The sequence below is a fragment of the Balaenoptera ricei genome, chromosome 7, assembly GCF_028023285.1.
Source record: "Balaenoptera ricei isolate mBalRic1 chromosome 7, mBalRic1.hap2, whole genome shotgun sequence".
In the NCBI taxonomy this organism is placed as follows: Eukaryota; Metazoa; Chordata; class Mammalia; order Artiodactyla; family Balaenopteridae; genus Balaenoptera; species Balaenoptera ricei.
Genome location: NC_082645.1, coordinates 30,586,821 through 30,658,909, shown reverse-complemented (window position 1 = coordinate 30,658,909; position 72,089 = coordinate 30,586,821).

Sequence of the window (72,089 nt, the reverse complement as noted above, 5' to 3'; positions counted from 1 at the left end):
TTCAATCAATTCCTGTTCAATTTCCCACCTTGAGCCTTTGTTCAGAATGCCCTTGTACAGTAGATAAGAATATCATCTTGCTCTATTTTTTCCTTCTCATAAAAATTATAGCTGAAAGAAATTCGACAACTTAGAACAGATGATATAGAAAGAGAGCTTTCAATGAGTGGTAGGGGGATAAATTTCGTGTTGGTGCCTCTCATACACATGTGGGACACTGAGTTAATCGATGGTAACCTAATGTTATTTGTGATACTGCATAAATGTATTTAAATGTGTGTGTGTGGGGGGGTGTGTGTGGGTGTATTCAGGATACATCCACTTACAATTTTTGGTGGCAATAGAAATGTTACAGTAGAATTTAAATGAATATATTCTAAGTGTCAATTTGTAAGTTCCCTCTCTCGTGTTCACTCCTTAATACATTTGAGGTATTTTTAGATCTCCAATGGCACTTTTCAGCCAGTAACTCTAAGGATGATGAGCTCATGCTTCTCCAGAGAGTAGATAAACTTTTAAAAAAAAACAAATCCATTGGATACATATGAAAACTATGTCATCCTGGTAAATTCTGTAAGTTTAATTTCATTATCTTGATTTCATTCATCCTTTCAACATCCTCATGACAACGCAACAATATTCTCAGCTTCCAGTATATTCATGATGCTACAAAATTCGCCAGCACTTGCTTTAAAAGTCTACCAGGTAACAGCCCCTCGAGGCCCCGTATTACAGACTTGAGGAATCATGTAATTTCCTTCAGTCAAAACTAGACCTTCCCACGTCTTCTTGGCTCAAAACTCCTCTCTCTCTTTTCACAATGCATGACAATTAGAAAAAGAGAAAATCTCAAGATTAGATAAAAAATTCTTAATGCAATTTAAAACTGCGCTACTAGTGATTCTCTTATGGGTGTATCTACTGCTAAAAATTGAAAATACGAGAGCAGGGAGATAGTAAAGATATTGTGGAAAGGATTTGGGGGGAGGTTTAAGTTTAAAATAGACAATTGAGATACATTGCTTGTGTGTGTGTATGTGTTGTTGTGTTTTGTTTTTGTTTTATGGATGTTATGGGAATTGGCACGGTTAAGTTATTGCAAAACTATTAAGAATTTAAAGAATCAAGTCACACCCTTGATAGAAAAAATGAGTGGAATGAGTGTCTCTAAGGTTCATTAATAAAGTCCTACTGATCATTTGGGAAATAGGTGTATCCCTGGAACAGAAATCACCCTCATTCTTGATCAAGAAATGAAATCTTATCCAGTGGATGTGTGTTTACAGCACAGATATTAAACAGAAAGAAATTCCTGTGAGCTGCCTGTAAAATATGAGTAGCCCTTTGCAGCATCTCCCTTTCCTGAAAATCAGAAAGTAGAATATTAAGAGGCTTGGAACACCTAGTAATGACCCATCTGTGTTGCCTTATCAGCTGGGTAGGAAAACTTCTCAAATTCACTTTACTTCCTTCTTAATATTTGGCAAAGTGCTTATATTTTATGTCCACCCTCTCTCAGATGTGCCAAACTAAAAAGAATTTTGTCCATTAGTGGAGAATGTCCTAGGCATGATGGTAGCCTTAAGAGGTAGGTATAAGTGTGAAGGCAATGTTTCAACTAAGAAAACCCTCAGGTAAAGGTAAAATGTAGGCATTCAGACATAAATGCTGTTGATGTACCTCCCCTGCTTATGAGCATATTCTGTTCCCAGAGCAAAGATTGGAATTTCTGAGGCTTGTATAATAAGAGTAAGTTACAGGAGATTTTGTGTTCCACCTGGGTTTGGTGCCTGACCTAAGCATCCGTGCAGCTTTCTTCCTGGACTGGCTGAGAAGGGCCCTTTGCTGAGCTGTAGTTATTACCCTGTTAATTATTTTCTGGGAGTTGTAATCTAGGGACTCAGTTGGGCTTGCTTTCAATTTGCTCAATTTCAGAGAAACCATAATACCTACTGATTTCACTGTCACCTCCTACAATGTTCTTTTCTGAAAGAGCTGGAGACTGAGTTCGAAGACAATCAAAAAACAGTGAAATTTTAGACTTCTGGTTCATGTGGGAAACTGCCTGTGATTGCTTCTGTTGTAGAGTTTGTTGATACTGTTTATGTGGTAAAGAATCAAGTATAACTTCTGGAACGCTGGTCAGGAAATAAAAAAACAAACTCGTTAACAAACTGTCAGTACCCACTCTATTGAACTCTCACTACCTCTAAATGCCATTATCACTTTTCACTTCCAGGGCCTGGCAAATCCTTTTCTCTGTACTCCCTGCCCACCCTGCTCTCCTAGATACCTTCAGCTCATCCTTCAAGTTCAGCTAATAGTACAATTAGCCTGAAAATTACACGTATCATCATAGAATGTTCAAAGCACCTCTTTTTTTCCCCCAGCTGATTGAATGGGAGTTTTAGTCTTTTTGTTTGTTTGTTTAATTTTTATTGGAGTCTAGTTGATTTACAATGTTGTGTTAGTTTCAGGTGTACAGCAAAGTGAATCAGTTATACGTATACATATATCTTCTCTTTTTTTTAGATTCTTTTCCCATATAGGCCATTACAGAGTATTGAGTAGAGTTCCTGTCAAAACACCTCTTCTAATCTTCAAAAGTAGATGCTATTTGAATTCGTTTCCTGGGGCTGCCGTAACAAATTACACACATTTGGTGGCTTAAAAGAACAGGAATTTGTTCTCTTACACTTCTGGATGTCAGAAGTCCCAAATCAAGGTCTCTTCAGGGCCAAACTCTCGGCAGAAGCTCTGGGGGAGAATCTGTTCTTTGCCTCTTCCAGCTCCTGGTGGCTGTTGGCTTTTCCTAGCTTGTGCCGCCTCCCTCTGGTTTGTCTTCACATTACCTCTCTCTGTGTGTCTCTGTGCCGTCTGCTTCTCACCGTGACTGTAAGTAGGATTCATGTGGATAATTCAGGATATGCTTCTCCTCTCAAGATCTTTCATTTAATCACATTTTTGACCATATAAGATGATACTCTCTTGCCATGCAAGGTGATATTCACAGGTGTTGGAGATTAGCACACAAACATATATTTTGGGGGTCACCAATAAGCTCACTACACTATTAATATCTCAGTTTTATAGATAAAGGAACTAAGTGTTAGAAAGCTGCGTTAACACGCCCAAGACCACACAACTAGTAAGATGGTGAACCCAGAATTTGAACCAACATCTGTTTAACCCCAAGTCCTTAACTACTAGATGTAATTTCCCTTCACCTCAAGGCTGGTATAGTATAGACACCTTTCTTAGCGCTCCCTGTGCATCCCTATCCTGATTCTGACACTGAAGTGTGTGTACCTGGTTACTTGGATGTCTTCTCTACTGTGCTGTCAACTCATGGACCATGTCTGTCCCGGTCTCCAGTGGCTCCCTGTGCCTAGCACAACGCCTGACATATAGCAGATGCTCAACAAGCATTAGATACACCTCTGCGTTGTGACCAAGGAACCCTGAAAGAAAGAGCTGTTTTAAAAATCACAACTTAGTTTTTTTAAGTCACCTCTTTTCTGCTACTGAATTGCATTTCACTTCACTAGCTTGTCCCTAAATAGGTTTTTTTAGCTACTTGTATTGTGGCACTGATCTGAATATAATATATTACAAATAAGCTGATCTGTAGACAATAATCTCTGTGATCCTCTGATGTTATTTTCTGACACGGTATAGATGACTGAGTATGTAACCCCCTCTCAGTCTTATGATAAATACTTGATATTCTTTTAAATTCAATTTCTATTGACTGTACAGTTGTCAGACTAATAGCTTCACTCTACAGAGTGAGCTCGGTGCTTTCCAATAGAGAAGAAACACATATTGAACATGATAGAGTTTTTAAAAGCCTTTAATTATTTCAGTGTCATCCAAAGCCTGTTTGTTAACCAGATTTTATTATTATTTACATTCAAATTTAATTTTCAGGATGAAGAAGGGAAAAAAACAGTATTTTAAATAGGAAAAAGTACAGATGATCAGCCCTGACATCTGTTGAAAAGATTGGCCATTTAACTTGTCATTTTAATCCATAATCTGAAAATGGCATTCATATTTCCTACACACACCAAAATACAAGATGAACGAAAGGATTAGAGGGTGGGCAATCTTGGAACATATTCACACTCCATGCTCAACTTTCCTAATGAAGACAGTAACTATTTAAGGGAAAGGGCAGTAATAGCATTCATGTATATAATGATTTACAACAAAAAGTGTTAAGTCTCAAACTACAGAGAAAATAAGCTTTAAGAAAAAGTTCAGATGACAATGCAAGAACATGCTACTAGATGGGATTTACATCAAGAAAGCACATTTTGTTTAAAATTTTTCAACTATTAAGAGACTTTCCACGGTATGACTATCTCAAACCCTCATGGATAATATGCATTTTTTTTAATAGTCCTGCCTAGATGCCAACACATTCACAAAGTAAAAATATTAGTTCTCTATCAAGATGTTTCATCTACATGATGCAAAATAAGCAAATTAAAAAAAATACTTCTAATATTTTCAAGAATCAAATGAAAGATGCCCAGTTTTCATATGTTGTTTACAATTTTACAATCTCTATAAGTGAAGGAACATGTGAGTGAAAGGTCAGATACTGCAAAAAACACTTTACCTAGAACCAAAGACCCTAAGTTCCCATCTTTGAATCAAGCCAGTTATGTGAATTTCAGCAAGTTCCTTAATCACTTTGTGCCTCACTGTGCTAGAATCATAAAGTTGAAGAAGGACTCCAAGCTTATCTCGTCAACTACCACACTCATGTCTGGCCAGCAACAGGAGTCCAAAGCTCAATGATCAAGAAAGTGACATAATAAATAAAAGTGTATGGTGGCTGTGTATAATAAAATAACAAGTGATGGGAACATCGGCTAATTCAAATTTGAATTTGAAATTTACCTAATGGTCATTCAATACGAAATTTCAAACATTGTTGGCCAAATACTTGCCCTGCTCTATAGCATTTTGATTTGTGGTTTTCCAGCTTCTGTGCTATGTTCAAAGGCACCAAATACTCAAATCCTGTTTGCCTTTCAGTACTTAAAAAGACATTTTTTTTATGAATACATGAAACAAAGAAAGAGAATTATCTACCATCCAAAGTGGCTGAAATCATTTAATACAACAAAAGTGTCAGACAAAGCGGACTCTAAGGGTACTTCTAGATCTAAATTTCTATATTTTCTAGATCATTGTTATTCCAAGTGTGGTCGCTAGACCAGCAGCAGCATCGCTGGGAACTTGTTGTAAATGGATAACCTGAGGCTCCACCACAGGCCACCTGAGTCAGAAACTGCATTTTTAATGAGATCCCCAGATGATTTGCCTGCGCTTTAAAATTTAAGGAGTCTTGCATTAGAGGTTGTAATACAAAAAATTAGACTTAACCTTCTGAGAGATAAGTCATCAGTTAGTTTTTGCATAAAGAATTGAGAAATGAGACTCCTGGAGAATTTATGCACTCTTCGTTACTTTGAGATTTTGAAATTACTTCCTGGAGTCTTACTTCTCTGATGTGGATGAAGCACATTCTTTCCAAATATAAGGGGAATGGACTACCTGACCTCTTGTTCTGGTCTGGCCCTGCCATTCTTAGGATCACCTGTGTCAGCTTGAAATTCAGTGTTGATTTAAATGGCTCCATTCACAGAATGGGTTTCGATTTCTTTCTTTCCTTGAGGGAGAAGGAAAAGGTTGAAAGTTCAGCTTTCATTTACACATACAATTTAAGCTTCACACTCCACAGGACTGACTAGTGGTTTTTAAGGAGAAATATTTCTCAAGCAATGTAGATAAAATTGAATATTCTTGGTAAATACGAACTCAGGCCATTGATGAAATGAGTGCTTTTTTACCCGTTAGTCAGTTATAAGCCTAGAACAGTTGTGTCAGCATACTTTCTCAACTCTAAATTTTTTAGGGTAATTTTGTGCATATAATTTTCAGATCCTCTACAGAGAAATCTTTTCAGGCAGTTCTAAAACATATTCTTTTAATATTAAATACAAGATAAGCTTTGAGTGTTCCCTTTAAAAATTGAGCACATTGTCTAATTTTAAGCATTCGCTGAGGAAGTACTCAATTCTAGGTAAATAGTCATATCCTTAGTTGTTTAGCATTGAATTTCAAATGTATTATTATATGTCAATAAACATGTTAAGCATGTCCTTCTCATCCACGAACCCCCATTTCCAGCTTAGTGCTTGAGGTTACATGCATAAGAAGTGTTTTAAAGAAACTGATTCACAGACAGACAGAACAGACTTGCAGTTGCCAAGGAGCCGGGAGGGAGAGGGATGGACTGGGAATTTGGGGTTGGTAGATGCAAACTATTACATTTCGAATGGATACACAACAAGGTCCTACTGTACAGCACAGGGAACTATATCCAATCTCCTGGGATAAACCATCATGGAAAAGAATAGAAAAAAGAATGTATATATGTATATAACTAAGTCACTTTGCTGTACAGCAGAAATTAGCACAACATGATAAATCAACTATACTTCAATAAAAAAATAAAGTGTTTTAAGTCAATAAAGATGGCCCACGAACCCACCTCTTCTCTCCTGTCTAGGAATACATCTGATGGGTGGGGGGTAGGGGAAATGGGTGAAGGTGGTCAAAAGTACAAACTTCCAGTTCCAAGATAAATAAGTTCTGGGGGTGTAAAGACGGTGTGGTTACTGTTAGTTAACAGTACTGTATTGTATATTTGAAAGTGTCTAAGAGAGTAGCTCTTAAAAGTTCTTATCATGAGAAAAAAGATTTTTTTGTGAGATGATGAATGGGTTAACTAAACTCATTGTGGTAATCATTTCACAATATGTACATATATCAAATCATTATGTCGAATAACTTAACCTTACACAACGTTATATGCCAATTATATCTCAATAAAGGTGGGAGAAAAAAAGAATACCTCTTATGGTTGGCATGTTGAGTATATTGGAAAGTGAGCCTCACCCTTTTAGTCAAACTGAGTGATAACTTTACCAAATAAAAAGTAAATTCAGTTAAGATGTTCAATCATTATTTATGTAATTGTAACTTTAAGAAAACTCCTCTAAGTAGTCAAACAGGATATTTGCATATGGATGACATCCTCCTTAGGAATTGTCTAGTTGCCAACTGGAAAAATGGCATTCTGACCTTGCAGACACAATTAACCTCCATTAGCATCTGTTTCTACCAGCAGAAAAATGCTACTTATCACTTCCCTATTTTCTCTACTTTAGATTTTCTTAATCAACAGTTTATTGGGCATTGAGGATGAGATACAAAGAAAACTATTTCTTTTGAAAATGATAATGAAATTGTAGGCCAACATTATCTTTTATGGAAAGATTGCTATTCCTCAGAAAACTAATTTTGGAAAGAGACTTTAACTTTGGTCATTCTGAAGAGCAAACAGTTTTTGTTAAGCAAAAGTCAGACAGTTTAACCTTACAAGTCTCTCAAAGAAGGCATGTATTTATTGATTCATTCTTATTCAAATACAAAGATAAAACAGGTAAAGTGAAATAGTCTCTTGCCTCTACCTAAACATAAGGTGGCCAGGAATTGCAATCTGCACACACACACACACATACACAGAAAATAAACACACGAACACTTTATATTGAGAATTGTGAGAATCCTGGTCATCCACTTAATTTTCTCTATGTTTGTATCTGTCAGGTGATTCAGTCAAGTGAAGAAGAAAAAGAGAGTTTGTGCCATGGGTGACAATTCACACAAGGTCCATAGTCTAGAGTTAGTTATAATAATAATTTGTTTTAAAAAAATTCATGTGCCCACTGTGTGTTAGCATGCACGTAATGAGATATTCGGTTACTTCTACTAGAAATGCTAATTAGTTTGAATTAATGACAGTGTTATAGGTTGAATTGTGTCCCCCCAAAAAAGGCAGGTTGAAGTCCTAACCCCCAGTACCTCAGAATGTGACCTTCTTTGGAAATAGGATCCTTAAGGAAGTTATCAAGTCAAAAAGAGGACTAGACTGGGCTCTAATCCAGTATGACTAGTGTCCTTTAAAAAAAGGAAGTTTGTCCATTCATCAGTCCATGGACACTTAGGTTGCTTCCATGTCCTGGCTATTGTAAATAGTGCTGCAGTGAACATTGTGGTACATGACTCTTTTTGAATTATGGTTTTCTCAGGGTATATGCCCAGTAGTGGGATTGCTGGGTCATATGGTAGTTCTATTTTTAGTTTTTTAAGGAACCTCCATACTGTTCTCCATAATGGCTGTATCAATTTACATTCCCACCAAGAGTGCAAGAGGGTTCCCTTTTCTTCACACCCTCTCCAGCATTTATTGTTTGTAGATTTTTTGATGATGCCCATTCTGACTGGTGTGAGGTGATACCAATGGATAAAGAAGATGTGGCACATACATACAATGGAATATTACTCAGCCATAAAAAGAAACGAAATTGAGTTATTTGTAGTGAGGTGGATGGACCTAGAGTCTGTCATACAGAGTGAAGTAAGTCAGAAAGAGAAAAACAAATACTGTATGCTAACACATATATATGGAATCTAAAAAAAAATGGTTCTGATGAACCTAGGGGCAGGACAGGAATAAAGATGCAGACATAGAGAATGGACTTGAGGACACGGGAAGGGGGAAGGTTAAGCTGGGATGAAGTGAGAGAGTAGCATTAACATATATACACTACCAAATGTAAAATAGATAGCTAGTGGGAAGCAGCCGCATAGCACAGGGAGATCAGCTCGGTGCTCTGTGATGACCTAGAGGGGTGGAATAGAGAGGGTGGGAGGGAGATGCAAGAGGGAGGGGATATGGGGATATATGTATACATATATCTGATTCACTTTGTTATACAGCAGAAACTAACACAATATTGTAAAGCAATTATACTCCAATAAGGATGTTATAAAAAAAAAAAAAAAAAGGAAGTTTGGACACAGAGACAGACAGGAATGGAGGGAAGGTAATGTGAAGACACAGGAAAAACGCCATGTGAAATTGAAGGCAGAGATTGGAGTGATGCACTTATAAACCAAAGAACACAAAAGATTGTCAGCAAACCCTCAGAATCTAGGAGAGAGGCTTGGAACTAATGGTTCCACAGACCTTGGAAGGAACCAACCCTGCTGACCTCTTGATTGCTAACCTAATTTCCAGAACAGCGAGACAATAAATTTCTGTTATTTAAGCCACCCAGTTTGTGGTACTTTGCAACTGCCACCCTAAGAAACTAATGTGGATGGATTGTTATTCACACAACTGTATTACAAAATTAAGCTGGATCTTTTGGTAAAGCAACAAAAAAAATTGAAATATAAGCTTGTGAACGAATAAGTAGTACCTTTTAAGAAATTAAAATTATATGAGAATTTTTTTTTTTTAATTGTAAGTCTTTTTTTAAAAAATTAATTTATTTATTAATTAGTTAATTTATTTATGGCTGTGTTGGGTCTTCGTTTCTGTGCGAAGGCTTTCTCTAGTTGCGGCGAGCGGGGGCCACTCTTCATCGCGGTGCGCGGGCCTCTCACTATCGCGGCCTCTCTTGTTGCGGAGCACAGGCTCCAGACGCGCAGGCTCAGTAGTTGTGGCTCACGGGCCCAGTTGCTCCGCGGCATGTGGGATCTTCCCAGACCAGGGCTCGAACCCGTGTCCCCTGCATTGGCAGGCAGATTCTCAACCACTGCGCCACCAGGGAAGCCCTATGAGAATCTTTGAAATGATGTTTATCGGTCTTGACCAAGCATAGATATCTGAATTAGGCTAGAAAAGATTTCCATGCCAAGTGGCATGGAAATAAACACTCTATTCAAGTAGACTTATTGAAATGTATTGAGACTTGTCCAATGTTGAATAATGTGGATAATTTTAAAGATTCAGTATGTTCAATAGGCCTTAACCAAGGCAGTGGTGCTCCTGAAATTCTTTTCTGTTGTATATTTAAAAAATCTGTGAAAGTGATGTTTAGAGGTATTTCTTCAATATTACCTTTACTAGGCTCTTGTTATAGACAAAACAGAGTTGTTAGGCTAGATTATGCTTCAGTAAGAAACAGCCCCAAATCTAAATGATATATCGCACCAGAGGGTCATTTCTTCTCATGCAGTATGTCTACCATAGGTCAAGTGGAGGTCAGGCCCTAGATCTCTAAACTTCTGGACCAAAGCCCACAGAGAAACCATCTTCATTTACCTTAAGAGAGGGAAGGGTGTTCTAGAATGTTTGCAGATAATTAAATGCTCTGGCCTGAAACTGACACATGTCACATTTGCTCATAAGCAATTAGCCAAAACTAATCATTTGTCCTCACCCAGACCTAAGGCAGCAAGGAAATAAAATCCTACCCTGTGCTTAGAAAGCAGAGATAGAAAATGTTTGGTAAACAGCACCAATAGTTATCAAAATTATATCATTTAATTTTCATGCATTTCTGACTTACAGAGTTGTGATATTCAGCCAAGATCATATAGTTGATAAGTGGTGGTTTTGGGATTTGGGCCCTGATCTGCTTAACTCAGAAGCTTCTAACAAAGATGCTACCATGTGTTTCTACTGTTTCTTCCCACAGATATGAGTTTTTCTATGCAAATTGAATTAAAATTGGAGTAGAAATGGAAAGAAAATAATTGAAAGATAAACTGTGGAAAATGAGATGAGTAAACCAGTGAAAAAAAGGAAATTCTTCATTTATTAGTGATTGACCTCTTCTTTGAAATCTCATTTGGTTTAATTTTTACCATATGAATGTTTTTACATTTGATATTTTATATGTGCAACATATTTCATTTTTTTTTATTTCTACACAAGAAAAATGCTTTATTTTCTAAAATCACATCCTGTGCTCCACAGTATTCAATGATGATATTGCTTATTTCTGTAAAACAGATGGCTCCCTGCAGTATTACTTTCAGATGAGATCATATCAGCCCTCATAAGCTGAGCCAAGCAGGGGTTGTACACAAATGAGATCTCCAAGGAAAATCTAGATACTGTAAGAAAATACTTTCAGGGACTGAATACATAACATTTGGAGGTGATTAAATAATCAAAACAAAAGAATGTCTCACCCTTAGCAAACTGTTAAAATTCAATATCACGGTACTTATATTTGATGAAATTAAACCAAAGCCCTGGATTATAGCACCCTATGTGGCCATTTTCATTTGTAAAAGTTATGAAAGCTTCAGGAACTACTGGAGATTTTAAGAACAGAGTATCATTATTTTGGTTTGCACTAATTTCCTACTTCTTCCTTCAGGACTTTCTCCCCTTTCTGTTTGCTAGTAGAGTATTTCTCTCATTTTTGCTCTCAATATATAAGTGAATTAAGAACTAATCTATGGACAGAAACTTAATGTACACTGCAAAATATACTATTAAACTATATAAAGGCATCGATTAATCAAATATTATGTAAGGGCAGTTTTTAAGTCATGCTTTACAAAGGCATTTAGATTTGTTTTTAAAATTGCCTGAATACAGAAATGGGAAAGTCACGTTCACAAGATTTCTGCTCAGTATGAGAAGATCTTTATGAAATTACAATTATCTAATACTTGTAATCATTACTACATAGATAGTAGTGAGTTCCAAAATTAGAAAGGCTTTAATCAGAGATTAAACACCTCCATAGAGTTTTTGGAGATGGATCATAACAGGTAACAGACCAGATGACATGTAAGTTGTTTCCATTCTATGATTCTACGATTCCGTTAATAAATGCAGTGTAAATGCTCAACAAACACTATTCAGCATGTCTTATGACTGAGCAGCCATCCAACAAAAGACCTAATCAATTCTGGAAAAATTCTATGAGGTGAAGGGGCAGACCTGGTTACCATAGGTGATGTCAGCTTACCGCAGCTTTAACAATGCCTGGCAAAACACTGGTGTTACAGGAAATGGGGTTTTGAACACTCTGAGCCCCAACATTAGAAAACAGAAAAGTCATCAAATTCAAGTGGAGAGGAGGAGGTCACATAAAATGAGAAAAGGCAGGAGGTAGAGAAAACAGATTTCTGAAGTTGGGAAAAGGGACATCCTACTATCAGGTGTACCATATTATCAGTCAAGGGCTTTCTGAAGAATAATGAATAAAAGATTAAAAAACCCTTTTCAAAGATTAAGCTCATACCAGCTCCCTAGGGAAGGGAGAAAGGGACTTAGTTATTATGATGGCAACTTTGAACATCTCAAGCACTTAGCTAGCACCCTCCTGAGTCTAAAGGACCAAATCAAGTCCATTAAATACTTAAGTTTTAAAAGCTCCAGTAAGTTTTATCCTCTGAATGTGTAGATTTTAGTGGTGGCTTGACAAAGTTCAATAAGTAGTTCCTAGGGGTACTTAGATATAGAGTGCAGAAATGTATTGTTATTATTCCAATTTAAAGTACGTAAGTACCTCTCAAATAAATGCATTTGCACTCTGGCATTTTAAAAACAGCTTGTTTAGAAAAAAATGATATTATTTTAAGTCAAGAAGAAGGAGATTCATGAGGACTATAAATGGAGGAAAAAAATTATTCTGGTAAAGGAGCAAAGGAAATCCCAGCATATTATTAATAAATTACATAGTGCCTTTAATTTCAAAGATAAAGGCCTCAGCACAGAGGACAGAATACATGTAGAAAGAGATCAATTTGCACATCATTTTAATCGATCTACTTCTTTTTGACATTTATCAGCATCGGCAACGAATGTACTAGTTTAATGGAGTAAGCAGAGGAAAACTTAACTGGTACATCTATTGGACCATATATAGGTAATAGATAAAAATACCTCTGGTAAAGTCACTTCTTATTCTTTTCCTTCTCTCTTTCACCCTAAATGACTGGGCTTTGATAACAATAAGCCGGAGGAAATGGGGAAAGTGGGTAGGATCTGCTATGAGACTCCCTTTCACAGGTTCTATGCATTTCTCTGCGTGATGTGGAAGGACCTGGTGCCTAAAAGCTACAGTGGGGGCTACAGAGCCACCTGTTTTAGTCACCACAACCCTGAAACCCTCATCACGGCCTGATATGCATCAGGCACATATGCTTCTAGCTTGTTCATTGTCCAAATTTCTGACAACCTGCTGTCGGAAACTATCAGTACAGCACAAGCACTGGCCCCAAGTGAGAAATCAAGTGCAAAAAGTCATCACCAGGAAGCTGGCTTCAAATGTACAGCTTATTAGACATACCTTATCTAAGAAGTTAAAGTCCTAACTGTTATTGCCGATTTGTCTCTTCTGGTCATTGCAGCCATCCGTCCCATGGCAACAACACCTTAGACTTTTAATCATTACTCTCTCAAATATTTGGGACCATTCAACCTCCATTACAGTGCTTGGGAATCACAATATTCCTATAAGATCAAAAAGATTATCAAATTGTATATTCTACATGCTGGCACCTAGGCATCAATAATTTAGTATTTTTGGTCTCTAAGATATCCTCAGCTCAATGCTTATGTTGAGTGTAGTTCAGTCACAGTGAATTTTGGATCTTAAAATAGAATTTAGAACAACAGAAAATCAATTGAAAAGGTCATTGTCAGATTTCTCTGGTTCAATGTTGAGGTATCTTCTTTCTTTTGTATTATCTTCCTGGGTTCACCCACCTAAAAACCGGGTAGGATCTGGATGATAAAAATTCCCTTGTTATCATTTTGGAGCATGGGAATCTATTGATTCTCTTGTTTCTGAGTCAGTGGGGTGACTAAAGTGAGTATCACGTTAGTTAAAATATGGTGAGTATATCATACAGAAACACAGATTTTCATTTGTTGCTTCTAAGAAGAAACAGTGAGTTAAAATAATTCATCCATAGTCATTTTCTGGCAAGCATTTAGCAATTGTTTAGTTCAGAATTTCTATGCTCTAGCTCAGTGAAGCTTGAAATCACAGTATTATTTCTCATTTTGCTCATATGTTATCTGTATGCTTGAATGTGCTGCTAAATAGATTTGAATGTGAATTATCAGTCTAAGTAAAAAAAAAAATTCTTTTTCATGATTAGAGCACCTTTCATGTAAATATTCTGGGATGTGCTAGAGTATTTTTTAATGCATGTTAGATTATTGTGTCATACTGCTTTCTTAAGGATTTTTGAGAATTAAAGAGGGCTCGACACTAGCAATCTAGATAACATGACAGGGAAATGCATTTTCACTGGCAGTGTGTGTTACATTGGTTAATTAATGAACGATTATTTATTCTCAACAGTTTTGAAATATTGCTCTGCCTCACTTCAAAAAGGTCACGTGTTGTCTAAAATTTAACTTCAAATTACTAACATGTGCTGAAGTCTCACTCTTACCTGCTCATTGGCAACACCAGTAGTCACTAGTCACTGGAAAATTGCAACAGATCAAAGGTACATGATTCTAAGTCAGAAGATTACCCTACCTTCCTTCTGAGATTAGTATCGTCCAATAGATCACTTGATTGGGGATAAACCACTGAAGCATACTCAAAGACAAAGCAGCAAATCAAGTTAACTGGAAGAGCAGAGTGGGGATAATAAATACCCAGTATTTTAGAGAATTATAGGATTGTACAGCTGTTATGGAACCCAGGTTCGGCTGCTCGCTGCTCATAAGCCAATAATTCGAGAGGCAAGTGTCAGTAGAAAGGAAAGGGCTTTGATCAGAACAGCCGGCAATCTGGAGAGATGGTGGACTCGTGCCCAGAGACCACCTCTGAAGATTCTGCTCAGACATGACAGTTTCTAAGTGGAAGAAAGGGGAAGAATCTCAATAAATCATCGAGGCAGGAGGTTAGGTTCTGCATCATTCTTTGTTGCATGCAGACTGACTGACTCTCTGTTCAGGTGTTATCCTGCCTGAGTGATCTGCATGCAGGATTGCTTGGGGGTGGGGGGCGGTTGGCGGTAGAGAGCTAGTCTTTGTATCTAGGAGGAATCAACAGGTTAGACAAGGCATGGTGTGCATTCCGGAGAACATAAATCAGGAGTTAGTTTCAGTTGCTTAGTGATTTCCTTCCAATCATTAGGTTCTTTGAAGGTTAGAGTGGAACAGAAATGGGCAAACAGGAAAGGGGCAAAAGAGCTGCTTTCACAGTTAAAAAATATCTTGAATGTGATTTATTTCAACCCTCTAATTTTGTAAATAATAAATGTAGAACTCAGAGACTGCATAAGCCAATGAATTACAACACTTTATGGTTTTGTCATTCTTAAACATTCTTCAACTTCTTTTGCTCAACCAAAGTTTGCTAGGCAGAAGGTCATTCTTAACACCACATAGACACTTTCAAGTGTTTTTCCTAAGTCATGGGACACTTAAATGTCACTATTCTTTGCCCTTACCTCTATTTGGGGAGGGAATAGAACGTCTCTACCTCTATACTGTCTCTTCCTCTTTGGGTGTCTCTTAATTAATGTGCCTTGAAGCTTCAGTTGGAAGGGTATCATAAATTAATGGTCTTCTTGTTAGAAAAAGCACAAGGACTATTGTCTGATTTGTTTACTGATATAGACTAAGCATCTACAACTGTACTGTCACAATAAATATTTATGGCATTTATTATTTAATTCATTGCATTTTGAACAAATGATTACACATATATAAGGAGACATCTTATGTAGCTACATCTTGGAACTTCGGAAATGTGTCATCTTTGTGATTTTTTTGCAATACAAGGATTTTTTAATGTTTAATAAGATTAGTTTTGTTTAACTTCCAATCATTTTATTGGACATCTGCTCCCAAAGTACCACTCAGCTTATGGCATGTTCCCTGTGCCTCAGAACCTTGGTGGCATTGGTCTCATATGCCATGTTGCCATCTGTGATCCTCCAGGCTGTTGTCTTGTGGATGGATTGCATGGACTTTCAGTTGGTAGTAGTATCAGCTCTACCTCTGGGTGCAATAGGAGCTTTTAAGGATGCTGCATCCGTGTGAGAGGGCCTTCATCTCCCATAGTCTATTTTCTAGTGTGGTCTTCATATTTCTCATTGAGTCAAGGTCATTCTCCAAAGACTGGACTGTACATCTCACTGTTGTCTCCATTATATGAGAATTGTGATGTACGGCATTCTCCTCAATTTACCTGATCAGTCACTTGCCCAGATTCTTCTGGTCCTTCCATATCAGGTCACAAAGGGCCGGGAAACTGGTCATAGTCATGCAGAGAGCCTCATATTTGGGGGCTTCTATAACCATGGTCAGCCCAGAGCTAACAGTGTGGACCTGAAAACTTTTTCCTTCTCTCTATGGTTCTTCTTCACGAAGAGTAGCTCCTTCTGAGCCTCAGTCATCCCCATTTGAAACCAGAACAGATTCACCCTTCTCCCCAAAAAGGTACATGGCCAGCTTAGCCTTGTAGTTGACTCTGAAATCATCAGCAGCCACATGTGTACTGTCAGTCTGTAAGGCCTTGTAAGTACTGTCCAGAGTTTGTAAATATCTGAGTCCACAGCTCTTAGCTAGTCTAGAAATTATGCCTCAGTCCCTGACCTGAAATCCTTTTCTCTGTTTTTCCAGTTATTTCAGATTTCCTCCTCCTGTTTTAAGTTATCTATCTCCACTGCTTTCCTTAGTCCAGAGAGAAGCCTAGGACGTTTTTCAGATATTCCAGGGTCTCCTTCTAGCCCTGGATACCCGCTGCCATTCTGGCCAGGCTCTCACTCTCCTGTACTCCCATCACACCAGAATCTGGTAGATAAGGAGACTGGAGAGCCCAAGATCCCAGTATCAGCATAGAATTTGGTAGACCCTGTGGTAGGGGATCAGGACTGAGCCCAGCAACCAATAATCGGTGAAGAAGGTGGTTGAGTGGGTGGGGAAGCTTACCAGGAGAAAGGAAAAAGGGAAGTGGGACACTGGCTCAGACAATTGGGTGTTTAATCAGAACTATCGCTGAAGGTCATTACTGTTGCAATAGAGACAGCAAGAAAATGTTTATAGATAAATACATATATATATATTTATATTGACACATACATACTGAACTTGAATTAGTGGTATAAACTATTTAAAATATCAACAGAGTCAAATAAAAAATTTTAGGATAATGAATGTGATTGCTTCATAAACTATGTTACACAAATGTTAATATCTGTGGTACCCCTCCCATATTCTCAACCCATGTTGTTTTTCCTTCCTACTGTGCTATAATATAGTGCTATAATATTGGATAGTAACAAGGGCATTTGGAGTGAGACTATCTACTAAATAGTAGGTCCCTGGATAATCACATCTGTAAAATGAGAATGATATCATGTCACACATAAAGTTGTACAGACTAAATAAGAAGAAAATGTTATGAAGTGTCTGGAAATTAGTAAATCCTGAAAATTGTATTATTGTTATTTTGTTCAGCAAGTATTTTAGTATATTTTGCATAATAGATTTGAATGTGTTTGAAGAACTTAAAAGATAATTCAAATATTTGGCATCACAAATTAATATTTTTTTAGGTGCATTGATATTCTCTCTCTTATCCTACACTTATCACACCATCACCTTTCCCTCTTCTTCACATCGGTTTTACAAAAATATACAATCACATTTATATCTAGGCACATGGAGAAAAGCAGCCTTTGATACCAACATGTACCTGACTATGCACTGGAAGAGCAATGTCAGACTTTTCAAAGTTCTCTAACATCTACTATGTTATTTGAACGACACAACAACTTCACGTAGCAGGCAGATATAATGTTATTTCACAGGTAAAAAAAAGTTGAGATTCCCCCCCCCCAAATAGTTAACCAACTTGTTTCAAGGTCACACATTATTAGGTGCAAAAACTAGAGTGAAAAGCAATTGTCCTGCTCCTAGTGTCCTGCTGTCTCGTGGAAATGTTCCAACAACTCAGGATGTATTTTTTTCTTAATTTTTTTAAAAGCAAGCAATCAATCAAAAACGGGTTACCAAAACCTACTGTCTTTTGGGAAATTAGTCCGAAGTATTATAGTTTGTTTGAATATTTTCTATAGCGTTCCTGAGAAAAGAGTATCATTCAAATATAATTGGACTTAGTTAAATGTTGAGCATTCACTCTCTCTCTCAAAACATCTCTTTCCATTGTGAAAGAGTCTGATGATCAGAGAATGGTTCTTTATAAATATCTAAAATCAGCCTCTGAATCAGGTCATTTTTAATCGAGAATTTAACTCCATTGTTTTTCTTAGTATCCCAGACAGATTCCTGGGCTTATTTATCTCCTGATTTATAAGAAAGTTGTTCTATCAATTTGATTAGATTAATAAGCATCTTTAATAAAGTTTTTTAAATTGAGACTTAGAATTTATGAACCGTGAGCTACATTATTTTTATTTTTTTATTTTATTTAAAAAAATTTTTACTTTATTTTGGAGTAGAGTTGATTAACAATGTTATGTTACTTTCAGGTGCACAGCAAAGTGATTCAGTTATATGTATACATGTATCTATTCTTTTCCCATTTAGGTTATTACAGAATATTGAGCCAAGTTCCCTGTGCTATACAGTAAGTCCTTGTTCGTTATCTATTTTAAATATAGCAGTGTATACATGCCAATCCCAAACTCCCAATCTATACCTCCCCTCTACCCTTCCCGCCTCCCCCCACCCTCCGCTAATCATAAGTTCATTTCATTCTCTAAGTCTGTGACTCTGTTTCTGTTTTGTACATAAATTTTAACTAGTCCTGTTACTGACCAAGGTTCTTGGCTCCCTTAGTCAATAGAAATTGATCAGAGGCTAGACAAGAAATACGGGCAAGGCTTTATTGGGGCCCCTGATGCAGTAGGGGGGAGCAAGAACAAGTAACAGGTTCCCTTGTTCGATCTCTGAGGGGGGGCAAGGTGGTTCCTTATGTGGGGTGAGGGGAGGGCTGGGGCCAGAGGGGAGGCCTAGGTGGTCTGCCCACCCCTTCGGTGGTGTTGTGTGTGGGGGCATGCGCAGTACCCTACTTTTGCTCCCGACCCCCTGCTTTTGTTCCCGGCTCTTCAGAAGTGGCAGTTGGGTGTTTTGGTCTTTGTATCTTGTTGTCCATAATTTGCCCCAACTGCCCATGCACGCAGTTATTTTTAGTCCCTTATAGTTTCTTTGTATTTTGTTACTGGAGGAGACATTTGTCCAGGTGCAAGCATTGTAGCAAAGGGCCCCAGGTCTCAGGTCCCAGGTCCCAGCCTGTCTCAGTCCCTTGATTTTATTTACTCATTTATTCAGTATCTATTCAACTCAACGTCTTAACTATCTACTACATACTAATTATTTTGCTAAGTACTGAAAATAGGTAAATGAACAAGGCCTTCTTATAGTTCACAGTTCTTCTCGTGATTTGACTCTAATACAGGTCTCCTGAAAATATTAGCACCAAAGTTTCCATTTCACATTCATTCAAAAATTAATTTGGCGTAAAATAGATAGCTAGTGGGAAGCAGCCTCATAGCACAGGGAGATCCGCTCGGTGCTTTGTGACCACCTAGAGGGGTGGGATAGGGAGGGTGGAAGGGAGACGCAAGAGGGAGGAGATATGGGGATATATGTATATGTATAGCTGATTCACTTTGTTATAAAGCAGAAACTAATACACCATTGTAAAGCAATTATACTCCAATAAAGATGTTAAAAAAAATTAATTTGGTTCCTATGGTAATAGTCCTATGGCAGAAAGAATTGACAGAATTAGTAAAATTTCCCCAAAATTCAGCTCTCATTGTCAAACCTTAGTTTGTGCTTATCATTATGCAAAATATCTCAAATCCACCTATTAATCTTTCAATTAAATTGCTGCTACCATGACTACCGCAGGGTAAAAGTATTCCCAAACCTCCCTCTTATAGTTTGGATCCAAGCTCTGTTTTCCTGTTACTCATCATGTCTTAGGGATATCATGTATCCTAAATGATCAATGGACACATCCAGGCTAGCATTTATATTTAGACTCTTGCCAGTAGCAACAATTAATATAAATTCTCTAGATTGTCCTCAAACCTGTCTTTAAGAGAATTTCTTAAAAGTCAGATGTTATTCTGACTTCCAGCTGTTATTGCTTATATCTGTATAAATTCTGTAAAGTACTCAGATCTCTGTCTTTTTCAGTTCATTTCAAATATAAATAGTATGCATGCCCACACTTGCCTTAGGAAAAAATGTGTTAAATAAACATACCCACAATATATATTGCAATAGTTTAACATACAGTTAAATATTTCCTCAAGGATAGAAACCAGACAATTAATGACATGGCAAAGTGCTTTTGAAGCAAGCTACAGGGATAGTCATTCTTCACACATTTCTGTAAAGAAGGATACAGTATAAAAACAAATTTGAAAACTATCATATAGACAAGAGAGTGATTATTTAGTAATTATGTGACCTACAGCACTGTGAGTTTTCTATAATGCTAAAGCAGTAATGTATTGTGTTTTAACTGTATTTGGTCTCCTTCAAGGAAATGAAAGCCAGTCCTATCTACCCAACCAAAGAAGATATTTTGTTTCTGAAAACTCTCAAGAGCCCTGGAGGACAAGATTGTGCAGAATTTTGAACATGAGGTATGCTGTGAGGCATATCTCTGGAGATGTTGAGATAAATGAAGATGAACCATGGGGAATTACCAGCTCCCAGGAGGAATTCCATATTCCCAAGCATTCACGTGTCTAGAGGTAAACCTTCCTCAGTCTCCTTATCCTCTAAAAACACAGACAAGAAGTATAAAACAAAGCGTGCACAATCTGGAAGATTATTTAATGGAGAGATAATGACACTATCATTTCCTTCCCCAAATACACCTAGATCTGAAGCCCTCTAATAGGTATGGCCTGGGAAGAAAAGGCACTTTGATTTCTAAACACCACCACCAAATTAGGCCAATATCATCAGGAAATGGAGGATCCCAAAAGAGTATTTTCTCTTCTTTGTGTTAGACACTTCTGGATTCCTACACAGATGCATATGCAATGAATAGATAGGTTAAGGGGCAGGAAAAATGACTCTCCCAGAGACAGCTGTTTGCGTAACTCTCCAAGCTTCTTGCCCCTATAAAAGTGATCATAGACCTTATCTAATTAGGATTGATCTGATTTTCATGTATTTGGTAGTTTTAGAGTCTGTGTAGGCGCAACAGGAAAGATTTAGCAAAGAGGCAGAAATAATTTCCAGAACTTTTTAATCACAAAAGCTATGTATTATTCCTCTTTGAATTTACTTAATGAATATTAATTGGACACCCACTAGGAGTCAGATACAGTTACAGGTTACAGAGATACCCAGAGGGATACAAAATAGACAAGTTTTTGTTCTTTATGAATGTTGGATTCTAATGAGGTTGACTCTAATGACAACAAGAAATGCAAAATTAATTTTAGATAGTGATAGGTACTGTGAAGAACATTAAACAGGATCAGGTGATAAAAAGAGTCCTTGTGGTTGAGGCAGGTGGCATTATGTAGGATTATCAGGGAAAGACTTTTTGAAGCAGCAGGCACAAAAGCAAACTAGGTAGAGCTAAGGGGAGTGCAGTGGCCTAACTTGAAAAGATGCTCAAAATCACCAAGGGACTGAAAGAAGCCTAGTGAGGCTGGAGCATGGGAAGCAAGTAGGAGAATGTTAAGAGCTGAAGTCAAAAAAGCAGGAAGGGGCCAGGTTCTACACGACCTTGTAGGTTATGGTAAAGGGCTGGGGTTTATTATAAATGCAATGTACCGTGTGTCCTAGAATGAGGGTAGGCACATAGTAGGCAATTAAGTATTGTTTAATATTGAAATAATACTGGAAATTTGCTTCTTAATCTTGCATTCTTAAGCCTAGTTCTTTCTTCATTAAAATAAGGGCTTATGCCTGAGTTCCACTACCCTTTAAAGTAGCCTACTTAACACTCAATCAAATTTAATTTCTATAATCAAGACAACTTAATTAACCAAAAGTTATAAACACCTTCATTTTTAAATGAATGTTATTTGTTATTAAAGAAGGGGAAAATCCATGCATTTTTTCATCTATCTTACTTGCTATGCATATTTGCTACAATTTAGTCATTAATCATACCTTATATATAGCTCTAGATAAAAAGGCCATGTCCAAACTAGCTTTTTAAATTTTATGTCTACTGATATGTACATCAGTTATGGGACATGAACTTTGTAACATTTTTCTGATTTTTCCCAGAGGCCAACTCCTTGTTCTTCTATCTTTGTTATAGATTCTAGACACTCTATGCCTACACTTGTACTTTTTAAAAGGCTGTGTCATCTTTCTTAGCAGAGTAACTGTAAAGAAATAAAAAGATAGTCCTAAAATGATGTTCTTATGAATCAAGATTTACAGACTCCTCTCCCCTTGCAGTCTTTCAATTTTGAGGCTTTAGTTTTGTTTATTTAGCCAACATTCATACAGCCAGCTACTTTCTAGGTGCCAGCTACTGTCCTATGTATTTTACAAATATGAACTCGTTAAGTAAAACATGGCAATAGTGTTGAAGTGACATTCACAGTTCCTAGTAAATTCATGAAACACAAGTATGATTTTCATCAGATCATTCTGGAAAATCTTATTCATTGCTGGTTAACATTGTCATTAGCTTTTTTGGAGAGATGTTATTTTTTTAAAACAACTATGATTTGCTAACAAGCTAGAAAATTTTGTAGCATATAATAATTGTTAAGTGTTTATTTACTGAGAGGTACAAATTTACCAAAGAAACACTGGTTGAAGAAATAATTGGTTTTGGAGGAAATAAGGGTGAATTCTTTTTTTTTACGTTTTTAAATTTGACGTGCTAGCAGGACACGCAGGTAAAGATGAGCTCCTGTCCCTTAGTAAAAGCTGTAAAAACCACCAAGGTCTCAAACAACGCCATCATCTTGGATATATTGTTATCTTTTTAGGCGAGCCAAAATTCAGCCATGGACATGTTAAGAATGGATTGAGTGACAGACCAGCACATAACTTCAAGTGCCAACACAGTGGTTAATATCAACAGAAGGGGAGAAAATTTTCACGTAAAATCTTGTTTTTGCTTAGTGAAGGTTAAAATATCCATTTTTTAAACTGAGGGTTTCTGCTTTGAATAGATCCATCAAAATAATTAATGTGTACTCATTTCACAGTATTGTTGGGGTTGAATGTTACATGACAAAGCAAACCTTGGAAAGTGTATTTCTATATACAGTTAGGAAAGAACCGTTGACCAAAGGCAAACAGTTATGACAACAGAAGATGAATAGGAACCACAAATTTTAATTTGCTAATGATTGAATCATGGTCTATTGTTTGCAATATTTTCTACTTAATCAGATAGAGCTTTGCCTCACCAAGGGCATTCTTGCTATTGTTTTTCTTTTCATTCTTTAAGATATTTAAGGACTCCATGGACATGTTTGGCCTTACAAAAAATGGTGTCAATCATGCTCTAACGGCAAAGAATTAGACCCAGTATAATTGAACATGATGGTGATACTTGGACCTATAATCACTCTAAGTTGTATCATGTTTTAAACCTGCTGTCTGCATCCTATTGGTATTATTTTAAAAAAAGTTACTATGCTACATAGTATACTATGTTATTGAATTTCTTAGCCCATTTGCGCTAGAAATGATGCTGGGAGATCGTCTTCCTAGAGAACTGCTTGAACTTGCATTTCCCCCACTCTTTCCAAACCTACTACCACCCGCCTAATTAAGCCACAGGTGGAATATAAGCCTGATACAAGCTGGAATAATTGAATTTTCTGTCTCATGAATTTGGATTTGGGCCATGAAAAATGAGTCAGTTAACAATGGAGACCTAAGCTTGAAAAGGCAAGTTAACTTCAAGGATTGAGACCACTGTGAACAAGCATGCTGGAAATATAAACCCCAAAGATTTAGAACACTGGAATAGATGAAGCGAATAACCTTTACCTTTGACTTTCCTGTTACTTGTGTGATTATTTTTTCATACATATTTTTTATACCTGCAGACCTGAAGTGCTTCGAGATACTTCTGGATCTCTTCAGCTTCTGCCTGCCTTTTCTGTTTGCAATCAAGTGATCCTTAACTGAGGTATGTCACTGGGTTATACTGATTCTCCATGGATAATAAGGTAAGTGTGTGTATGAGGGAACAAGAGAGGAAGAAAACAGAAAAGTAGAATGTGAGATTGGATTAAATACATGTGAAACTACTTTTAAAATCTAAGATTAGGCTCCCTCTCAAAGAGATGATTCTAATTCCAAATAGAATTATCGCTTGTAAACTCATACTGCAAAATTTCCTGTTTCGTACATAATTTAAAGTTGGAACTAAGCAGATTTTCAGTTTTGGCAGAGACCCCCCCCCCCCAAACTTTTACTGCTGGAACTGGTCCATTCATATAAAACATATGAAAAGACTATAAAGTTGGTTCAGAAAGGTTTAACATATGACCTACCAACAGATCGTTTAAGAGAAGACTAAGGATTCATGAGACAGGAGAGTGAGGTTGTCTTTGAAGAGAGTTGAATGAGTCCTGAGCAACTCACCTACCTCAGGCCAAATTTGGGGAGGAAAGTTATGTCAGGATTTCTAGGGTTTGGACAACACAGAAGCCAGTGCTTGACTCTGAGCTGGAAGCTTTTATTAACAAAAATGTTTGACTTGCCTATGATGACAGAGCAAGAAGAGAGGACATGAATAACTTCTATTCATGGCACAACTATGTGAGTCTCTTGTGGACAGAGAGAACCCCTGAAAAATAGCCAGACTTAAACATCTGGCAAAACCCCCTGGCTATAGTTCTGCGTGCCAGAGCTGGGTGACCTCAACAGAAAAAGCCTCCGTGGGAACTGGAAATAAGGGAGATGTAGTCGGTGGCCTTGCGAAAGGTATATCACCCACAGGACGCAGAGAAATGGAAAGCCCTCACAGAGGCAGTGGGGTAGTGGTCACTGGTGAGCCCACAAAAGCCACTCACTCAAGAGAGGAAGAGTATTTCAGCATCTGACACACCAAGAAGACACCACTCTAGTGGATGAAGACCAAACCATCTTAGGATTGGTCTCATAAAGAGCATGTTTTAGAAATAGAAGTTTAGACTGACACTGGCAAACAGGACAACTGATTCCAAACTCCAGATTGGCCTCTGACGGTACTGCCTTATCTTTCAAGAGGCCATTTTTAGTTACCTAATAAAATCAAGGGAGCCTGCTCTCTCACATCATGGGGTGTGACATGGATCTTAAGAAAAAGGGTGTGGATGTAGGAGGATCTATCATTTCCTCTCTGACTAACAGACACTACAATGGGATGGGGTGGGAAACAGAGGGAGCGATCAGTTCAAATTGGTCTAAAAAGCTGGAGCAAAATGGAAAAGGGAAAATAGCTTTTCTTTTTAGGGCTTCATTTTCCTATCACCTGTGAGTAGAGACATTAGTGATGCATCAGATAGCCTCTTCAAATTCCCCTCAGCTCCATTACGCCATAGGTCTATCTGCTTGCACAGCAGAAGAGCAGATGTTTGAATCCGCCATTTTTATTTCTCAACTAGACTGCACATTCATTCCCAGCATTTCCTTCCAGAATAAGGTTAGCCAGGGTTGCACAGGATCACACCTGTCAGATTAAACCCATTTACATTCATTTTTCTTCATTGCCCCTGGTAATGTTTATAACTATTTGCATGCAAAATCTAACATCTTAAGGCTCCCATAAAAAGAAGACCATTAAAAAGAAAGCTATGGTGAATATAAGTATTTTTCCTCTTCAGAGTAGGTTTAATTTGTAAATATGCAACTTTTTAGAAATAAAATAAATGGGGCTATCTAGATTCATGTATGTTCTTTGTTCCTAATTTGAAGCACAAGGTCGTTTATCTCTCAAGATATCAACGTTTATTCTCTATCTATCTATCTTATGAAACTCAATGTTTGAAGAGTGCTTGAAGTTTCAATAAAAATGACAGTAATAAGCACTCTTTTCAATTACAGTTCTTTGGAATAGCTTTTTCTTCACTTCAAAATTCAGCTTTCAAATCCCTCATGAATATAATTACTAGAAAAAAACTTGCTGTATTTCTGTTTGTTTTCAAATGAATAGAATCAGAACGGAATATATTGTTGATCTTAAGACAATTTTGAATATCACATTTTGAGAACACTTACTTCATTATAAATCATGTGACTTCTCTATTTCCCAAGATGATTAATGGTCTTTGGCCAACTTGTCAAATTTATTTATGTATTTTTCATGCTCCTCTCATTTGATGTTTTGTTTTATGCCCTTGAAGATAAATTGAGTTTTTGACTAAGAATACACATATAAGTAATTTTACCTTGTTAACTAGATTGACTGGGCAACTAGTTCACACAGACACACACACACACACACACACACACACACACACACACACACTGAGATATTCATAAAGAATCTCACTGGCTCAATCTCTTTTTATCTTTTTCCTGATATCATTTCTTAATTTGAGAAAAGTTTGCCATTTGGAAAGTCTAGAATTGAGAAAAAGGTTAATTTTCAATCCAGCAATTCCTGCTTATGTATATTTCCTTTAAATTTTTATTGAAAACTGAACAGCTTTTTTTTTCTTTCTTTTTTAAATACCATTTCTCCCATTTTACATATCACTATAGGCAGATAGAAGAAACCAAACTAGATAATACTCTGACCGAGAAATTATTAGGGGCATTTTTTATTTTTCACATTACCACATGCAACAGTGTTGCCCAACTTGCCTCCACTATATAACAAGAATCCTCTTTATCTTCAGTAACATCCTCTCACTTTCCCTTAAACCCTCATTGATAGAATCCTTCAAGCCCTTTAGGTTTCTAACATGCAACTCTAAACCTTGTAGGCTTTTACTAACCGTATCCTTAATGGTCTTCCAGAGTCTACCCTCTGCCCAGTGCCAATCCCAAAGCAAGTGGCATATGTGTTAAGTTTTTGTTACAGCAGCATCCTATTTTCAGACACCAAATCACGGCTTAAAACAATCATTTATTTTGCTAAAAATCTTCAGTTTTGTCAGGGCTTAACATGGACGCTTGTCATTTCATGAATATATCTATTGTATCTGTATCTATCTCTATAACTTGATATATAGTTAGTGCAATACATAGGTAGATAGATAGCTGATAGATGCATATAAAATATGTCAAAGGATAAAATATTCATTGTTTCTGCATAATTTTGATAATATATGTGCATTATCTTTGTAATTAGAACTTAACAATATAGATGATAAATGTCACTATTTTACAGTAATGATTATAATCAGAAGATTATAGAAAGCAATAGTCTCTGTGGTTAGGAGTCACCAGATTCCTACAAGCCTATTAGGCTGTTTTTAACAAGTGATCCAAAGACACTAATTTTTGTTACTTATGGGTGATGGAGGAAACAGCTATGCTCATATACAAAGGTTTTTCATACCCGTATCTTTCAATTGTTTTCAGAAGTTGGACTACTCAGTCTCCTAAACAAACTCAAACTGCATAGATTATTTGATAAATTTTTACCAAATAGCTGTACTAGCCACTGCTAAATAGGAGATGTAATCTCTTCTCAATTATAAATTTTTTGAAGACATGGCCGATTCTTCTAGTGCATCTTGCAGAGTCATTCATTAGATAAATATTTGTTGAGTACCTGTGTTGTGCCAGGGACTGTGCCTGGCACTGAGGGTAGAGTGGTGAGATAAACAGCAAGGTCCCTGCCCTCAAAGAGCTTACAATCTACTGGAAAAAAACAGCAACAATAATCTTACATGTGCATGCAAATTATTACAGAATAAAATAGGTTTGAAAGAGATCACCCAACATGAGAAGGTGCTTCTGAGATGGTGACATTTTTTTAAATTGAAGTATAGTTAATTAATTTACAATGTTGTGTTAGTTTCAGGTGTACAGCAAAGTGATTCAGTTATACATACATATATATTTTTTTTTTTCAGATTCTTTTCCCTTATAGGCTAATACAAAATATTTAGTATAGTTCCCTGTGCTATACAGTAAGTCCTTTTTGGTTATCTATTTCATATACAGTAGTGTGTATATATTAATCCCAAACTCCTAATTTATCCCTCCCCACCCCCCTTTTCCCCTTTGGTAACTATAAGTTTGTTTTCTATGTCTGTGAGTCTATTTCTGTTTTGTATATAAGTTTGTTTGTATCATCTTTTCTAGATTCCACATATAAGCAATATCATGATATTTGTCTTTCTCTGTGTAGCTTACTTCACTTAGTATGACAATCTCTAGGTCCATCCAAGTTGCTGCAAATGGCATTTTCATTCTTTTTAATGGCTGAGTAATATTCCATAGTATACCACATCTTCTTTATCCATCCATCTGCTGATGGACATTTAGGTTGCTTCCATGTCTTGGCTCTTGTAACTAGTGCCGATAGGAACATTGGGGTGCATGTATCTTTTCGAATTATGGTTTTCTCTGGATAGATACCCAGGAGCAGGATTACAGGATCATATTACCATATGACCCATTTTTAGTTTTTTAAGTAACCTCCATAATGTTCTCCATAGTGGCTGTACCAATTTACATTCCCATCAATAGTGTAGGAGGGTTCTTCTCCACACTGAGAGGGGGACATTTGAGCTGAGACTTGGGTGAGAAGATGTTTCCTAACAAACAGTGCTGCAGATCTACCTACTGATGGATACAGCTATTGAAACACTATTTCTATTTATGAAATTCTTTTTTATCATATATGTGTCCTTCGATCTCCATGGCCACAAGGATGAAACTCTAGAATGCTAGTCAACTAATTACCTTTTAAATTAGTTCTCAAAGATAATATTTTTACCTCCCCTACACCTTATCATGATAAAACCTTTATTGAAAAGTTTGTCTTGCTTCTTTCGAGAAGCTCATGTGCAACATTTACATTGTGGTGACTAGAATACCTGGGAGGCATTCAATTCTCAAATAATTAGATGATTGGTTCATAATCCAATTCTAATAAAACTTACTTATAAAACTCATTTCTCCAGGCATCACTCTTTCATTTTATGAAATGTGAGGTTGAATCTATTCTCAAGCTAAACTTTCAAAAGCTTGCTGAGGAGAAGACAAAATCTGAGCCATAGTACGCATGCAAATTAGAACTATCACTGTCAGCAAATGGGAAATTAATCCCAAGAAAATTTTAAAATTCTGCAACACTAGTCTATTTTAAGACAGTTCAAGATTTTCCAAATATGTCATAAAATACAAGTGCCTTGATCTAACATGTCTGCAATAATCCAAGAAAGATTCATGATTTTTTTATCATTCTACATTTTTTCCCAATGTCTTCTTTTACCCATTCTTCCCATAGAATAAGATCATGTTGGAAAGATAGGATGCAGGCATGCCGAATTATGAAGCACAGGTAGCTTTCCCCCTCCCAAGCTCCCACCTTACACCAGTACTCAGTTTCTGCAACTCAAAATTACCCAAACAGTACAGATGGTTCTCCTGCTCCCAAGTCTTTTCCCTTCTCCTTTGTACTATATTTCATTAATTGAACACACCTCTCATTACTTATGTGTTTAGCTGTAATCACTTACATACTGGTATATGTAATAGGTTAGGTGGTAGCAGGCAAAATAAGGTGGTTTCTCAGTGTCCAGGCTCTGAAATCAGACTCTTGGCTTATTGACAAACTTCTCATTTCTTTACAGATTTGCAGGGAAGGAATAAATAAGATAACTGATTTAAGATAGTTATGCCTGGAACAAGGAAATCAATAAATATAAATTCATTTTTTAAGAGTTAATTGCAATAACCATGCATGTACATTTTTAAATAAAACTGTGCCTTCACCCAAATTATTTACTGACTAATAGAATAATAAGGGTGTATTTTTAGGAAGCTGGATGTTCAGGTTGGTGGGGTCGTGTATATGGACTGATATCTGTCAAAGAAGTATAGTCTAATTCAGGGTTTTATATATATATATATATATATATATATATATATATATATATATATATATATTTGATGACCTTAATTTAATTATACATCTGAAACTGAAGTGTCTTCATCTATGAACTGGAGGAAATAGTATCTTTCTTTCTTGTTTATTGTGGGGATAGAATAAGATGATATTTGTAGTATATTTCAGGGAAAAGTTTGGGGATAAAAACAGTGACATGAACAGTAGATTTAATTTTATCCTCATATGGAAAATAAAAGCAAGCATTTTGATATAAGCATCTCACTTAGACTCGAAGAATGTTACTGGAAAATTTTGCAGACCCTTTCCATGGCTGCCATGTAAAATAACTCTGGAACCAGCACACGGTGCCCAACATAGGTCTATTCAATATTATTATAAGAGAGCTGTGCTTTGACAGGGAACAGATGTTATCTGAATAGAGCTCTCAACTAAAATGGGCATTTCAGAATCTGGCCCCCAAACTTCTTTATAGGATGACTGTAATGGTTAATTTTATGTGTCAACTTAACTTGGCTAAGGGATCCTCAGATGGATGGTAAAACATTATTTCTGGGTGTCTCTGTGAGGGTGTGTCCAGTAGAGATTAGCATTTGAATTGGTGAACTGAGTAAAGTAGATTCCTCTCCTCAATGTGAGTGGGCATCATCCGATACTTCGAGGGTGAGAATAGAACAAAAAGGTAGAAGAAAGACAAATTCAGTTTGAGCTGGGACATTCATCTTTTCTTGCCCTCAGACAGCTGTGATCTCCAGTTCTCTGGTTTTTGGATTCAGATTGGGACCATCAGCTCCCTGGTTCTCAGTCCTTTGGACTTGGCCTGAATTATTCCACTAGCTTTCAAGGTTTTCTGGCTTGCAGAGGGCAGATCATGGGATATCTCAGCCTCCATAATTGTGTGAGTCAATTCCTATATTATATATACATATATATACAAATACATATGTAATAAATATTATATATTTTATATTATATACATACTATACATAAACATACAAATATATATGTATACAGAGAAACAGAATATTTATATATATTTATATATTATATATATTATATATATATAAAACCCTATTGGATTTGTTTCACTGGAGAACACTAATACAATAATCATTTCTCAGATTGTTTGCAAATTGAAAAGCAACAGACTGGCAAAACATTAAGATAAACACAGGGAGTGTAATCCTTGACCATAAATTCCTCTTTATCTGATCTTTCTTCAGACATTAACATCACTATTTTTCATAATCCTCCTTTCATGTCTGAAGATAATCTGCATTCATTTTGCTATGATACTCACATGGTGTGATGATTAAACAGTTACTTTGAGTTGCTCCCTAGGCATTTTATGGTATGACAACCCTACTCACACCCAGAGTCTGGACGTTTAGATAAGGACCTAAGCTTAGGTTTCCTGCCACAATTTCCCACCCTGCTTTCTTTAAAGAAAAAAAAAAAAATTTAGAATTGGTCACAAAAAGTTAGTGACCTCCACCCCAACCACGTTATAAGTAACACGATGCTTGCTACCCTGCTATCACCTGCTTGCTCATGAATGCATTAAAACTGTGCTGTGAGAGAGGAGAAGATGGCGGAAGAGTAAGACGCAGAGATCACCTTCCTCCCCACAGATACATCAGAAATACATCTACAGGTGGAACTGCTCCTATAGAACACCCACTGAACGCTGGCAGAAGACCTCAGACCTCCCAAAAGGCAAGAAACTCCCCACGTACCTGGGTAGGGCAAAAGAAAAAAGAAATAACAGAGACAAAAGAATAGGGGCGGGACCTGCACCAGTGGGAGGGAGCCGTGAAGGAGGAAAGGTTTCCACACACTAGGAAGCCCCTTCGCGGGCGGAGACTGCGGGTGGCGGAGGGGGGAAGCTTCGGAGCCACGGAGGAGAGTGCAGCAACGGGGGTGCGGAGGGCAAAGGGGAGACATTCCCGCACAGAGGCCCGGCGCTGACCAGCACTTACCAGCCCGAGAGGCTTGTCTGCTCACCCACCGGGGCGGGCGGGGGCTGGGAGCTGAGGCTCCGGCTTCGGAGGTCAGATCCCAGGGAGAGGACTGGGGTTGGCGGCGTGAACTCAGCCTGAAGGGGGCTAGTGCACCTCAGCTAGCCGGGAGGGAGTCCGGGGAAAAGTCTGGAGCTGCCGAAGAGACAAGAGATTTTTTTCTTGCCTCTTTGTTTCCTGGTGTGTGAGGAGAGGGGATTCAGAGCGCCGCCTAAACGATCTCCAGAGACGGGCGCGAGCCACGGCTATCAGCGCGGACCCCAGAGACGGGCATGAGACGCTAAGGCTGCTGCCGCCGCCACCAACAAGCCTGTGAGCAAGCACAGGTCCCTGTCCACACCGCCCCTCCCGGGAGCCTGTGCAGCCCGCCACTGCCAGGGTCCCGTGATCCGGGGACAACTTCCCTGGGAGAACGCACGGCACACCTCAGGCTGCTGCAACGTCATGCCAGCCTCTGCCGCCACAGGCTCGCCCCGCATCCGTGCCCCTCCCTCCCCCCGGCCTGAGTGAGCCAGAGCCCCCGAATCAGCTGCTCCTTTAACCCCATCCTGTGTGAGCGAAGAACAGACGCCCTCAGGCGACCTACATGTAGAGGCGGGTCCAAATCCAAAGCTGAACCCCGGGAGCTGTGCGAACAAAGAAGAGAAAGGGAAATCTCTCCCAGCAGCCTCAGAAGCAACGGATTAAATCTCCACAGTCAACTTGATGTACCTGCATCTGTGGAATACCTGAATAGACAACGAATCATCCCAAATTGAGGAGGTGGACTTTGGGGGCAACGATATATATATATTTTTCCCTTTTTCTCTTTTTGTGAGTGTGTATGTGTATGCTTCTTTGTGAGATTTTGTCTGTATAGCTTTGCTTTCACCATTTGTCCTAGGGTTCTGTCCGTCCGTTTTTTTTTTTTTACTTTAAAAACTTTTTTTTCTTAATAATTATTTTTTATTTTAATAACTTTATTTTATCTTGCTTTATTTTATCCTCTTTCTTTCTTTCTTTTTTTTCTCCCTTTTATTCTGAGCCGTGTGGATGAAAGGCTCTTGGTGCTCCAGCCAGGCATCAGGGCTGTGCCTCTGAGGTGGGAGAGCCAAGTTCAGGACACTGGTCCACAAGAGACCTCCCAGCTCCACGTAATACCAAACAGTGAAAATCTCCCAGAGATCTCCATCTCAACACCAAGACCCAGCTTCACTCAACAACCAGCAAGCTACAGTGCTGGACACCCTATGCCAAACAACGAGCAAGACAGGAACACAGCCCCATCCATTAGCAGAGAGGTTGCCTAAAATCATAGTAAGGCCACAGACACGCCAAAACACACCACCAGACGTGGACCTACCCACCAGAAAGACAAGATCCAGCCTCATCCACCAGAACACAGGCACTAGTCCCCTCCACCATGAAGCCTACACAACCCACTGAACCAACCTTAGCCACTGGGGACAGATACCAAAAACAACAGGAACTACGAACCTGCAGCCTGTGAAAAGGAGACCCAAAACACAGTAAGATAAGCAAAATGAGAAGACAGAAAAACATGCAGCAGATGAAGGAGCAAGGTAAAAACACACCAGACCTAACAAATGAAGAGGAAATGGGCAGTCTACCTGAAAAAGAATTCAGAATAATGATAGTAAAGATGATCCAAAATCTTGGCAATAGAATAGACAAAATGAAAGAAACATTTAACAAGGACGTAGAAGAACTAAAGAGGAACCAAGCAATGATGAACAACACAATAAATGAAATTAAAAATACTCTAGAAGGGATCAATAGCAGAATAACTGTTGCAGAAGAACGGATAAGTGACCTGGAAGATAAAATGGTGGAAATAACTACTGCAGAGCAGAATAAAGAGAAAAGAATGAAAAGAACTGAGGACAGTCTCAGAGACCTCTGGGACAACATTAAACGCACCAACATTTGAATTATAGGGGTCCCAGAAGAAGAAGAGAAAAAGAAAGGGACTGAGAAAATATCTGAAGAGATTATAGTTGAAAACTTCCTTAATATGGGAAAGGAAATGTTAATCAAGTCCAGGAAGCACAGAGAGTCCCATACAGGATAAATCCAAGGAGAAACACGCCAAGACACATATTAATCAAACTATCAAAAATCAAATATAAAGAAAACATATTAAAAGCAGCAAGGGAAAAACAACAAATAACACACAAGGGAATCCCCATAAGGTTAACATCTGATCTTTCAGCAGAAACTCTGCAAGTCAGAAGGGAGTGGCAAGACATACTTAAAGTGATGAAGGAGAAAAACCTACAACCAAGATTACTCTACCCAGAAAGGATCTCATTCAGATTTCATGGAGAAATTAAAACCTTTACAGACAAGCAAAAGCTGAGAGAGTTCAGCACCACCAAACCAGCTTTACAACAAATGCTGAAGGAACTTCTCTAGGCAAGAAACACAAGAGAAGGAAAACACCTACAATAACAAACCCAAAACATTTAAGAAAATGGGAATAGGAACATACATATCGATAATTACCTTAAATGTAAATGGATTAAATGCTCCCACCAAAAGACACAGACTGGCTGAATGGATAAAAAAAACAAGACCCGTATATATGCTGTCTACAAGAGACCCACTTCAGACCTATGGACACATACAGACTGAAAGTGAGGGGATGGAAAAAGATATTCCATGCAAATGGAAATCAAAAGAAAGCTGGAGTAGCAATACTCATATCAGACAAAATAGATTTTAAAATAAAGACTATTACAAGAGACAAAGAAGGACACTATATAATGATCAAGGGATCGATCCAAGAAGAAGGTATAACAATTGTACATATTTATGCACCCAACATAGGAGCACCTCAATACAGAAGGCAAATACTAACAGCCATAAAAGGGGAAATCGACAGCAACACAATCATAGTAGGGGACTTTAACACCCCACTTTCACCAATGGACAGATCATCCAAAATGAAGATAAATAAGGAAACACAAGATTTAAATGATACGTTAAACAAGATGGACTTAATAGATATTTATAGGACATTCCGCCCAAAAACAACAGAATACACATTTTTCTCAAGTGCTCATGGAACATTCTCCAGGATAGATCATATCTTGGGTCACAAATCAAGCCTTGGTAAATTTAAGAAAATTGAAATCGTATCAAGTATCTTTTCCGACCACAACGCTATGAGACTAGATATCAATTACAGGAAAAGATCTGTAAAAAATACAAACACATTGAGGCTACACAATACACTACTTAATAACGAAGTGATCACTGAAGAAATCAAAGGGGAAATCAAAAAATACCTAGAAACAAATGACAGTGGAGATACGACGACCCAAAACCTATGGGACGCAGCAAAAGCAGTGCTAAGAGGGAAGTTTATACAAGCCTACCTCAAGAAACCGGAAACATCTCGAATAAACAACCTAACCTTGCACCTAAAGCAATTAGAGGAAGAAGAACAAAAAAAACCCAAAGCCAGCAGAAGGAAAGAAATTATAAAGATCAGGTCAGAAATAAATGAAAAAGAAATGAAGGAAACAATAGCAAAAATCAATGAAACTAAAAGCTGGTTCTTTGAGAAGAAAAACAAAACTGATAAACCATTAGCCAGACTCATCAAGAGAAAAAGGGAGAAGACTCAAATCAATAGAATTAGAAATGAAAAAGGAGAAGTAACCACTGACACTGCAGAAATACAAAAGATCATGAGAGATTACTACAAGCAACTCTATGCCAATAAAATGGACAACCTGGAAGAAATGGACAGATTCTTAGAAATGCACAAACTGCCAAGACTGAACCAGGAAGAAATAGAAAATATGAACAGACCAATCACAAGCACTGAAATTGAAACTGTGATTAAAAACCTTCCAACAAACAAAAGCCCAGGACCAGATGGCTTCACAGGTGAATTCTATCAAACATTTAGAGAAGAGCTAACACCTATCCTTCTCAAACTCTTCCAAAATATTGCAGAGGGAGGAACACTCCCAAACTCATTCTACGAGGCCACCATCACCCTGATACCAAAACCAGACAAAGATGTCACAAAGAAAGAAAACTACAGGCCAATATCACTGATGAACATAGATGCAAAAATCCTCAACAAAATACTAGCAAACAGAATCCAACAGCACATTAAAAGGATCATACACCATGATCAAGTGGGGTTTATCCCAGGAATGCAAGGATTCTTCAATATATGCAAATCAATCAATCAATGTGATACACCAAATTAACAAATTGAAGGAGAAAAACCATATGATCATCTCAATAGATGCAGAGAAAGCTTTTGACAAAATTCAACACCCATTTATGATAAAAGCCCTGCAGAAAGTAGGCATAGAGGGAACTTTCCTCAACATAATAAAGGCCATATATGACAAACCCACAGCCAACATTGTCCTCAATGGTGAAAAACTGAAACCATTTCCACTAAGATCAGGAACAAGACAAGGTTGCCCACTCTCACCACTATTATTCAACATAGTTTTGGAAGTGTTAGCCACAGCAATCAGAGAAGACAAAGAAATAAAAGGAATCCAAATCGGAAAAGAAGAAGTAAAGCTGTCACTATTTGCAGATGATATGATACTATACATAGAGAATCCTAAAGATGCTACCAGAAAACTCCTAGAGCTAATCAATTAATTTGGTAAAGTAGCAGGATACAAAATTAATGCACAGAAATCTCTTGCATTTCTATACACTAATGATGAAAAATCTGAAAGTGAAATTAAGAAAACACTCCCGTTTACCATTGCAACAAAAAGAATAAAATATCTAGGAATAAACCTACCTAAGGAGACAAAAGACCTGTATGCAGAAAATTATAAGACATTGATGGAAGAAATTAAAGATGATACAAATAGATGGAGAGATATACCATGTTCTTGGACTGGAAGAATCAACATTGTGAAAATGACTCTACTATCCAAAGCAATCTACAGATTCAGTGCAATCCCTATCAAACTACCACTGGCATTTTTCACAGAACTAGAACAAAAAATTTCACAATTTGTATGGAAACACAAAAGACCCCGAATAGTCAAAGCAATCTTGAGAACGAAAAATGGAGCTGGAGCTATCAGGCTCCCTGACTCCAGACTATACTACAAAGTTACCGTAATCAAGACAGTATGGTACTGGCACAAAAGCAGAAACATAGATCAATGGAACAGGACAGAAAGCCCAGAGATAAACCCACGCACATATGGTCACCTTATCTTTGATAAAGGAGGCAAGCCTATACAGTGGAGAAAAGACAGCCTCTTCAATAAGTGGTGCTGGGAAAACTGAACAGGTACATGTAAAAGTATGAAATTAGAACACTCCGTAACACCATACACAAAGATAAACTCAAAATGGATTAAAGACCTAAATATAAGGCCAGACACTATCAAACTCTTAGAGGAAAACATAGGCAGAACACTCTATGACATAAATCACAGCAAGATCCTTTTTGATCCAGCTCCTAGAGAAATGGAAATAAAAACAAAAATAAACAAATGGGACCTAATGAAACTTAAAAGCTTTTGCACAGCAAAGGAAACCATAAACAAGACCAAAAGACAACCCTCAGAATGGGAGAAAATATTTGCAAATGAAGCAACTGACAAAGGATTAATCTCCAAAATTTACAAGCAGCTCATGCAGCTCAATAACAAAAAAACGAACAACCCAATCCAAAAATGGGCAGAAGACCTAAATAGACATTTCTCCAAAGAAGATATACAGATTGCCAATAAACACATGAAACAATGCTCAACATCATTAATCATTAGAGAATTGCAAATCAAAAGTACAATGAGATATCATCTCACACCGGTCAGAATGGCCATCATCAAAAAATCTAGAAACAATAAATGCTGGAGAGGGTGTGGAGAAAAGGGAACCCTCTTGCACTGTTGGTGGGAATGTAAATTGATACAGCCACTATGGAGAACAGTATGGAGGTTCCTTAAAAAACTACAAATAGAACTACCATATGACCCAGCAATCCCACTACTGGGCATATACCCTGAGAAAACTATAATTTAAAAAAAGTCATGTACCAAAATGTTCATTGCAGCTCTATTTACAATAGCCAGGACATGGAAGCAACGTAAGTGTCCATCATCGGATGAATGGATAAAGAAGATGTGGCACATATATACAATGGAATATTACTCAGCCATAAAATGAAACGAAATGGAGTTATTTGTAGTGAGGTGGATGGAGTTAAGAGTCTGTCATACAGAGTGAAGTAAGTCAGAAAGAGAAAAACAAATACAGTATGCTAACACATATATATGGAATCTAAGGAAAAAAAAAAAAGGTCATGAAGAACCAAGTGGCAAGACGGCGATAAAGACACAGACCTACTAGAGAATGGACTTGAGGATATGGGAGGGGGAAGGGTAAGATGTGACAAAGTGAGAGAGTGGCATGGACATATATACACTACCAAACATAAAATAGATAGCTAGTGGGAAGCAGCCGCATAGCACAGAGAGATCAGCTCTGTGCTTTGTGACCACCTAGAGGGGTGGGGTGGGGAGAGTGGGAGGGAGGGAGATGCAAGGGGGAAGAGATATGGGAACATGTGTATGTGTGTAACTGATTCGCTTTGTTGTAGAGCAGAAGCTAACACCATTGTGGGGCAACTGCACTCCAATAAAGATGTTAAAACAAAAAACAAAAACAAAAAACAAAAAACTGTGCTGTAAGTCAAAACGACCCTGGGATTTTCATTTACAAGCAACCCCATTTCGGTGGCCTGTGTCTCCTCATTCAGCAGGTCATAATCTGCATATTCTTAATTTAATACGCCAGCTGTAAGCCCCCCAACACACATGGTAACATGAAGAGATGAATCAAATCCAGTGAGTTTAAGAACATGGACAGTAGAAAGAGAAGACATGGCCTCACACACACTTTGTGACAGAGGGAAGTCATCCATCTCTCCTGGTCTGAATTTGTGAAGTGGGGTATTAGACTAGGTGATGAAAAAGTCCTTTCCCTTTTAAGTATATATTAAATATCTTAAGTGTTTTGAGCTTTTATGTGGGCCTAGGATGCTAGAAGATAAAAGTCCCAAAGGCAGGCTTCCGCTTGAGGCAGGGCTAATATCAATGATAAAGCAATGTAAATTCCAGATGGCTACTTTTTAGAATGGTGCAGTCCTGATATAAATTAACTTCTTTCATCAAAAGTCTTTTATTCTCAACAAAACCCTCTTTAAAATGTCATTGCCTAAGGAGTGTGGGTAATTTTTAAAGGGTCACGAAGATAAACTGTTCTTGATACTTACAAAGTGTGACAATGATATTCTAATATAGAATGAGTACCTCCAAGCTTTTTCCTGTAATTCGTGCAGTGTGTGTGTGCATTTCTTTTTAACTTGGCTTTAATAAGACCTTAAAGATGTCCGCAAGGCATTTGAATGAATGAAAAGATAATCATTTCCTAAAGAGTTATGAAGATATCCATCCAATGGCCAAAATTTGAGGAATATATTTTCTGACTTCTGTAGTCTGAACACATTTCCGAAGAGATTTCAAGGCCAGTATCTGTCAGATTCTTTTCTTAATGAGTAATGAATGAAAATCTAAACTATATATATATATATATATATATATATAATATATATATATATAATATATATATATATATAATATTCAGTCATTAGATTATATGACTAATTTAGTTATATATATTTAGTTAATGTATACTATATTTATATATTTGCATATATAAAGTATCAGGATTTTGGTGATTCTTTTCAGTGGACTAGTTTTTTCCACTTGATTAAATCCCCCCTTATGAATCTGTTTCATCCACTTAAAAAGATCCTGTTTCCCTTTTCAGTGTTGGCTCCCTGCCTTACAGGTAAGAGCTTAGTTTCACTGATTCTACATTGTAGTTCTTCTGGTAACACTAAACCTTAGATGCCCAATAACAATGTATTTGAAAAACAAATACATGGATAAATGGATGTTTTTAAAAAGCATCTGCCCCACGTCCTCCTCTATTTTTCTCCCAGATGTTGGAAATTCTCACTGAGAGGCAAAGCTGAGATGAGAAAGTTGTCTTGGAGTGTGACATGCTACTTTGATCCATCAACACCTTGGTATAAATGAAAACACATTCCTCACATGTAACCTGCTTGGATTACATTGGACATCAGACAGGAAAAAAGGGCAAATTTAGGGCTTTAGGTATTATCGTCAGAGTGTGGTGCTTGGGTGTCTTGGGAGCAGCGTGAGTGTACCAGGATTGCTGTTGTAGAGAAAATGGAAAGTGAGGGTTGCTCCTAGGAGAAAAGAAGGGAACCATAAAAATGACCTATATCACATTCATGTCTAGGCCACCCCTGAACCGTTCTAGCTTTTAACTAGAGAGCAAAGAACCATGGAATTAACTTTAGGGATCACCATCACCATCGCTTCCACTTTTAATGTACTCATTAAAAAATACCATTTCATTTAGATCTTATACCGTCTGTGTGGCCACAACAAGTAAGGTTAAAAAGATGAAATCGCTTACCCAAGTTTCCAGGGTTAGTAGATGGAGGTGCTGGGGCTCAGTACAGGGTTGTTAGATTCCAGAGATTCTGTACTTAATCACTCCAGTACACTCTTCCCTTAGCAGAAATTTATGGTTAAATGAAGGTTTATGAAGAAGACTTTGGTTTTTTCAGTCTGAGCAGAGTCAAGCTAAACTAGTAGCATCTGCCCTTACTCTTGGGGCATAATCCTCTTGGGGTCACCTGGGATCACTGAGTAACATACTTGCATCTTAACATATTTGATAGATTTTCACAAGGCATATGAGGAAAATTAAGCATTTGAATCTTCATCAAACCATCAGGTTTAACCACCTGTTTTAAGGCTCTGCCTGTAACTCTTCTATCACTGTATACACCATTGCTTTGGTAATCCTCCCCTAATTGAGATGTATATAACACTCCCAAGGTACCGCACCCCTTCCAAGCTTTTCTCTGCCCCTGGAGAATCTTATTGGAGAAGTCAGAGAAGCAGACAGGCTCTATAGTCTTTATCTGTTGCTTGGACTTGGAAAGGTTTGTTCAATTTCACTGTAATAAAATGCAAAAACTCATTTCAAAATGAATCGTGCAATGGCAGTGGATTTGAAAGAGCTGGTACACAAATAATGAAGCCGTTGGTGAATTTCTCAACATATGTTTTTTTTTGAAATTATAATGTAAGAATGCATGAAGCAATAATTAGAGAATTTATGACAGCATTAAGAACATATTATGCAAAGCTCATGCAAGGAAAGCCTTTTTCTGGGGTAAAAACTGGTTTATTCTGGTTATATCTGTATTGAAACATTGTTGCTGGCAGAGAGCTAACATCATTTCCCTGATGCCTCATACGCAGTGTTACCAAAAAAATGTACTTTGAACTAATTGGAACCCAGTGGGGAGGAAGGCAAAGCAGAAACTGTGAGATGTCAACTTGAAATTTTCCCCAGCAAGTGTTGTGGGCATTAGAACAAGTTGTTTTTTAAGTCAAGTTTTCTCTCCATCTCCCCACCTCCATGATGAGGACAGTAGCCCCAGAAACCTCTCATTATTTACAACTGCCCTCACCAAGATAGAGCAAAGCAACATCAATGTGGAAGCAAGAAGCTTTGGACAGGAGGAAGACCACGTTAAAAATTATCTGAAGAAAAAATCAAATCAAAGCTACCCACCCAGAGAGAAATAGAAGGTTATCGAAAAACAAGAATTAAACAATTCTCAAAGAAATAAATGTTGGAGTTCAAAAAAGGACAGAGAAACAAAAATAAATGCAAATTTATTTCATGAGAAAAGGGCCCATAGGGCATCCAGGAACCAGCCACTTAGCCATCAGAAATAATACTAAAGAATCTGATGGGCTTCCCTGGTGGCATAGTGGTTGAGAGTCTGCCTGCCAATGCAGGGGACACAGGTTTGAGCCCTGGTCTGGGAGGATCCCACATGCCGCGGAGCAGCTGGGCCCGTGAGCCACAACTACTGAGCCTGCGCGTCTGGAGCCTGTGCTCCGCAACAAGAGAGGCCGCGACAGTGAGAGGCCCGCGCACCGCGATGAAGAGTAGCCCCCGCTCGCCGCAACTAGCGAAAGCCCTCGCACAGAAACGAAGACCCAACACAGCCATAAATAAATAAATAAGTTAATTAATTGAAAAAAAAATCTGATGGTTAAATTCATTCAGTGGCATTAGCAGGTCATAATCAATTAAAAGTGAACAAATGCCTGCCTTTCCACTGAATAACAAGTTTTGTTGTTCAGAAGCTAAAATCTCATGATAACAGAATTTGTTCATATGTTTTACAGTAAATATATTCTTTTTTTTTTTTTTTTTTCCTTTTCTGTTGTCACTGCTTTTGGGTTGCAACTTAATTGATCAATGCCAGCGACTGGATGAGCAGCAGGAGGGCATAAGAATCCAGAAAACAGTAAAACAGGCCAATTCGAACAGGCATTACGATGGCTTCCAGTGATGTCTCACCCAATCCCTACCTTTCCTGCCTGCTGAAGGAAGCCACGCACAGCTCGCGCCTCGAGAAGAACCTTCCGGGTCAGGAGCGATCAGAATGGATGGAAACAAGGAAATAACTTAGGATGAAAATGGAGGCAATCCTGACAAAAGAAGGAGTGTTTTATGGTCATTTTCTTATTACTAAGTAATTGTGACTTACGAGAAATACTTAAAAGCATATTTGAACATGTGCCCATATATTGAAGTAATTTATGGAATTAAATACAAGAAGATTGTTAAAATTGTAACTGTCAAATGTCGAAGCTGCCTACACTGAGTTTCAGTTACTCATGAATTCATCTTTCAGATTCTCACCTCTTGTCCACTAGCTTTATAGATATTCTCTTCTATATTATTGTTCTGTGTGGATTCTATGATGTTTTATAGCAATAAAAATATGATTCTAGGGAAACTCAGATATTTCTTAAATATTTCTGTGTAGAAGTTGTTGTGCAATCCCTGTCAGGCTGAAGAAACTGAGTTATTCCAGTTTTCCAGTTTTAAAAGTAACCAAACTTATGACCTAGTATTTTAAGGAGACAATGGGTTAATGGTGTGATTGAGTTCAGGTGGGCGTGGGCATCAGAGTCCTGCTTCCGCCAGTTGTCTGACGTGGCCCTTATTTCTCCACCTTCACTTGTACAATTCCCACCTGCCCTAACGGCGCTTCCTATCTATGCCAGGCTTCTATGTTGGTGCTTCTATATTTATCTCCCTTTCAGGCACTGCCCCATGTTCTGAACCCATGTTGACTTCTGGGAACTATCACATCTACCCTCCTTTCAGATCCTCTTCTCTAACTTCCTTCACTCCAGATGAGGAATTTTCATTATGGCTATTCTTCCAGTTGAAGGAGTTGCAAAGGACTCACTCCTACAGATGAGATTTTCTCCAACTTTGTTTTTTTTTAATGGCTTGAGTTCTCATCTTTCCCCCAAGTCCCTAGGCTTTTAAAACTCAGAAGCAAGGAAGAGATTTTCTTTTTCTTTGCATTCTTTTGTTACATACATAAACTGAGGCGATGAGAATACAAAAATTGTCTATGCACTCAAATGAGGAGAAAAGATACGGGAAAAATATTGGTCAACATTTCACAAACATTATTCTATCATTTGCTAAAAGCTGCCTTTAGGTAATTCCAGGGACTATTTTCATGTCTCTAAATTTACTTTCATTTTCCAAAATGCTCCTATGCTCCCCCTGCTAATCCTTGCTCAGCCCTATCTACCATCGCCAAGGATACCCTTCCAAGAATTGCACACAGCGTTTACCTGTCTCATCGCAAACTCTAAAATATTTTTGCACACACTTACATTTTACCTACCATAGATCCTGAAAGTCTTTTCCCTTCAAGTCTGAAGCCCTTGTCAGGTCAAAACCAGTCAGTTCGATGAATAAAGTTAGTCTTCATGAGTGCAGAGCTAGTCCCACTGGAAGGCTCTTTGTTCTCCCATATAATATATGCATATTTCATGAGTTGCCTTCACCCCCAACTTAGCAACAATTTTAAGTCATTTCTGAGATGATCCAGTAGCCCTTTAGTACAAAGATATCAATGCCATGTACTCTCTACAGCACTGGATTCAGGCTTGAGTCAGATTGTCATTCTCCTGAGAGTCAAGTATGAAGATCACATGTATTTCCATTACTTCAGGGGCTAATGAGTATGTCGAGAAAAAAATACAATCTCAAGTTGGCAACAAATCTTAAATAAATAAATAGATTAATACACAAACAAGCACGTGTGCGCACACACACACACACACACACACACACACACACACTACACAAAACAACTTACCGTGCTATTGCCGAATGCAATTTTCATTTTAGGTAATAATTTGTTACTGTCTTAAAAGCTGAGGCTTCAGCTATTTCCTTGTAAATGCATATTATCCAGCATAGCAGTAATGATCAATTAACCAAATAAAGATCTAAGAATATGGAAGCTATATATCCAATGGGAGAAGGAGCTGTTGATTGCTATTGGACAGAACACTCTTGCAGAGTTTGTTAATGGCTCATTAATTGGCTTTCAAATTCAGGGTGCATTTGAATTATGGAGGGTAAGGAGCATATAACAGCATAAAAGAGCAGGTTTTAGATATAAAGAAGAGATTCTAATTCATGTGCTGTGATGCTTTTAGAGGCTCCTCTTACTACCTCTATGATCTCTTATTGAGCCTTGAGTAGCTGTTTTATTTGTCCAATAGTATGAGGCTAACAGGTAAGTTGCAGCTTTCTAATATCACAGTCATGGTTTTCTGCTCAAGAATAACTTTTTACCTCTACTTCTGTGATAGAATTGGTGAAACCAGTTAATGAAATAACAGTAAGACTTAAAGCATTTATTCCAATTTAGTGTTAAAAAAAACAACGTATGCCCTTAAGAAGAATTGATGCATATCATAAATTGAACAAGAGAAAAGGATGCACAGCAGGCTGATATCCTGAATCGCACGAGAAAAGCTATTGGGGCAAATAGCTCAGCTCTTTATAAAATAAGAATTTCACTTAATGTTTAAGTAAAACATGTATTGTATGTGCTAGCAGATATATTGTATCTCAAAAGCAAGTAGTTTATAACTGAATAAATGAAATATGCCACTTCCTTTTCTTGTTACATTTTCAAAGACAAGTTGTGGGAAGATTAAATAATGCTCACGAATTACTTTTAGTCTATTTGGGAAAAGTGAGGGTTTTTAAAAAAGGAAGGAAAGTTAGGATATTACTCCTTTTGAAGTTGAAGAGGAATTTGGCAAGAAAAACATTGATGTCATTTATCAGTTCTTTGTGAAATACCCACAAGAAGAGATGACATGAATGACTCATTTCTTAACATTATGTATTTCATTCAATCGCTCCTATATTAAAAAGAAATTTCTATAAGGAAGAAGCACATTTTTATGGTGTTTTTATTTGTTGTAGCTTATTTATTTACTTAGCAAAAAAAAGGGGGGGAGAAATTTGACATTCAGTTCACACAGGCTAGGTCGAATTAGAATTCACCTTACATTTGTTGGATTATAGGTTCTGCTTTGCACTGCACAGCTGTTATGGAAGGTGAATTATGCCATGAAGATAAAATATAAAATACTGATCTCATTTTAAAAGGTAATCTTAAAATATAACAATGGCAGCAAATCTTAGACAAATTACTTTATCTGCCCAGTACTCAACTTCTACTTCTGCAAAATGTGAAGGAATCTAAAGATACTTCTATCCCTAGCGTTCTTTGATTCAGTATGTTTATGAAATGGAAATTTATGTCCCCACTCTGTATTTTGCAAAATACAAAATATTACACTTTGGAGGGAAAAAATGTCATTCTCATGCTGAATATTAGCTGTACAGTAAGACTAAGATGCAATCATTATCTTGAAGAAAGTGGTGGAAGGGAATGGAAATATTTTAATTATTCCTATTTGTATCTTACATTAGGTACACTAAATGTAGTATGTCTAGAGAATATATATACAAATGATTATTGAACCATGACTTGGTATCTGCTCAAATTTAAATGATTTCACTTTGTAAAGATAATTTTGTGGCCTATCCTTCTGCCCTCTTTCTAAAAATAAGGGCTTGCAAATAAAATCCAAGTAATGGGTCAACTTCAGGAAAGTGAAACAAATTGAAGTGGTCTCCAGTATTTAGAGAACCAAAGAACATGTAACAGATCACTCAGAAAGTTACTATACAATCCAGAATAAAATTCCTTTGCCTGTTTATAGTACCAAAACTCCAGGGAAAGGGAGATGAATCCAAACCAGCCAGTGTCACTTTCTTAAGCTCTGGCTGTCCATGAGAATACTCAAGTTGGCTGTGTAAAATTGAGGACGTTTGTATCTTTAGTGAGAAAAAAAATTGGTGAAAGAACATACATACTAAACTCTTTCCTTATCTCTATATTATGCAAAGACCTTCTCTACTGTAGAACTAAAATTTTTAATATGAATTATTTAGAGTTATGTATTTTGCATATTATTGACATTTGTGTGTGTGTGTATGTCTGTGGGGGGGGAAGAAAGGAGAAAGGGAAGGAAGGAAGGGAGGGAGGGAGGGAGGAAGGAAGGAGGAGAGGAGAGGGGAGGGGAGGGAGGGAGGAAGGGGAAAAGGGAAGGGTAAACAGTTATTTTTTAAAGACATTAAAATAATTTGGATGATTATTTATCCCTGGGTTTCCCACTAGCTTAATAACTATGTTTGAATATAGGGCAGTGAATTATAGGGCATAGAATTTAGATAATAAGGATAAAAAGGGGGTACATCTCTCATTTTGAGACTAAAGCATCATTTGGTGGGTTCCCTCAGAGTAATGAGACATTGCCCTCCAAGAACTCACTACCGAGATTGTAAAGTCTGGTGCCAGTTACAACATGGATACCTGACTGTAGGAAATGGTATGATACCACTAACTCATTTCACCTGGGCTAACAGGAAACTGTCATACAAAAAGAGCTCTCACCTCAGGCTATATCTAAACCAGTTGCCTAGAGCTGAAAGATTAAATACATCCCATTACTGATAATTTCACCCATCTCATTTCCCTGAACTGAACTCATTCCAAACTGTGGGGTTTGAAATAACTTCAGTGCCGTCTCAAAAGAAAGTAACAATGGTCAAATTTTAAAAGAATAATCCAAACATTCTAGGAAACTTTTTCATGCATCAGAACTTTATAGGATTTTATCTTAAAGATTAATGTCAATGGCAAAGGAAATATTCTGCGTGCCAATCTATATAACTAAATAATAATTTCGCTAGAAAATATGAAGGCTGAAAATATGAATTGAAACCAAGTATAGCCTAGTAATGTCCTTCATACTAAAAAGAAGTAATGATTGCCAACAGACACATGAAAGAATGCTCAACATCATTAATCATTAGAGAAATGCAAATCAAAACTACAATGAGATATCATCTCACACCGGTCAGAATGGCCATCATCAAAAAATCTAGAAACAATAAATGCTGGAGAGGGTGTGGAGAAAAGGGAACCCTCTTGCACTGTTGGTGGGAATGTAAATTGATACAGCCACTATGGAGAACAGTATGGAGGTTCCTTAAAAAACTAAAAATAGAACTACCATACGACCCAGCAATCCCACTACTGGGCATATACCCTGAGAAAACCATAATTCAAAAAGAGTCATGTACCAAAATGTTCATTGCAGCTCTATTTACAATAGCCAGGACATGGAAGCAACCTAAGTGTCCATCATCAGATGAATGGATAAAGATGTGGCACATATATATACAATGGAATATTACTCAGCCATAAAAAGAAATGAAATGGAGGTATTTGTAGTGAGGTGGATGGAGTTAGAGTCTGTCATACAGAGTGAAGTAAGTCAGAAAGAGAAAAACAAATACAGTATGCTAACACATATATATGGAATCTAAGGAAGAAAAAAAAAGGCCATGAAGAACCTAGTGGCAAGACGGGAATAAAGACACAGACCTACTAGAGAATGGACTTGAGGATATGGGGAGGGGGAGGGGTGAGATGTGACAGGGTGAGAGAGTGACATGGACATATATACACTACCAAATGTAAAATAGATAGCTAGTGGGAAGCAGCCGCATAGCACAGGGAGATCAGCTCTGTGCTTTGTGACCACCTAGAGGGGTGGGATAGGGAGGGTGGGAGGGAGGGAGATGCAAGAGGGAAGAGATATGGGAACATATGTATATGTATAACTGATTCACTTTGTTATAAAGCAGAAACTAACACACCATTGTAAAGCAATTATACTCCAATAAAGATGTTTAAAAAAAAAAAAAAGAAGTAATGGGCAAAATGAAGTATTCAGGGTAGATATACTTGAAAATGGGGAAACATTTAAGCGAGGACAACCCTTGTGTATATGTATGGTGTTAAGAGCAAAGACTCTAGAATCCGACTAGTGGACATGAATCCCAACTTCACCACTAACTACCTAGCTAATTTTGGATAAATGACACACTATCCGTGCCTTAGTTTCCCCATCTCATAATTGGCAGTGCAGTGGTACCAATAATACGTTCACATAAGAATTGCAAATAAAGTACTTAGAGCAGTGCTTGGCACGTAGTGAGTGCACACACACACACAGAAAACAGTATAATTAATAAGACACAAAGCATCGATTTTAAAGAAGAAAATTTTCTATACATTCATGTGGTTTTAAATTTGTCAAAATATGGTTTTATTAGTCATATTGCTCTCTTCTTTTTTGGCTGTCACCGTCAAATGACAACACCAGTTATACTTAGCTCTAAGGATAAACTAGAATTCTCCTCTTCTGTCCCGACAAAGTGAGAAAATTCAGAGAAGGCTTGCCTGTATGTGAGTGTGAGTTTCACACACTTTGGGCACCTGATGTAATGCTGAGTCCTTTTCTTTGAATTCTAGTGTTTGTCAATTAAAAGAAACTATCATTTCTTTCACCTATAGCTAAAGTTCATCAGGCAATAAAGGTGATGAGAAACAAACGAAATGAAGTAGTAATAAGGGAAGGAGTTTCTTACTGCTATCTGCAGTCTAAGAGATAAACTAGGAAAAATTTTATTTGATTTCATTACACATTATTTACTTTCTGAGAACCAATGGGATATAAATTATTCCCCAACATCAGTATTAAAAGTATTTATGCTTTCCATGAGCAATTTTTCCCCTTCTACAACAAGAACAATTCTGGGAGCCAATATTTATTAATTACTTGTCTGAGTTAACAGTTTCCAACTACCGAAGAGTTATTTTCAGATTAAAGAAATTATTATGTCACCTAACTTTTGGAAAAACATGCTAAAAGTTGTTAAAATAATATATTAAATAAAAATGAAAAAGAATAAGATTTTGCTATTGAATAAGAATAAAAGCTCACATACGTAAATATGCTCTAATTTGTGGATTTTTCTTCTATTTTATTCAATGACGTAAGAAGGTAACAACTAAACAAAAATATGATTGAAGAACATAGAGATGCAGCTCAATATTTTAATAATAGTTGAGAAAATATAAGCAAATTGAACAACTGGCTATTAGTTATGTTACTTTAGGGCAGGTTCAGTGATTATAGCAGCAAAATCTCATCCTTGGTTCTGTGCTTATGTCTTAATCCTCTAGAAAGCCATCAGTTACCTATTGCAATTCCTTGCAAATGATACCAAATATTTAGAACTTGAAGAAAATAAGCATGAAATTCTTAGAGAGTTTCATCGTAGGGAAGACCAACACTTTGGGTTATCTGCCTGTTCCATGACAACATTCCTTGTCTGTTCTCATCCACATGGTCACAGGATGAACTAAGAACCGGCCGTATCACTTTCTCTTTCTTTCCTCTGTTGTTTTTTTTCTGTTACTTTTGTGCATTCTCCAAGTTCCTATTTTCCTTTCTTTCCTGAGCTCCTCTTCTCCTTGCTCTCTCTCGAAAGTCCTTGTTTATTTTCTTCATAGCACATATTACGATATAACATGCTCTTCTTTATTTGCTGTACACTTATCTATTTTCTGCTTATACTCTCTCTGCTCTTGAGTGTTTGTGGACAGAATCTATCACCAATAAGCTATCCATAATATCATTTTTGAATGAAGGAACTAATAAAAGTACTGATTAACTCTCCAGATGGAAAAATAAAGCAAGTACCTTTTTTTTCCCTATATAAAGGAATTATTTATGATATCATTTTTGAATGAAGGAACTAATAAAAGTACTGATTAACTCTCCAGATGGAAAAATAAAGCAAGTACCTTTTTTTTCCCTATATAAAGGAATTATTTATGAACTAAGATGAAGACTTCAGTAAAATACAATAAAAAGGTAAAAATAAAGTGCATAATTTATGAACAATACAAGATTTTAAAATTTATAGACAATTACATGTTGCACTTAAAAAACACCAGCTACTTAAGGAGCTAAGACATATTCATGAAAAAGGCACACAAGAGCAACATGGGACCCAATGATTGCTTAAATCAAGATAATAGGATAAGAATTACAACCAAAGTTCTATTCTTGGAAACACTTGGTGTTCTTACTTTTTAAGTAATGATAAATCAAGAGTATGAACAAGTTATATGAAGGACAAGAAAAGGCCATTATCCTTAACTTAGATATTTCCAGTTAAGTAATTTATTCTAATCAATCACTGCTTATTATTCTAATCTTTACGATGTATTGAATTTCAAAAACCTTTAAAAAGGGCTTCCCTGGTGGTGCAATGGTTGAGAATCTGCCTGCCAATGCAGGGCATACGGGTTCGAGCCCTGGCCTGGGAAGATCCCACGTGCCACGGAGCAGCTGGGCCCGTGAGCCACAATTACTGAACCTGCACGTCTGGAGCCTGTGCTCCGCAACGAGAGGCCGCGATAGTGAGAGGCCCGCGCACCGCGATGAAGGGTGGCCCCACTTGCCACAACTAGAGAAAGCCCTCGCACAGAAACGAAGACCCAACACAGCCATAAATAAATAAATAAACAAATACTTAAAAAAAAAAAAACTTTAAAAAAAAAGAAAAAAAACCATTGATCTCTGCTTCTCATGCAGATTTCTAAATTTTACCTTCTTCGAGAGATGACAGACATGAGTCTAGGACTTGAAGTAGCCTGTGATTTTCCCTTTAGTCATTAAATGTGCATTAAGTGAATGTTTAACACACTTTGGCCTCTCTGGCCTCTGCCTGACTTCCCAGTTCTCACACTCTCTTTTCTGCTGTTGCTAACAGAGGCCTGGACCTCCTAGCCATCCAGAATCTTGATCTCTTGGTTTCCAGACCATTACATGAGCCTTGCTTTCTCCCTCATGCCACACCCATCCACCTTTGGTCGATACAGACCCTGAACTTTGCCTATGAACTGTTCTCCTACCCTCCACCCTGCTTGGACTAGCTCCTCTGATGTCCACTGTAACCTTTCATTGTAAAAAACATACAGCCTTTTCTGCATAGAGCTTTTAGCATCTAGTCTAATAAATAGCCCACCTGAAACTAGATGAAGCGTTTGACAAAGGTCTCTTGAATCAATCTTCTGGCTGTTTAATTTCAATCCTAGGTTTGTTGGTGCCATTAGCAAGTGATGATGAAGGGTGATTTCAGTAGATTATGAAGGATTCCAGGATTCAAAATCAGTCCTTTTCAATTGAAGGATGTCACACAGAGATATTTCAGTCCTGAATCTAAGCATGCTATGAGTGAGAGTTGGCGTAATTTGCTAATATGAGCCATGTCTTTTAGACATGATACTGATTTGTTTCATACCCCCCCTCTTCTACTTGACAGAGCATATATTTACACAGCTTCATTTACTTATTCATTTACTTTTATTTCTTTACGGCATAAATTAAAATTATGCATAAATTATAGAGTTTAAAAATAGCCCCTATAAACTCCATACCAGATTATCTATATCGTAGCACTTGATTACCTATGTATAAAATATGTTTGTTGTGCTGAAAATTTTTTGACAGAAAAAGTGCTGAGAAAATGTACCTCAAATCAGTGATAGGTGAGATCAAGGTTATTAAGTAAATACTATAATTTGATTGGAAATGTTTCAGGGAAATTGACACAGTGCTAAATTAGAGAGGAAATGCTTCTCTCTTCCTCTTCCATCTTTTGAGGTGTCTCCGGACTTCATGTTTATGTAAACTAGTTATGGTTTTCCCCCACATATTCTAACACGATTGACTGAGCAAAATCATCCCAGTCATCTCAAATAAGTGAGAGATTTTTATCTCAGAAAGCTAAAGTGTCAATATTACTTTCTAGACACTGCACCTCAGGTCAGCTCCTAAGTCTGATTTTTGGTCTCCCATTCACTGCATCAAAGTATTCTAGGGCTGCCCTCTGTTAGTCCTTCCTTCCTGTATATTTCTGAGCATTGTTTACTGCACCAGAACGTTCTTCTTCCATAGTCAACATTTGCCTTTTGTAAGCGTCATTTATTCAGCCTACTCAAATGACAATTTAATTAGAATTAAAGTGGTAACAGGTAAAAAGGATATTAAAACCACTTATTGATAACAAAAATAAATAATAATGTCATTCTTGATAAATTTAATATTGATTCAGTCTTGAAAAATGCAGGCCATGTGACAGGCTGGTTTGCAGTTCTTCAGGATCTCCCTAAACAAACCATTTTAATGACTGCCTTCAATAACCATTATAAGACCTAGGGCCACCAGATACAGTTGTACAGGTTGTTCACTGCACAACAGCATCAAACTGAGGGAGCAAGTGGGGACTGGAATTTAGACTACACTCTGCTTGCCAAGTACACTCCCCAGCACAGGCCTACATCAGCCTAGAATACAGGGAACCTTTTCTTAATTCATACAAAGAAACTTAGCTGTTTGCCAAGCAGTGTATTCCCGGAGGAAATCTGCTTAGAGAGGATACTGAGTTTTGTTAAATTTGCATAAAGGCTCTAGTGGTGACCCTGTTAATACCAGCTCTGCTGCTCCTTTGTATAATGATTATTTCTTCCATTTTGTACTTCTATGGATATCATCAATATGTACAATTTTCCTAATTGTTTCCTGCCGAATACTAGATTTTGGAATCTTTACAAAGGTGTTCCTTACTACTCTTTTTAATACTTTATTTGAATCATTCCATGTTTTTAAATATTTACTACATAATTCTGAATACTTTAGGCTGTTTTAGCACAAAGCTTTCAATTGTTAATGGATTTGGAAACATTTTAAACCTGTACCTAGACTACATTGCACATTGAGAATATTAATTTGACTTTATGAGTGAGAGAGAGTTCTGTTTTAAAAAACCATTGCCAGGATAATACATATGTGATAATTATGAGGTCTAAGATATGAAAGTTCTGTGATAAATTTTTAAAAGTTTATGTTATAGTTCTCATACTGGTATGGGTGTTATCTAGAAAATGATGTAGAAGTTAAATTTTTTCAAATCCTTCACTAGTCTTACCTGATATGGTTGGTATTAGATATATGCCTATAAGAAAATGTGCCCACAAGACTATAACCTGTTAAATTATTCAACTTCTCATTTCGTCCAAAGTTAAGGAAATCCAGGTGTAAAAAAGTCATTGAAATAATTGACATCAGAACTCCAGAAAAGGTTGAACTATCAACCTTAGCTGATATGCTCTTTCTCCACCAGTACAGGAAATACTCAGAGTGGAAGCTGTGGATTGGGACACTCCTCCACTCTCCAGGAGGGTTAGTTGCTAGTTACACGGAGCTGAGTCCCTTTCCAGGAGTTGCTCTCTATCAAAGGAAGCTTGCCCACTCCTAGAGGGCAACCTACACCCAATTACTGATGAGGGGAGTACAAATGCCTCCATTAAGGAAAACTATTGTATAGCACAGGGAAGTCTACTCAATACTCTGTAATGACCTATGTGGGAAAAGAATCTAAAAAAGAGTGTATATAGCTCCTGGTATAATCTCAGGGTCATCGTTAAAACTTTCACCAGTAGTGAAACTGGTATTGGAATCCAGCAGAAGGAAATGCACTAGGAGGTGGTGCAGTATTGTAGGATTTGGGAGGCCCAAGGGAAATTGTATGCATAAAGATTATGGAATCAATCAGATAGATGGGAGCCATCAATGGAATGGTTAATCAGCAATATAAGGTGAATTAGAAGGGGGTCTCCTTAGCAGTGAATCACAAGAGTCTCATCAGCCGAGGACAAAAACTGTTGATGTTCCATCCCAGGACAGAATCCTAAGACTAGCAGAATTCCAGAAGAGGATGAACCATCAACCTTAGCAGATCTGCTATGCTGATTCAGGGCCCTGATTGTGAAGGAATAGGACCTGGAGACTTGAAATGGTTACATCTGCGTTGGAGAAGTTGGAATTCTTGAATTCTCAGATACTTCTGAACACTATAGGTCACCACTAGCCTATTCCTCTCTTGTTTAAAAGCTTTAGCATTCTCTCCTTGCTTAAATATGATGCAAAGCATTTTGTTAGGTAATATGTGCTCCTTTCAGGATCTACTGCCATCTGCCTTCTTATATATCAGACCACTAAACAGGTCAGCTCACAACATAACCCTGCCTTGCCAAGGAATCCGGGGCTTGCTAAGGAAGAAAATGAGACAGTGTGTGAAGGGAGCTATAGGACCTGGTCTATACATAGGGGCAAGAACATGGAGACTGTTTGTGGGATTGGATGCTGAGAACGCTGGATTAATGGAAGGCAGAATGTAAAGTAAAATGAAAGAGACTATCAAGATGAGAGCATTCACATCTAATACAAGATTTTTTATCCTGGAGTTATAACCTATAAAAAGTCCCCTGGGAGATCGTGCTCATACACCCTGATTGGTTTTTAGAAGCTTGGATAAAGAGATGGCAAACACTGAGAGAAGTAGAGATGCTGGATCTATTATGGGAAAGAGTGGAGGAAAGGATCAAATGTCTCAGATGAATGAGCATTCTAGAGTGGATGTACTATCTGAAACCAGAACACTAAATAACTGACTACAATGGGAGACCCAGAGGACACTCTATTTACCAAAGTGCTAATGGATGTGTTGCCCAGATAGGCACCAACATTATTAATAAACCCAGTGAAGTTGTCCTCTGTAGACCAGAGATACTGCTGAGGGACTGGGCAAGGTCCTGAGAGCAATGTGGGAGTATACTCCCCAAATCCTAGAGGCTGTGTAGTAGCACTTGACCGTTAGAAACAAGTAGGATGCAATTATCCCCATGAGTATCATGGCTAGACATAAAAAGCAAACCTGTATTCCCTATTTTTAAAAAATATAAACTAGGAACTTCATTTTTTCATCGTCCCAGTCAATGACCGTGAAGATTCAGAACTGGGTTAGATAGTACAATGAACCACATTTTTGCTAAATCATTCTTAAGAGGGCAATAGAAGTTGAATAAAGGTTACGTGGATTCCAGGACCATGTCTTTTTCCTTGATCTACAAGATGTAATTCAATAAAGCCTACTCAACACACAGAGGGTAATACTCCAATGACGACATCTGTGAAAAGCAACTTTATTTCTACTAACAAGAAGGTAAGACTATTCTTCTGATCCTTCTAACAGATTTCATCTTCCTTTTGAAAGACTGACATGTACACACAAATTCTTAATTTGATAGAATGCTCAGAAATGGGAAATAAAACTTCTATAACTATTATAGGAGGTAGGTGTGGAAAGATTTATATTACCTTAACAGTGGCTATTTCTAGGTATTAGGATAACTGGTGTGTTGGTAATTCTCTGCTCTTCTACATCCGTTCTCTACCCTTCTTTGCCCTGACTGGTCCTTGGGTGTTGTTTCCTATGGAATTCATCTCTCAGGCTCTCTTGCCTTCTCTTGGTTCAGCCAGTGAGAGGCAATCTCAGAATCAAACAGTGCAGAAAAGGAAGGTTGAGTGATGTATTTTCCTGCCTCCCGTTCTGGCTGTAGTTTTCAGTTCTGTGTATGAATTCATTTCCTACTGCATGGCCACTCTTGCAAGGTTATAATTCTAGTCCAGTTTCAGGAATACTCTTCCCTCCCTGTGCCCTTGTAAACAGAGGAATTGTAATCATTTCCCAGGAATGTTAGGCTCTGGGTGTTTAGGGTCCCTTTTCGGTTCCCTTAACCCTGCCCACACTCCTATAAATAATCCCATTGTTAACTCCTTTCCCTTAAATAAACCCTTTGAGTATGCCATCTGTTTCCTGCTGGGATTCTGACAGACAAAGCAGGTGAATTTCTTTATCCATATTTGTTTTTACTATAAACATGTATATTTGCAATGAAAAAGCAATGAAATTTCAAATTTCATATTATTATGCTAAATTTACCTCTCACCTTGAGGGGAAAAAAATGAGAAATTTGTGACAACATTTTTCTTGAAAATATTAGTCACATTACACAAGCTGATGCAATAGCTATTTTTGGTTTGGCTTTAATGGTTGATTCCAAGTGAAAACGTTTCAGGAAGGTGGAAGTAGGGAGTGGAGGGGTTACATCTTTATGTTTTGCTTTGTTATGCCATGGATCACAGCAAAGTTCAAGTTTGTTTCTTTCTTCTGGTGTTTCTGTCCAGAGCTAAGGCCTGTGCTGATGAGCTAAGAGCTTATATTACTGACAGTCAAAGTTATAGGTGAACTAAGATTAGCAGGGCAGATATCCAAAACTGAACACATTAAGTTGTTTAATTCTTTAAAAAATAAAAAAGGCAGCACCTGCAGGATGTTTGTTCTCATAAGCTTATTGCCATATATATTCATCTGCTTCATCTTGTTGCTTATTTGAGGTAGTGCTTAAAAATACCCCATTGTCACATAATGTGCATAATAATGTATGCAAACACAATCTCTTCATTTTGATTTCGAGCATTTTACTAGAAAAATAAAAGTTCTGGCTATGTTTAAAGTTGCCTAAATTAGGAAATACTTGTCTAATTCGAAACCCTAGCTTGGATTTAAATACCTAGACATACTCTTTCTCCCCCAAGTATTATGACGAGAGAGGTAATTAAGTTCCTGTATTTAGAAAAAATTGGTTTGCTGTTTAGACACATCATTTACTTTTTACTCAGCTGCTCCCTGGGAAGGCAGACAGATAGAGCTTCCTATGCCTGCCTCTGCATCTGCGCAGCGTGTGCAAAACAAGCACCCAAACTCTTTGGGGACCCCTCAGTTAGAAAGGGAAATAATGAAAATATTTTATCAGGAGAGAAATGTCAGTTTCTGACAAGCTCATCTCTGTGCTACCCCTTCAGATGAGATATTAGAGAAGAAAATATATGGGCATATATCTTATACAGAACCCTTAACATTATGCTTCTCCCATCCAAGGATGGTCTGAAATGAGGCATCTCCCCACTATAGGATAAGACATCACTATTTAGCGTTGGAAGAGACAATAGGGATCATGTTGTTCAACCTCCACCCCAACACACACACACACACACATTATGGATGAAGAAAATGAGACTCGGGTTAAGAACATTCTCCAGGGTTACACAGCTACTTAGTACCAGCACACTTGTCTCTCTGACCAGTTCCCCCAGCACATCAAGCTGCCATCACTGCTATAATTTAACTTGGTTTAACATCTTCTTATGTCCTATTATGCATCCTTTTCAGTTTCATTCAATACACATTTATTGAGAATTTACCATGAGCCCAATGCTGTGCTTAGTGCTAGAGATTTTATGCCAGACATTGGAAACTAGGGCCGAATGGCAGGCAGTATTATTAGGAAGGCAAATGTCAAAAAGCAATCAATATCTCTTAACTCAGATCAGTAAGAAGGGTGTATTGAGAACTGCAATTGCATATCTTTTGATATGAATGAATTCTATGTTGAGTGGCATTCACTGGTCAGTTACAGTCTGAACCATCTAAATGTTATGAACAGGAATATAATTGTAAGTAAATATTGATGGCATGGCAAAAAGTTCTCATCAGTGACACTTGAAGCCATAGTTGTTGGTAGATTACCCAGGGAGCTTTATAGAATAAGAGAAGGGAAGGAATAATCATAGAACTCTGGGAAACATCAACATTTAAGATGTAGTGTCAGGAAGAAATGCCTCAAATGACACCGAGAAGCCACAGCCAGGAGGAGGGACTTTTAGAAATTCAATTGTGAGTGATAGATCCCAAGCCATGATTAGAAAATGGCATTTTGTTTGGTTGGTTTGGTTTGCTTAACAGAGGGACTCAACAGCATCGTTAATTATGCAAGAGATTAAATCATCAAAGGACTTACTAGTGTCCTCCAATTTCAGCATTTATAAAGACATCACGGGACTTCCCTGGTGGCACAGTGGTTAACACTCCATGCTCCCAATGCAGGGGCCCAGGTTCAATCCCTGGTCAGGGAACTAGATCCTACATGCATGCCACAACTAAGGAGTCACATGGCACAACTAAGGAGCCTGCAAGCTGCAACTAAGGAGCCCACTTAACACAATTAAGATCAAGCCCAACCAAATAAATATTTAAAAATAAATAAATATTTTTTAAAAAGACATTGCTTATATGGACAAGAGTAACTTCAATGAAGTTATAAAAGTGGAACTACAGTTACCGTGAGATAAGGAGTTAAACGGAGGTGAGAAGGTGGTGGCAGGTATTCGTCATCTCCTTTTTAAAGAAATTAAGCCAGAGAGAAATGCGGTTGAAGGAAGGTATTGTCTATAAGAAGAAAGAGGTCTGGGGCAAGTCCTGGATTTAGAGGCAAAAGTATATTTCTTTCTGTTCTGTTCTTTTTTCCCCCTAAACATCCCTAGTGAAATAGTGACCAAGGAAATATATGTTTCTTCTAAATAACATATAGACAAATGTGTGTGTGTGTGTGTGTGTGTGTGTGTGAGGGCACAATGGAGAAGGGAAAAGTCGTTCTTAACTCAGTCTGTCATGTCACAGCATCATCAGTACGGGTGCATTAGGCTTGGTGATTTTGGGAGTCAGCTGTGCTCTTACATCGCGGCTACCACAGATGGGAGTATTACCAAATCTAACCATGGTGATTAGCCCTGACAACTCAGTCCTGACGGATTCACTCAGATTTGCTGTTGTGAAATGATTCAGAACTGAAGAGAGAGATTTATCCACAGAAAACTGCCAAATGACACTGAGGGATTGAGGTTAAAAAATAAATTACAGCTCCTTCACCTGAGTCACTCATCTTAGATTCCTGCCACCTGAAATGGTCACTCTGAACTGCCTCCAGACAAAATAGAAGTCTGATAGTTTCCCCAATATTTCTCCAGTTACTGTAAGGTACCCCCCCGTCCAGGAAGAAAGTCACAGTATTTCCGTAAGAAATTAAATCATACACCATTTTAAATCATACACCATTTTAAATCAAAATTAGTTGCATGCTCAGGAACAGTAAAATTTTCAATACACAGTGAAAATACTCTCAGCATGGACACGTTCCATGCAAAGAATTAGACTGTCTAAAATTAGCTCACATTATTATTCAATGATGTGTCAAATGAAATGAGCTAAAATATATTGATGTTGCTACCTGGTCACTGGGATGCAGCAAGCTGCACCACAACAGAATCAGGTGGTGATGCTAAAATAGCAACAGCCTGACATTCTCAAACATTCAACGTGTGGTGTCAATGGCAAAGCAGTATCTCTAGCGATTATGGACACTACCTGCCATATTCTATGCTTCCCTGCCCAGTATCAACCTATCATCACCCCTCAAAATTTAGGAATCCCTGGAGTTCCTGGGGCTTCAACTGAGATGTTGAAGGTCTTATTCCTAATCCAGTTGCAGAAAAGAGAAAGAATGTTTCACAGTTCCTTGTGTGTTCAGTTCTTCAGGGTTGAGTGAGTACTAGTTTAATCCACACTGCCTAGAAAAAGTAACAAGGGTGAGTCAAATTTTTCTTGAGATCTTTGGAACTTTTCTTCCTGCCTCCCACTATCCCAGAGACTCTCCAAGCTTCTGGCCATCCCAGTCCTAACGTGAGCCACCATGACGAGGAAAACAGAGACTGAAATGGCAATGAGCCAAGGTCACTCCCAGGTGCCAAGGACCATTCTGCTTGTCTATGAAGTCACTCCTGGCATCAAAGTCTGACCTATTCAGTGAAGAGATAGAAATGGAGGAATAAAAGATAGCTGCTCATCCTTCAGCCTTACCCTATATCTGGGCTTCTACAAAGCAGTCTTTTCACTTGAATTCTAGCATTGAGAGAGCCAGACAGTTTTGAAGCTTGCCAAATTGTCAGGGATCAGAACAAACCCCAAGTCTAGAACAATAAAGTTAAATTTGGGGTTAAGGAGAACATTAATGCAGTTCTTTATTACTTACTAAATATGTAATTTGGCTGGATAGTAGGACAGTAGAGGATGCTTTGATGCTCTGCTCTGATCCACTGTATTGGACCACACACCCAGCCCCAGGTGCTATGAGTGGGGGATTTTAACAATTTACTATCCATCCCCCTGCCCCATGGGCAGCCAGTGACTGAGTTAGGGACATGAAACACCAGTTCCCTTGTGTCAAATTGGGAACAACTCTGTGGTGCTTTCTGTGCTCCAGCATTTCCTGTGGAATCAGGCTGATACTAGCCACAAACAGACACCACGTTTTGCTTAGTTTTTTGTCCCTGCCCTGTCCTACTTCTTTCACTTACCTTCTTTGAGAACACTCCCTCAATAAGTCACTGTCTCAAGAGCCCCTGCCTCAGGTTCTGCTGCTAAAACTCCCAACCTAAGACAAGTACCTACTCCATAGGATTAGTTAAAAAATAAGCAAGAAAACATATGTAAATCATATGCTTTAGAAAAATGTTGCATATTATTAATAATAAACAGGAAGATAAGAATCCAAGGAAGCAAGTGCTAGAGTGAACATTTGTACAAGGTCCAAAATTCTATGCAATCGACGTTGGCCAGTGTGCCAGGAGATAAAGCTGCGTTTGAAGCAAGGGTATTTTCTTCTGAGGGGGAGTCCCTTAAATCCCCAAGGGGAGCAAGGACTGACAGCAGGCTCTGGGGCCAAAAAGCTCTCTGGATTGGACTGGCTAAGGATGGGGAGCAAAGCAGGGAGGACCTGCTTACTACTGTCAGAAGTATTTATTTAGAAACCATAGCTAATATGCCATAACAGTCCTGAGAGATACTGATTACATAATAATATATAGCATATGGTAAATAAATTGATCTTGAAATTTGTATTAGGAAGATTGGGCAATTATATTTTATAAAACAGGAAACAAATTTTTCAGTCTTTCTTTTTTTTGTTAGAAATTGTACATGGTAAATATATTGATACATCGACCAGGAGTAATTATAAATCCTACAGTGAAAATAATTGTACTTCAGACACAGGCTCATCAAAGTTAAGTGATGTAGACATCATTTCTTACTAATTTTGTGTCAAAAGAAATTAAGCTTCAGGCTGTGGAAAAGAGCTATACATTTTAAAAGTTTTATTTGAAAATGATCCTAAGTTAAAAATCTCCTCATGTAGACTCATAATGTAATAGTTATAATCCTAGGTCCTAAAATCTCTGATCAGATGTCAATTCCGACAGAGATAAAATTTTCTTTTAGAGGTTTTTTAATCATAGTTGATATTCACTAACTGCTTTTTGATAAGCCAATGAATAAATAAGAATTAATTAATGTAGGATTTCAATTGGGACACTTTTCCATCTTAGTGAAAACCCCAGATATTTAAGAAGTTTCTCAGTATTTAATTATGTGGTTATCCCATATTTTATTTAACCTATCTTCCAGAGATAAATATTTGGATCTTTTTCTCCAATTTTTACCAAGAAATATTGTAATGAATAATTTTTCATATATTTTTATAAATCTCAATTTTCTGTAGGATAGATCCTAGAAGATACATCTCAAATCATATAGATATTGTTAATTTAAATAGTTTTTAACATAATTTCAAGTGTCTTTTTAATATTCTATTCTCTTGTTCAGGTCTACAGAGAGTTTATGAGACCACCTATTTCCTTCTACCTTCCACATCTTTGAATACCAATTATAACTGTCTTCAGAAAAGTACTCTAACAATTCCTCTCATCCGTCTCCACATATGCCATCCCTCCCGTCAACAGGGGAGGCTAATTCTGTCCCTCTGAATCTCCACTGTTTGACTTGTTTTGACCAGCAGAATGCAGGAAGGGAGGCACTGTGCCAGTTATAGGCCAAGCTCCGAAGTGACCAGCACCTTCTACTTTTTGTCAGGAAAGGCAGCCAGGATGCTGTAAACCCTAACCCTAGAGTCTGTCATACAGAGTGAAGCAAGTCAGAAAGAGAAAAACAAATACCGCATGCTAACACATATATGGAATCTAAGAAAAAAAAAAAAAAAGGTCATGAAGAACCTAGTGGCAAGACGGGAATAAAGACACAGACCTACCAGAGAATGGACTTGAGGATATGGGGAGGGGGAAGGGTAAGCTGTGACAAAGAGAGAGAATGGCATGGACATATATACACTACCAAATGTAAAATAGATAGCTAGTGGGAAGCAACCGCATAGCACAGGGAGATCAGCTGGGTGCTTTGTGACCACCTAGAGGGGTGGGATAGGGAGGGTGGGAGGGAGGGAGACGCAAGAGGGAAGAGATATGGGAACATATGTATATGTATAACTGATTCACTTTGTTATAAAGCAGAAACTAACACACCATTGTAAAGCAATTATACTCCAATAAAGATGTTAAAAAAAAAAAAAAAAACAAGCTCAAGACTGGTGAATAAATGCTATGATATCACATGGAGAAAGAGAAAAGCCACATGAAGGAGCATAATGAACCAGCTGTTACGAGTGAAGCCTTCTAAGACTTTCCAGTCCAGCCCAGCTACCAGCTGAATTCAGCAGCATTGGTGAGCCCAGCCAATGCCACTGGAGCGAATTAACTGATCCCCACTCAAATTCCTGAAGTACAGAGAGGAGGAAAAATAAGTAGTTGTTGTTTTAAGCCACCATGTTTTGAGATGATTTGCTGTGCAGAAATATGTATGTGAAAAATTATTTAATATTTACCAATATGATTGTCAAAAAGAATCCTTTGTATTAATTTTAGTAACATTAGATATCAGTGAAGTTAAATATCTTCTCATATCTATTGGTTATTTCTATTCCCACTTTCGTACTCTGCCAATCTCAAAGTTTTGTCCATTTGCGCTCTGCCAAAATTTGTATTATATTGTTCATCTTGTCATTATGGAGAAAATAAATCTCTGTAAACTTGTATACCAAGGATTAAATTTTCTGTTATGACTTTTGCAAAAAAAAAAATCACATATTTTCCTCAGTTGGCACGTGTGGTACGTGTCGTGTGTGTGTTTATATGAATGTTTTGCATACATCTTTATCATATATTTCCTTTATGATTTCACATTTAAAAATGTGGTATATGATGAGACATTTAAAATATTCAACCAGTTTTATTCCATCCATAGTTTTATTCTTAAAGTTTATATTATGTGATACTTAAAGCTAGCCAAATATCTCAATGCCATCTAATTAAAAACCTATGCTTTCTCCATGTTTAGTATTAAAGCACTTTTACGTGTGGCTAATTCTTATCATTATACCTTAAAAAATTAAAAAATAGAAATATTCTAAGTATATTTTTATTGGTATTATATTGGATTCATAGACCATTGTAGAATAATTTTTTAGGATATTGGGTCTTCCTATAAGATTCTTTTTAAATGTCTGGGGTTTGTTTGTTTGCTTTTGTTTAATTATGTCCATTCGAATGAGACACACATTCTCTTTTTTTTTTTAACCACTTGAGGTATAATTGACATACAAAAAGCTGTACATATTTAATTTATACAACTTGATGAGTTTGGAGATATGTAGATTGTCCACATTTCTTTTAATATTTATGCCTAAAGAGTTTATGTTGTTTACTGATGTGACTACAATATATCTTTATAGTTTGTTTTCTAAATGATTGATTATTGGTTTAATACAGGGAAAATCAAGCATCGATCTGCAGAAGAATATAGGAAAAGGAAATTTGAGGTAGTAATTTCAAGTTTGGAAGGGTGTTTCTCTAAGAGTTATTAAGGAATGCTTTCAGGGGAAAAAAGGAACAAAGACTTCAGTCTGGAGAAAAGCCAAGTTCAAAAGGAAGGAAAAGTGAAGCCTGCATGAAACTGAAGGAATAAAACCAGGATAAGTACCAAGGTCCTGGGATTTAGTGAACCTAAAGAGGCCACAGGAGGATGGGAAAGAGTTAGACAATTCATGATTTAAGTCCATGAGTTCTAACCCTGTACCAGAATGATCTTTGATTCAAGGAGTCCCATGGGTCCTGTCAGAGCTGGATGAATCCTGAAATATGGTAAACTGTGTTAGACACGACTTTGCTAACCAGTCATGGTCCTTAAATTAAACTGAGCAACCAGTGAGATGACTCAAACAGCAGTCAAATTACCACTAACATATCCTGGATCATCCCTGTGGATTACAATGGAGTTAGAATCAATTCTGAAACAAAGACTCTAGGTGATGCTACATTCCCTGACACTAGCAGTGTGAAAAGGATACAAAATGTCAGCACTTTCATGAGTACTTAAGCACAAAGGGTAAGAATTTCTTCCACACAAATTTAGGTTTGCTAGTTTTCCTAATATTTATACATTTACAAATGAGAAAATTGAGGCTACAAGGGCAAAAAGTTACCACTGATTGCTATTATTATTTACAATAACAAGGTATTCATAATATGAATTCCAGTCCCTTTTGGAACAGGAAAGAATATAAAAATAAATACATTAATAACAAGATGGAATAATCAGAAGTATTGTGAATACTGTAAGTATGTGGGTGGGGGTAATGTGTGCTCCCACAAGTGTCTTGCAAGGAATTGCTGGAAGTTGAAGAGGATGGATAAACATGTAGCAACAGTTTGATGAGGACATTTTCAAGAAGCCAGTCCTGAGACTCCATCCTACCTGGGCCAATGACCTCTTGGTAGAAAGTTCTAAACAAATGAACAAAAAGAAAGAAACTATAATTAAAAACATAGTTTGTGGAATCAAGGTAGTAAGCGAATGAAAGGCTTAAAAGCCAAGTGAGAGATCACAGATGTAATCTGTTCTGCCAGATCAAACCACCTGAGGGTTCACAGAGGTTTGATAAGACATTTGGCTTATTTTAGAGGCACTGGATATGAGTAAGTAGAGTGGAATTTTTTTATGCACAGCTATTAAAAGATTTTTTTAAAGCAATGGACTAAAATAGTAGTGTTCCCCAAAAAGTTTGCAGGTGATGGGAAGCTTGAGAAGACAAAGTATCCTAAAACGAGGAATCCAAATGAGCCTGAACTAAGGGGACCTGCATCCAGGTCATTGATGTGACGAGACCTCCAAATTCCATCCGTTTGGGAAGACAATTCAGCATGACTCCCAAACACATCCAAGAAGAGAGATCTTCAAATTTCTCTGGGTCTCATCAACCCCTCTAAACAGAAAATTGATTTCTGCTATTTAACTGCGTTTAGAGATCACAGGACCAAAGCTAGCAAATAAGTCTAGAAAAACGATAATATGTTGCTCAGGAGAGCCCCTAAATCAGGTGGTGAATGTGAAGTCTCAGAATGAGATGAACACAAAGTAATCAGGAAGTGCCAAAACAAATTAACCTTTTGGGCTCTTGTTACTAATGGAAAGTTGAAGCCTCCTGCACTGTGTACACTTGTCAGGTTGGACAGGTGCCCTTTCCTAAGTCATAACCAACAACAGCCTGGGAGGAATTCTTTGACTCAGATGCTCTGAGCTGAGCAATATTCTTGAGAAATAGGCAGCTGTGTGCACTGATTCTCATTTTCTCTTCCTCTCTATAAAAAATAATTTAACATACCCGCTTTCTACTTTTCACGACAACCCTGCCTCAGAGCAGATAAAACAAGTGCGGCCAATTCCTCTAAAGCCAGTCAACCAAGTAGAACTTCCAAATGTCGCTGAACACCGATACTCTGTTCTCTCTCTGATGAACAGGTTTTCCCAACAGTCAGTTGGCAATTATTCAATGGCCCCCAGGACTGTCTAAGCGCAGCTCAAACTCCAATCTTATTTCATCAGAAACACATGAAAAATTGACAGCAACTAGAAATGCTATTCAGTAAAAGCAATCCTTAATATATATTGTATCAGGGTATCAAAATCGAAAGGGTTTCATAATATTCAGTCCACTGACCAGAAACCCAGCACCAGATACTTTCTACAATTTGCACATTTCAATACCTCTATCTTCATAGAAAGAGCCTAAATAGAAGTGATTTCAGGTAAAAAACAAAACAAAACAACAGATTTAGAATTGGAACACCAGGGATTCTAAGAAATTGTCACCTATTGACTCATTAATTCATTGAACTGTTATGAACAAAGTGTTGAGCCCAGAAATATAACCTCTCTGATGGAACCAGGGTACTTATTCTAAAGTGCAAATCATATCCATCCACAGGCTGTCTACAGGATAAAGAACACATTCTTAATATAGTTTACAATTTGCTACTAAAAGTGGGTGTATGAGAATCTGTTAGAATTGCAGAATCTGAGGCTCCACCCCAGACCCCCAGAAACAGAGTCTTCGTTTCTACCCAGCTCCCAAGTTATGCTGAAAGTGCCAATCTGCTGACTATACTTCAAGAAGCTCCAGTTTATAAAGACTTGTGTGACACATTTTGATTCCTCCTCCCGCCTCATGTGTGTCCCCCTCTCCCCTTCCCAGGTATGCTCCAAGCCCCAGACACACTTACTTACTTGAGGTTCACGCGAAGCAGGGACTGCCAGGATTTTATTTCTTTAAAAGAAAGTCTGATCCTACTTCTTCCCCGGGCTTCTGCCCTGTATGAGCTACCCTTCCAATTCACCCTGTCCCATTTTCAAATAGCTCTCCTCTTCTAGGTGTCCAGTGAGAAGCCACTTCTTTCAAGAAGCTTTCCCTAATACCCCAAATTGGATTAGTTCCCCTCCCCTTTCACTCCTACAACACCCCCTTCTTACCTCTATTGGAAAAGTAGCCCTATCTCTGTGCCTGCTCATGTACTCCTTTACATCTGCCATTAGTCTTAAGGTGCTTTTGCACATTTTGTCTTGTTTATATCTTTATCATCAGGACTTGATAAAGTTCCTGGCAATACAGAGTGTCTAAATAGTTAACTGTTGAATAAATGCGTAAAAGATCTTTCAAGCATCTTCTCTAGGGCTATTTGTGTGTTAAAGCATTTTTAAGTCTTAAAATATATTAAAAAAAAAATTTCTCTAAGGGAATTTAAAATATTGAGAAACAGGGGAGGAATGTGCATAGGGAAGGATGGATTCGGCAGGACCCATTCTGAGGAAAATCTGGTGATATTCATTTTGATGAATTGCTACCCCAAGTCTCTGGTGTAGAGAGGTGCTTCATGGGATAAAACCACAACTACTTTAGAATATGCTGTATTGTATTTTCTGTACCAAACAGCAGGTTTTAAACTCACAGACTTATTTTCTTCTGCTGCTTTATGCTGCTTGACGGAGGACTGCTTAAACCTGGCAGTTTGCTTTGGATAGAAAAGTCTCAGCAAGGGGGATATTCCAATAGCAACATAGTTTTCAGCAGTTGATATAAATGCATTGAGCTCATAAGTGCAGAGGTATTTAGATAGATGTGTATGTTTGTCTTATTTCTCATGGAGAGGGTTAATGTAGTGTGTCTTATCTTTTTCAGACCATATGAACCTCTATTATATTTTTGTGTATCTTTATCGAATCATTTATCTAGATTTCAGTGGCAACCTGGGTACCTCACATAGCGCCACAAAAATATATATCAAAGTAATAAAGTAGTTTCCTTTATTGTTTAGAAACTCAAAAAAAAAAAAAAAGAAAAGAAAAAGCAGCTGTGCCTAAGGTAGAAGGAGAGCCATCTCTTTTGAGATCTGATTTGGATTTGTGAGCCTGTTTATCTAAGTTTCTTTCAGAGTGACAGTGGTATTTTAACAACAGGGAGCAAAAAGTCTTGGGTAAGTATGAGAGAACAGAAAAAGAAATGCATAAACTTCCAAGTAAAACAATTTCTCCATGTAAATTATGACCAATGCACGTCTGTTACTTTAATCTCCTTTTCTTCCTTTGCCACAAACTGTTGCCCAGTCAAAATTGAGAAAGATCCTCTTCCTATTTATTAAGTCCATATGAAAGCATTGACCTATCATGATAATGGTTCCTGATTTGCTATTCTCATCAAATCTACTTTCCTTCTAACCCTAATTTTCTTTCCTTGTTAAACCTTCATGTCTTCTAAGAGTCTTAAATGAAGGATTAAAGGTAGTTTAATGTATTTCCTAATAATCCTACAGAATTCTTCATCTCCCCCAGACCAAATTTAATTTTCCTACACAAAATCTAGAGTCAAGGATGTGGTTTTCAATTTAATGACAACTTCAACACCACTACTATTTACTGAGTTTTTAGGAATTGATGTTCTAGCATTTGATCTAGTTGCTCTGACATGTTTATTTACCCTGACATATAGTTTACAGAAATATTGACATTTTTTATCTGAGAAAACAGAGGCTTAGTTACTAAGTGATTTGCCCAATTTAAAAACTAAAACTATAGGCAGAACACTCTATGACATAAATCACAGCAAGATCCTTTTTGACCCACCTCCTAGAGAAATGGAAATAAAAACAAAAATAAATGGGACCTAATGAAACTGAAAAGCTTTTGCACAGCAAAGGAAACCATAAACAAGACAACTCTCAGAATGGGAGGAAATATTTGCAAATGAAGCAACTGACAGAGGATTAATCTCCAAAATTTAAAAGCAGCTCATGCAGCTCAATATCAAAAAAACAACCCAATCCAAAAATGGGCAGAGACCTAAATAGACATTTCTCCAAAGAGGATATACAGATTTACAACAAACACATGAAAGAATGCTAAACATCACTAATCATTAGAGAAATGCAAATCAAAACTACAATGAGGGGCTTCCCTGGTGGCGCAGTGGTTGAGAATCTGCCTGCTAATGCAGGGGACACGGGTTCGAGCCCTGGTCTGGGAAGATCCCACATGCCGCGGAGTAACTGGGCCTGTGAGCCACATTTACTGAGCCTGCGCGTCTGGAGCCTGTGCCCCGCAACGGGAGGGGCCGCGATAGTGAGAGGCTGGCGCACCGCGATTAAGAGCGGCCCCCGCTTGCCGCAACTAGAGAAAGCCCTCGCACGAAACGAAGACCCAACACAGCCAAAAATAAATAAATAAATAAAGTAGCTATTAATTAAAAAAAAAAAAAAACTACAATGAGGTATCACCTCACACCAGTCAGAATGGCCATCATCAAAAAATCTACAAACAATAAATGCTGGAGAGGGTGAGGTGAAAAGGGAACCCTCTTGCACTGTTGGTGGGAATGTAAATTGATACAGCCATTATGGAGAACAGTATGGAGGTTCCTTAAGAAACTAAAAATAGAACTACCATACGACCCAGCAATCCCACTACTGGGCATATACCCTGAGAAAACCATAATTCAAAAAGAGTCATGTACCACAATGTTCATTGCAGCTCTATTTACAATAGCCAGGACATGGAAGCCACCTAAGTGTCCATCGACAGATGAATGGATAAAGAAGATGTGGCACATATATACAATGGAATATTACTCAGCCATAAAGAGAAACGAAATTGAGTTATTTGTAGTGAGGTGGATGGACCTAGAGTCTGTCATACAGAGTGAAGTCAGTCAGAAAGAGAAAAACCAATATTGTATGCTAACACATATATATGGAATCTTAAAAAAAAAAAAAGGTTCTGAAACACCTAGGGGCAGGACAGGAATAAAGATGCAGACGTAGAGAATGGACTTGAGGACACGGGAAGGGGGAGGGGCAAGCTGGGACTAAGTGAGAGAGTGCATGGACTTATATATACTACCAAATGTAAAACAGATAGCTAGTGGGTAGCAGCTGCATAGCACAGGGAGATCAGCTCGGTGCTTTGTGACCACCCCTCGGGAGGGTGGGAGGGAGACACAAGAGGGAGGAGATATGGGGACATATGTATATGTATAGCTGATTCACTTTGTTATAAAGCAGAAACTAACACACCATTGTAAAGCAATTATACTCCAATAAAGATGTTAAAAAAAAGAACCTAAAACTAGCAGAACTTGATTTGAACTTGGGTTTCCCAGTGTCAGACCTCGTTCATACCATTACAATATCTTAATTAAATATTCCAGTGCACAAGGAGACCCTTGATGTAAACTATGTATTTCATTTACCATATCAAATGTATTTCCCATGAAGAACTAATGTGAGCTTATATTTTACATTCAGAGAAAATATTGTTTAAAAATAATACGTTGTCTAATTGTAGAAAGAGAAAAATTACCAACAATTTTTCCCTAAGACCCATAAATCAGCAGGTGATGCAGAGATTTTCCATTTAGTATAAATCTCATTAGCTCTGTAATTTGTTCAATAGCACAATAAAAAGAAAATTCCAAGTCATTAAAGCCTTTTCAATCTTCACTGCTACAAGTGCCTGATGAAATAAGTAAACAATTCAGCCTGCTTGGAAAGCAATTTTTTTACTCAAAACCACAATGAATTTAACATCATACAAGGTCAGAGCCAATAACTGTGTGTCCGTACTTTGAAGAAAAAAGAGAAATGGGCCATATATGAATCAGTAGTGGCTGAAGCACAAAGCATGAAGATACACCCCATGGGAAAAAAACAAAACCTTATTGCCAAGGTCTGTGGTCAATTATCATTATATAAGGTGTCATGGATCCTGATGGAGATTTACACTATACATTCCAAAGGGAAATGACTAGTTGTTTCCCTTTATTTTGACAGGTCCACAGGGAGCATTTTAATATAATGGAGGGAACACACTCTATATCTATGTGCTGATATGACTTAGGGCAAGTGACCATCTTCCTAGGGGCAGTTTCCGTATCTAACAAATAATCTGTGAGAACATTCTCAGTTCCACATTATTATGAGGCAATGATAGTATATCCTTCAACCTACAGTTACTACTAAGATGTATTTTTGATGGTAAAATATACTTAGAATAAAAGGTGAAAAAATGTCTTTAAATCATTTACATATAGTTTGAAGGTATAATCAATTACATATCACATTACTGTGTGACATGATTGTTCTCCATGATATCTATTTCATTCTTAAATTTCCTGTGTATGCACATTGACTTTAGCACAATGCACAAAATCAGTGTACTGAAATGAGGTAATAATTTTACCTTTTTATTGAATATGCGATGCATTCTGAAGTCATTGGTGCAATAACTTCCTTGATTCTCCTACTGACATCTCAATATTCCTCATGTCCAGGTCCCACTCACAGGTCCCAAACTGGGAAAGTCTATTAAGTTGAGTTCTAGGGACTAAATCAGATTGGGTAAGATATTAATTTAAAGAAGTGAAAGTAGAGTTAACAAAGGAGCCATGCATAGCATCAAAGAAAGGAACCAAAGGAGAAGAATCCAAGGCCAGGTCCGTGTGGTGAGGCCAAATCCTTCCTTCCTTAAACAAACCATTAATTGTGGTTCTATTGTGTTCCAGGTCTGTTAGTTATTACATACCCAGTGGTAAATAAAACAGATGTAACTCCTGCCTGCATGGAGCTTAAAAGTCTAGTAGATATGGGCAAGATAGTAAGCAAAACATCAGTCCCAGAAGATCAATCTACTGCATAAAATCCATGAAAAGGCAAACAGTTTAGTCCTTAGGAGCCAGAGAGGTCAGCAGGGCTTCAGGAAGTATAGCATCGAATGGGAATTGTTGATACAAATTGTTCAGCAGGACATGGGTATTAATAAAAGGAAGAAAGGTTTTTTTTCTGATCATTTACCAGCCACGTTAGCACAGAGGCAGCCGGCCCTTTAAAGCATTGGGCCAGGCTCTACCCACCAGAGCTTAACTCCACGCTTGCCTCTGGGAATAAAAGGAATAGTAGCTAATACATAATGCTTATATTTTATATTGTGCCAGACACTGTTCTAAGACCCTTACATTTATTATTAGGTCATTTGATTCTAAAAACACTCCTTTGAAGTAGGTGCTATTATTATCCTCATTTTACAGATGGGGAAACTAAAGCAAAGAATAGGTTTAAAACTAATAAAACAGGTCACACAGGTGGTACGTCGCAGAGCCAGGATTTAAATCAGACCTCTGGCATCAGAATTTGGCTCTTAATTGCCGTGCTGT